Consider the following 72,089-nt stretch of genomic DNA (forward strand, 5'->3'; position numbering starts at 1 on the left):
ATGCCAGTGTGAAATTGAGAAGACGACATCCTCAGAACACTGAAAAAGAAAACAAAAACAATGACAAAAAGATAGCAAAGCTATGAGACCACACCTTCTTCCTCACTTTTTGTGTTTTCTAATATTTTGTTTGGGAATGAGGAAAAGTTTATTACCATGGGGCACAGAAAAATTTGCCTCGACAGTAAACATAGATATTGTGTTTCCTAATATTTTTTTCTTGATGAACTAGACAAATTAGTCATTCTGACAATGCCAGTCAATTTGTTTAGGAGGAAAAACAAATAGCTCAGGAGTAAACCTTCTGTCCACACTTCGCGTTATGAGGATCTCAATGATGTGTGAGGTATAAGCTTTGTTAAATCTAACCAGCCTCCACATTTTCTATGAGAACCCAGCCAGACTATCCCAAAGGAGAGCATCCCTGATGGTAGTTGTCTTCCTTATCCTTATTTTCATTCAGATTGCTTATATGAATCATAGATCTTCCTCTTACACTCCGCAAATGTGTACTCTACCCTCTGATCCTTCCTGATGTCAACTGCTTGGCTGCAAGCCATCTGTGCACTGCTGCCATGGTTTCCAGGTGTCAGGCTTAAATGTCCTTCCACTTTCTGTAACTGGGTCCCTTCCAGCTACATTCTAGTAGCACTGTTTAGTTTATGGGCCTCTGTAGTCTAATCACATGCCCTACCAAGCCTCAAACTTCTCGATCAGCAGGCTCTTCTGCCTGCTAAAAGGGTCATCCAATTTAAGGTTCCACGATGTTCTAGTGTGAATGAAAGTCAAAAGGTCTTGAAGATTTGTTACGGGCTTAAATATGTTCAATTTAATAACACAGTCACTGATTTATTGATGATCATGTAAATGCCATTATTTACTCATGTAATTCCTTAAACAATGAGACCGTACGTTCATTACAATGTGATTTTTCTCTCAATTGTATTAAGATTTGACAAACAAACAATCTTAATATAACACAATTCACCACTCACATATTTTTATCCTTCTTTGGGAATATTCTCTCTTTGAAAACCATAGATTTACTACAAGCAATATGATAGTAAATTTTTTATTAAATGTGATCCAGTGTCTTGAATAGCACTGAAATGGATGATAAATGGCTTGTGCTATCATAAATATGAAGGCAGTAATATTGGGAAAGTGACTGCTTTGGTTTTCTGTCATATCCTTTGACTGATGTTGGCACAAACTAGACCTTTTCCTAACTTTACTTTTTAAGGGCACGAAAAAAATCATTTGGTTTATTTCAGCAGCTGTCATATATGTACCTTTGCTTAACTTTTTTAAACTTCTATTTTAATCTCAAATGCTTATCTTTTCTGCTTTGGAGATTATATGATAGATATTCTTAATGTCTTGGTGAAACACTTGATCAATTTTATTGACTCTGAATTTACCTTCCATCTTCTGCCTGGAACCATGTTACTCTTACCTGGGTTTTACCACTTTCTACCCTAGATAGATTCTTTCTACCTGTCCCTTACAACTGACAGTTTGCCCAGATAATATGACGAAATTTTAGTTTCAGTGTCACTCACAGATGGTGCATCTTAAATAAATCTCTGGTCATAGTGTTATCACTTATCCCCTGGGAAAACACCCTGACTCACCTGCATAGACAGGTCTAAGTGCAGTTGTTACAACCCAGCTAAGGTAGAGTTCCCTGTATCCTCCCTATGTAAAGTAATTAATTCCAGAAGGACACAGAGTTAAAAGTGGCAAGGATCTGGAATATATTTCAGAAGAGATGCTCGAAGATAAGAAATCATATGGTGAATACAGGGCAGGATATTCAGGTTGATTATGGTCAAGTCTCATCTAATCAAGTTCAGCAATTAGCATGTAATTCAGTATAAGGTGATGAGTCAGAGCCTGGTTTCTGGAGCCAACTTGATTGGGATAAAATGTCAGCTGGAACTAAGCATGTAACTTCCTGATAAATTACTTAAATTCGTAATATTTAGTAGCCACTTTCTGTAATAAGAATAGTAATAATCACACTCACCCCATGATATTTTTGTGAGATTTAACATACAATGTTAACATAAAATTTAAAATACTATGTTAACAGACATGATTTAGCATACAATGCCCGTAGAACAAGGCTTAGAATATAATAAATCCTGGAGTTCCCATTGTGGCTCAGTGGAAACAAATTTGACTAGCATCCATGAGGGCACAGGTTCGATCCCTGGCCTTGCACAGCGGGTTAAGGATCTGGCGTTGCTGTGAGCTGTGTTGTAGGTCGCAGGCGTGGCTCAGATCTGACATTGCTATGGCTGTGGCATAGGCTGGGGGCTACAGCTCCTATTTGACTTCTAGCCTGGGAATCTCCATATGCCACAGGCGTGGCCCTAAAAAGACAAAAAAAAAAAAAAAAGAATATAATGAGTCCTATGTAAGTTTAGATATTATTATTTTTTCTTGTCTTTTCTTTTTTTGTTTTTATTTCTATTAGAGTATAGCTGATTTACAGTGTTGTGTCAATTTCTGCTGTATAGAATAGTTACCCAGTCATACACGCATATTCATTCTTTTTATTATACTTTCTTCCATCAAGTATTTTTTAAAAAATTTTTTACCAAAGTATTGTTGATTTACAATGTTCCTTTAATTTCTGTTCTACAGCAAAGTGATCCAGTCATACATATATGTATATATGTACATTATGTTTGTCACACTATCTTTCATCATGTCCTAACCCAAGAGATTAGACAGAGTTCCCTGTGCTATACAGTAGGACCTCACTGCTTATCCATTCTAAATGTAATAGTTTTTATCTACCAACCAAATCCCCATCTATCCCACTCCCTCTGCCCTCCCCCTTGTCAACTGAGTCTGTTCTCTATGTCCGTGAGTCAGTTTCTATCTTGTAGATAGGTTCATTGTGCCATATTTTATATTCCACATAAAAATGATAACATATGGTATTTGTCTTTCAGATTTATTTTGCTTAGTATGAGAATCTCTAGTTGCAGCCATGTTACTGCAAATGGCATGATTGTGTTTTTTTTACCCAAACTCACACGGGCCACTTTATAAATCAAATTTGACTTTGGAGTATCTTGTAGTCAGCCATTCTTGGAATGTTTATTTCTTAGAACCAAGACACCAGCAAGAGAACCTCTTATGGGCAGTGGTTAAAAATCCATATCTCTGCATTGTGTCTAAGTTTTTAACAAGCACTCGCGGAAAATTTTTTTAACGTATTTTTAAAAATTTTTTATTGTTATTTCTCCAATACAATTTTTTTCCTACTGTACAGCATGGTGACCCAGTATCATATACATATATACACTGATTTCTCTCCCATTATCATGCTCCTTCATAAGTGACTAGACATAGCTCTCAGTGCTACACAGCAGGATATCTTATATCTGGAATCTAATATACAGCACAAATGAAACTTTCCACAGAAAAGAAAATCATGGACTTGGAGAATAGACTTGTGGTTTCCAAGGTTGGGGGGAGGGAGTGGGATGGATTGGGAGCTTGGGGTTAATAGATGTGGACTATTGCTTTTGGAATGGATTAGCAATGAGATCCGGCTGTGCAGCACCTGCAAAATTTTGATGCACACTAGAGTTTGAGATCATGACCTAGAAGTTAGGCAGGATGAAGGTGGTCTTTAGTTGGACCATGTGTAACGCTTGTGGTATTTATTTGACTCTAATAGGAATTGAAGACAACGAGGCTTGTATCTGCATTGCTTTTGCACAAAGTTCTTTCTAACATTGATGTTTAATTACCTATAGCTTATACAAGTGCAAATATATGATTACGAGCATTTTCTCTGTCCCTTTTTTTATTACTCAATGAACTTATTACATTTATAGTTGTACAATGATCATCACAATCCAATTTTTATAGGATTTCCATCCCACAACCCCATCGCATTCCCCCACCCCCCAAACTGTCTCCTTTGGAAACCATAAGTTTTTCAAAGTCTGTGAGTCAGTATTTGTTCTGCAAAGAAATTCATTCTGTCCTTTTTTTCAGATTCCACATGTCAGTGAAAGCATTTGATGGTGGTTTCTCATTGTATGGCTGATTTCACTTGGCATGGTAATTTCTAGGTCCATCCATGTTGCTAAAAATGCCAGTATTTCGTTCCTTTAATGGCCAAGTAATATTCCATTGTATGTATGTATCTCTGTCCTTCTTGTTCATGTATTCAAGCTGAATATTTCCCAGCTTCTGAAAAGACTGCAAGAAACTAAGTTCCTAAACACATTGCTAATCTGAGTGAAAAGGGTTCAACTCATGAGTTGATTCAATTCTCTAGTTATGGTCCAAGGTCAACCCCACTCTCTCCAAATCTCTTGAAACTTCTATCACTCAGACGTTGAATGGTAAAATAGGAGATTAAAGAAAAAATAATACAAATGTTTATTAAAATATTTTCTCAATAGTCTGAGGAGATGAAGAGAAAATTTGGCACTTGGGAAAAAAACTGGTTTACTTTTTTATCACTTGATAGAAAGGAGTTAACAAAATGCAAATGCTTAAAATATTTTTGAAATATTATTTTTAAGCAACCAATCTCACAAGTCTGCCTAGATAAGACAACGGCTATTTCATTAAAAAAAAAAAAAAGGTTTCAGTAAAGATCAGTAAGGGATCACTGACAGCCTGAACTTTCAAAAGTTGTCTTAACATCATAGAATATATTTTCCCAACAACAAATATAAAGTTTCACATAAGGAATCAATATTGTTGGAAGGTATTATTTCCTCTAAACTATTGAAGTTTCCCTAGAATGTGAATTTAGTTATATTAAAACATCCTGAGGTGACTTCAGACCAGAATTCCAGATGAGCAATAGTTATGAGCAGCAAAGAGAAAGCCAGGGAAGGAGATGATGACTGTATTTTCTAGGGAGCCAAACCACTGCCTCTTAGAGAACAAGTTCTCTCTTACCTTTGTCAAATATTTACAATTTTACAAGTGATTTACAATGAATTTATTACATTTATAGTTGTACAATTGATGGGCCCGCAAGCTTAGCCCTCTTGATTTCTCATTGATAAGCTGCCAATCAAAGTTCAAAATCTAATTTAAGGAACACAAAACTTAAGAAAAATGTGAATTTATCTTCTTGAATATAAAGGAAAGGAGTTAAGACATGATGGGGGGGGAGAGATGCAATTCCCTTTGGAGAACAAAAGGAAAGAAATCAGCATTGACCACTATTATGAGGCAGGTAGCTGCATTATGGCTCTAATTGTAACAAATGAAAACAAAGGAAACTCTGTGACAGTTGGCAAACCATTTTTCTTTTCTTGCTTACAAACTTAGGAAGTTGCACTAAATGATCCCCATGAAGGACTAACAGGAAGAGATCTATTGGTTAGATGGATATTTTGTGGGAAAAAATAAGATACAGGTATTGACTCTTCTTATGGTTATAAAATACTTTTAATTGTGATATATTGTGATAGTAAGTACTGTTTGAGATTAATATCAACATCTTCAAATTTAATAATTTTACATGTGTGTAGATAAGGGATTTATTGGAAGAAAAGTTAGTACAACAAGGGCAAGATGGCAATTCTGTCTAATAATTTCCTTCTTTTTCCAAGACAATACATTTTATGCCTAAGGAACAGACTTAGGACAAAATATATGCTAAATCTTTTGGGATGGGAGGGTAGCCAGTGCAAAGAGAGGGGATCCCAAGAAGGGTGGGAGCTTGTATGACTTCAAGAGAAGAAAATGTACCTCAGTGTTTTGCATGCTGGTCTAAAGAAAGGAGGTAATATCAGTGTCAGTAGAGAGAGTGAATAGATTTTAAACACTGCCATCACTCACTGACATTCAAAATCAGTGCAGAATCTATATCTGTCAATCTGCATACATGTATAATTTTTAACTTCTTATTAATTATACTTACCTAAGATAATCAGAAATTGCTAGAAGTTTTGGCAGAACATAGTGTTTATGATCCTTTCAGTAGAGAGTTCTTTTAAAAATGCACTTATAAAATATGCATCATTAAATTGAACTGAATGAAAAATTTTCCTTTATGTGCAGGTTTTAAAATTTGAGCTTACTTTTTATCCAATCATGGTCACACCAAATAAAATAAAAGGTATTTATAAAAATTATCATGAACATTGCCCCATAAGATAAGTTACGATCCAGAAGATTGAATTTTCAAAAGATATCTGAGCTCCCTTGTTAACACCACAAATATAGCACAGAGGTATTCTAACATCTCACATAATAGTATGTGAGGATCTGAATTCTGGGAATCTATATGTATAAATACATCTCCCTGTGGTTCTAACATAGCTAGTACATAGATGTGTCTTTAGGAAACACTGGGCTGGAGAAGTGTACAAACATCATTCCCAAGAAAAAAGGTTTTAGGCTATTTCCAATATTTCTTTCCAACTTTCTCTATATTTCAATATTCTTTTGTTTATTTTATGTATTATAGGAAAAATACCATAATTGTATGCCAAGAAACCTTTTGCACTTGAGTCTAAGCAGCGGTAAGTTTTCTGAGTACATGTCTCACATTAAAACCATGAATCCTGACTCCATGGTATGTGTGGGGAGGGTAGCAGTGCAGGGAGCAAGCACAATTGTTGTGTGGATGAGTGTGGAAGATGAAACTAGTAATCATGTTTATAGTCCTCAGTAGTTTATACCTCTGAAATCAAGTCATATGTAGCATATGGAAAAAATTTAAAATACATTTTTCATCAAAGATCTCTACAGTATTTCTCTATGTGTTGGTTGTGTGTGTGTGTGTGTGTGTGTGTGTGTGTGTGTGTGTGTGTGTGTGTGTCTGAGGAAGTATAAGCCATTTGATTCAGTTAACTGTTATCTGAATAGGGTAGAATCTCTGAATTTTGGTCCCTATTTCAAAGTCAGTCATACCTTCAGTTTGTTGAGTATTGACGTACTTATGACTGATCTAAATGATAACTTAGGAAAATGAGTGTTACTGGGTATACATATAAGGGGAGAGTTGTGAAGGAGGAAGGAGGCTGACAAGCCAGGATGATCTGAAGAAGTCACTGGGAATGGGTAAGGGAACCCTGGAATCCTAGAAATTGCTCCCATCTAAGATCAAGAGGTTCAAAATTTAGCTACAAATTCAGTAGAATCAAGAATTTGATTGCTGGCATTTTATTTATTTTTTTATTTATTTCTGGCCACAGACAAGGCATATGGAAGTTCCTGGGCTAGGGACTGAATCCTAGCTGCATTTGTGACCTATGCCACAGTTGGATCCTTTAACCCACTGCACTGGGCCAGGGGTTGAACCATTGCAGTCAGTTCTTGACCCACTGCACCATGGTGGGAACTTCTGATTACTGGTGTTTTAAGTTTTCTTCTGCTGCTGTATCAAATTACCATGATATTTGCACCTAAAAACCATACCCATTTAACTAGACCTCCACGAGCAATTAAAAAATAATGGAAGGAATTCTTTTGTGGCTCAGCAGGTTAAGTATCCAACATTGTCACTGCTGTGGCTTGGGTCACTGCTGTGTGAGGATTCAATCCCTGTCCTGGGAACTTTTACATGCCATGGGAGTGGCCAAAAAATAATAAAAAGGATTGAAAACAAAAGAAAAGAAATAATGATCAATATGTGACATTTCACATTTGTCCAAACCCATGTAATGTGCAACACCAATAATGAAATTTAACATTAACTATGGACTTTGCATGATTATGAGCTGTCAATGTAAGTTTATTAATTATAAAAATGTACCACTCTGGTGTGGGATTGTTGAAAATGGGGGAGTTTTATGCATGTGTGTGATTAAGGAGTATATGGGAAATCCCTGTATTTTTCTTCAACTTTGACATGTACCTAAAACTACTGAAACTAATAAATTCTATTAAAAAGCACACCTATTTATTCTTTTACATTTCTAGAGATTGAAAGCCTGAAATGAGTTTCATGGGGCTAAAATCAAGATGTTTTCAAGCCTGGTTCAATTTAGATATTCCAGAAGAAAAGTGATTCTCAACTATTCCAGCTTCTAGAGGCTGCCCCATTCCTTGGACTGCCACTGAATCTCCCCAAATTCTGCTTTTATCATCACATTGACTTCTCTGAGGCTGACTCCTTCTGCATTCATTTTATACGGATGCCACTATTACAGAGGACCCAATGGGATAATATAGGATAATGTCCCCCATCTTAAGATCTTTAACTTAAACACATCTTCAAAGTCCCTTTTGCCATTCATAGGTTCCAGGAATTAAGATATGGGTATATTTGAAAACCCATAACTCCATGGGCCATAAAAAATTCTAAATAAACTTGAATGATTGGTTGAGCTCCAGCATCACGTTTTCCCAAACTGACACTCTTCTTGTTTCTGGGATAAACATCTTTTTTGTTATGGTCCTTGGAGTCCAAAATAAGTCAGAAAGCACGCAGTGGGAATTGGTGCAATGCAACAGTAGATGAAAAACAGAATGAAAATTTGTGTCACTTGTCATACCTTCAGATGAGGATGGATGACCATAGAAGGCTGTTTGGTTTTTAGGTTGCTCATTCACCAACCCTAGTTAAGGTAAATCATTCTGCTCTCAAATGTTATGTTAGGTTTTATTGGGAGCCACATACAAATAGAAATAAAATACAGGTGACATCGGACATACTTATGGAAAGCATGCATGAGGTGAAATGTAATAGGGAGTATAGACTAACATTTAGAATGAGAATAGATTAATCATCTAAAATGACTGTTGTGAGTCAATCATATGATATTTAATTTAGACCATCTGTTCCTAATAGTTATGGAATGTTGCATCTTCAAGTGTACTACTTCTGATTTTAAATTCTGAAATGGCTGCAGTAGTTTTCTAAGACTGGATGTTTATAACATTTTGTCAACATTTACTTTTTAACTTAGATTCATGTAAGTTAATTCCACCATTAATAATCATTATTCTCTTAGATTTGATTGCCATAGGGAAAATTTCAGGAGACTTGGATTGTGTCCTTTACAGTAATTTTTATGTGATATTAAAATTAAAATGTCAAAGTCATTAACAAATTGTAAATATATATACCAAAAATTAAATTCCCTAAGAACAAAATTTGAATTTAGAAAATTTATAAATGGTCTATCTCCTTAATAAGTTGAGATTCACACTGCATTTGTTTCCAGGTTTAAGTCACTAAAACCTATCTTACCTAGGGGTTCCCATTGTGGCTCAGTGGTTAATGACTAGTATCCATGAGGACGTGGGTTTGATCCCTGGCCTCACTCAGTGGGCTGAGGATCCAGCATTGCCCATGAGCTGTGGTGCAGGTTTCAGATTAGGCTCAGATCCCGCACTGCTCTGGCTGTGGCATAGGCCAGCAGCTACAGCTCCGATTTGACCCCTAGCCTGGGAACATCCAAATGCTTTGGATGCTGCTCCAAAAAAAAAAAAAAAAAAAAAAAAAAAAAATCTTACCCAGCACAAATATGTTTTTTTTTAAGACAAAAAGAAACAATTTAATGGGAGTACTCCTTCAATTATTGTTGTGCTTCCATTATTAAATTAGAGATAGGAGATAAAACAAAGATTTTTAAAATGCAGGATTTTTTTTCCTTTAAAACATTCTATCATCATTATAAAAGGTCTTTTTAATTATATATTCCCTTGTCAGCTCAGACTAATTACAGTAACATGCTGCACACTATTACATTAAACTATCATAAGCATCAGTACTTTAATCTTTTCAACAAATTTTTTTTTTTTTTTTTTTTTTTATCAAAGGAACTCCCAGGGTTAAGGACCTCTTGCAAAATGTTTAGATTTTGTGTGCATATATTCATGAATCAAACAAAGTAAAATATGAATGGAGAAAGTGTTTGATTTATAGGCAACTATTTTTAATACCAATGCCATTTGAATATGTTGATTTCTCAAACATAAAAAGTATAATGTAAAGAGGAAAGAGTACACAACAGATATAATCATTATTTGAATTTCCCATATCTATTAGCTATAGTTTTTTTGGTAAGTTCCACAGGGACAGTTGATTTGAAAAAATAAATCTTGGCTTAAAAATTTGTTTGACTGAGTGTTAACTCAAGTACTGCCTCTCATTATATGACTGTAAGTGAAACTTCAAACATTTTTGAGATGAAAGTCCTTTATATAAATGAATTGAGTTGGATTATGCTATCTCTGTGGGCTCTTGCCAATGTCTGATATGTTGTGCTTTGTTGTCTGTCATGACAAATTCCCACTCTCTTAATATGTACACCAAAGGAGACATGAGATTATGTAAGCCTTCAATGGAGAGTATTTTTGAGCTGAGAGATTCTGACAAAAACAAGTAATTAAATTTAAGGTAGTTTTTAAGCTCCTACTGATGTTTTAATTAGGACTCAATGAATAAAACTTTATTGATTGAAAGTAAAGAGCACATGATTTTATTACAATGTAGGTATACTTCAGGTAGGGACCATGGCTCCTATTTTTTCTCACTGTATAATTTCCTCACTTCTACATTTAGTGTTGATTCCTATGGTTTTTTCTACCAATCTCATCCATCTCTCCCCCCATTTGTTTCTTTTTTTTTTTTCTTTTTTTTTGGGGGGGGGGGTCTTTTTGCCTTTTCTAGGGCCGCTTCTGCGGCATATGGAGATTCCCAAGCTAGGGGTCTAATCAGAGCCGTAGCCACCGGCCTACACCAGAGCCACAGCAGCGCGGGATCCGAGCTGCGTCTGCGACCTACACCACAGCTCACGGCAATGCCGGATCCTTAACCCACTGAGCAAGTGCAGGGATCGAACCCGCAACCTCATGGTTCCTAGTCGGATTTGTTAACCACTGCGCCACGACGGGAACTCCCCATTTGTTTCTTAAAGCGGTACTCCCTGATGTAATTTTAAAAGCTTTTGCCCACTTTTTTAGTTCAAGTTCCTATTTGGCTTCCCCAGAAGAAGGAAGCAGCACAGCAGAGTTGACCATCTATAAAAGCAGGTGTTCTTGTCAACTAGATATTATATGGCACATTTTTGTGTGTGTGTGCATGTCCAGGCCTATCTATATCTATGAGCAACTATCTTTTCTCAATTGACTAGATAACACACACTGTATAAATTCCTGTCCTAAAGATAAATCTAAATCATCTTTAGTAGATACTATGAGATTTATATACGAGTACCCTATCATCAGAACTGAAGTCTACATCAACAAACCTTCATTTGTGTGGTTTGTAATATCCTACCCACAACTGCTTTTCCAACAGACTTAGCATGGTAACCAAATTTGATTTAGCCTCCAAGTCCAAACAACTAATTTCTTTATTGTAATTTCCTGCTATAGATTGTCAGTTGATGGATCAAGAATCAAAATGAAACTGGCATTCAATGAAAGATTAAAGAGGTAAAAATGCATCTGTTGATGTACTTATTTGTTTAATTAAAAAAACAGATCATTCTGAGTTCCCACTGTGGCAAAGCAATAACAAACCCAGCTAATACCCATGAGGATGCTGGCTTGATCTCTGGCCTCGCTCAGTGGGTTAAGGAACTGGTGTTGCTATGAGCTGTGGTGTAGGTTGCAAATGCGGCTCAGATCCACATTGCTGTGGCTTTGGTGTAGCCCAGCAGCTGTAGCGCCGATTCAACCCATAGCCTGGGAACGTCCATATGCCATGGGTGTGGCCTTAAAAAGACAAGAAAAAAAAAAAAAAAAAAAAAAAGAAGAAGAAGGATGACTCCAACAACATGTTTGAAAAGAATGAAAACAAATTATATATCTTTCAGTTTTATCCTTCTCTCCAATTAAATCCCCTAATGTTCAGTGAGTTCACCTTTAATTCTTTAAGATGTGGCACATTACCTACATGACTTGATTTGGTCCCTTAAGACTTTCCCAGATCCACCAGAACTCTTGGCTGAATGGTTCAGCTTTTAGGCCAAAATACATTTAAAGACCGCACACAATTTAGTCTCAGTCAAATTTCCCTTTGACCAACAACAAATCTCCCCTCGAATTGTATTTCTCAACTGTGCCCTTACCCATGACCAAGTTTTCTTAAATAAATAAAGTAGGAAAGAAATAAATTAATCAAAGAAGGCAAGAGTTTTATCTTTTTGTAAACTTGACTTTAGTGTGGCAGAATTAGCTATTAAGTTTCAGAATATGCAAGGAAAACACCCTGTAAGTCCTTATGACTGTGATACTTAAATAATAGCGTCTATATTATTGTTTTTGTGAGTACCTGAAGGGTTGACTGTTTTTTGTTTGTTTATAATTTTTATTATAGTTTATTTACAATGTTCTTTCAAATTCTGCTGTACAACAGTGACCCATTTATAGATATACATTCTTTTTCTCATATTGTCTTTTATTATGTTCTAACTGAAGAGCTGATTGTTACTTGAAAAAGAAAAAAAATCAGTTTGATTGACATCAGAGGAAAAGTGATACATCCTTCTTATTACTTTGGGATGATACCTTCTTATTCTGGGAACTTTGAGGCTGTTTGTCTGGTCTAGTGAATGGTGTCCTCATAGGCTGTACTCTCCAGCAAGTTGACTGAGTTGAGATTTGCATACCCAGGAGACATTAAGGAATAATTTTGAGATTAACATTGATGAGGGAAGGGAAGGGAAGGAAGAAGAAATGGACAAAGAAGTGCACCCTAATATGGTCTCTGAATGTCCTCTGGTGGTCTCTGAATTGGGAGGCCCTGCAGAGTTTACATGAGTTGGAGCCAAATGCCTGTACTTTACATCCCCATATCAACCAGGAATCTGATGCAGGCTGATCAGGGAGGCTGTATGACCCTGGAAGGGACAGCTCACTTTAGCTAAGGCCTAATAATAAGGGCTTATAATCACGGCCCGCCAGCAGCTGGAGGGACAAGACCTTTCACACTGAAGGAAGATATGATAAGTACATCACAGCATGGACTATAAGCATCCTGGCAAAATAACATGAGAAAAGCCTGGGGATCCAGTTCAGCTCCTCTACTCCATCCCTATATGAATTCCTCTAATAAATATTGTCCTCTCACTGTTTCTCTTTTGAAATATAGCTGTCCAAATAGCAACACATTAGGTCACTTATATTTGCAAACTATGCACCTGCTGTGTCACTCTGTAAAGAATGTGTTCTTAATGGCAATCTGTCTGAAAAGAATTATTAAAATGGGGGAAAGCTGGAAGGAGGGATTTCCAGTTGCTTTTGGTGGAAAAGAGTCCTTTCAAATAGCACTGTGCATAATTGTCTGCAACTAATTCAATGAGACAGTCTTGAGTCTGTTCCTTAGAATTAATCATAGAATATGAGAATTATAAGGGAATCTAAAAAATGGTCTTCATAAATATCACCATTTGATGCTTGTCTAAATAAAATTTGCATCTCTTTCATCTTGTCTATACTTTAAAATACCAATTAGCAGAGGAAGTACAATCCATATTTAGAGAACAGAATCATTCATCTAACCATCCACCTATCTATTAAACAAGTATTTGCTGAGTACCTATTTCACGCTTCTACCTGTGCTGGAAGCTCAGATGCAAACCTGTTCATCACTGGTACAAGAAGTTTACTGGCCAACAATGGAGAAAAACAAATAAAATATAACTAACCAGTACGGTAATTACAGTGGAGATGTGTACAAATTTTACCAGTGACCAGAAGAAAGCTATGTGGGAAAGAGAGAAGTGGTTGCTAGAAATAGATTTTAAAGAATACACAGTTATTTTTTTTTTCATAAAAAAACAGAAGTGTTTGAAGAAAAACATATGACTATAAACGAACACTTTCTCTTCCACCTAAGTTATAACTCTTATTTTAAAGCTTCTTTTTAACCATATTAAGGTAATACTTGTTTCTCTGTGTTTCTACAAGATCATTAATGCACTATTCTGGCTCAGAATTCACAACTTGAATCTGATCACTAGGAAACATCAAATAAAACCAAACTGAAGAACATTCTCATAGTAGTAAGAATAGAAACAATAATAATAATATTAATAATAATTATATCCTTTAAAAATGTCAATGTTATAAAAGACAAAAATGTCAATGTTATAAAAGACAAAAATATCCCACAATGAAAAAGGCTGAAGAGATATGACAATTAAATTCAACATTATACCTTTGAATAGATCCTGTACTGGAGAATAAACAGCATTATATAGGAAAATATAGGGATAATTTTTTTTTTTTTGCCTTTTCTAGGGCTGCTCCCTAGGCATATGGAGGTTCCCAGGCTAGGGGTCGAATCGGAGCTGTAGCCGCCAGCCTATGCCAGAGCCACAGCAACACGGGATCTGAGCCACATCTGCAACCTACACCACAGTTCACAGCAATGCCAGATCCTTAACCCACTGAGCGAGGCCAGGGATCGAAGCCGCAACCTCATGGTTCCTAGTCAGATTTGTTCACCACTGCGCCACTATGGGAACTCCAAAGAAAATATAGGGATAATTTTTAAAAATCAATAAGGATGATCACCTGGATAAAATACTGCATCAATTTTAAATTTACTAAGTGATAGCTGCACTATGATTCAGTAAGAGAATAATAACTGTATTTATAAGATATATGTATGAATGTGTTCATTGATCAGTGTGCATGATATATGCAGCTTGCTTTCAAATTGTTAAGAAGAAACAAACGCAAGCATACCCACACACACATACCAATGTAGGGAATGAGAGGGAGAAAGAGGAGGGAGATGAAGAAAGAGAGCAAATGGGGCAAAAGGTTAATAACAGGCTAAACTGGGTAAAAGATGATAGTGTTGTTTGTACTATTCTTCTTCTTGCATCTTTTCTGTAAGTTTAAAATAAGTTTAATAAAAATGTTTTATGTATTATTTAAAGAGTTGTTATTTAAGGTGGCCTAGTGGTTAAGCATCCTGTATTGTCACTGCTGTGGCTTGGATTGCTGCTATGTTATGTTTTTGATCTATGGCCCCAGAACTTCTGCATGCTGCAGGTGCAGCTGACAAAAACCAAAAAATGGAAAAAAAGCAAATCCTTGAAGCCTTTCAAAATCTTGAAAAATGCACATGTACTACTTTGCTGATTTTTTAAAACAATTAATTAAAAGAAAAAAAAAACCTGAGTTGTAGGAACAGAACTCGGAATGATGAAACAAAATGTCCTATATGCTGGAAGTTACTATTTAACAAGCATCGAACTTATGTCAAATGCAATGACTGCACTTTCCTCACCAATGCCCCCCAAAATAAAAATAAATATGTTCAACAATCATTACTAACCTCTTGCAGGAGTAGAAATTCAGACATGGGAAGTTTACCTAATTTTTACAGCCATGTAAAGAAGCAGACCAAGATTTAAAGGCAGACATAATGATTGTTTTAATTCTATTTGCATTATATCAAACTGCTGTTCATCTGGTCCACATTTTCATCACACGAACAAGAACTGTGGAGTCTGAAAGATATGAGATGACTTGACTCACAACACAGGACTCACTGTTGGGTTAGATTATTACTGTGACTCATCAATTAATTAACAGTTGACTAAGAGATTCAATTTCATTTGAATAGGCAAGGCAAACGGATGAAGTTACAACGGGAAACTCTTAAATATGTAAGATTGGATTATCATTAAATACCTTTATTCTTTTGAGCAGTTATTAATTCATGATGTTTACAATTTAGAGTCAATGTAGAGTGGACAAATAATAAGTTAAAATCCTAGGTACTTTTTAGGATTGAACAACACGTTTCTACCTCCTAGATAAAAGAACAAGTTAAAGAACAGAACGCTACCACCACCCCAGAAGACCCCAGTTTCTTCCTCTCACCAAAGGAAACTACTACTTGCACCTCAATTACTGAAATTATTTTGCCTCTCTTGGGACGTCATATAAATGCCATCCTGAAGCATAAACTCTTTTGTTTCTGTCTTCTTTCAACGTTTGTGAAATGTAATCATGTTGCTTATTGAAATAATCTATTAATTTTAATTATTGTGTAGTATTTCTTTGCAACTATACTCCCATTATTTATTTTACTCTTGATGAGTACTTGCAAAGTTATGATTAATACCCCTTTACACATTCTTGTACATATTTGTTGGTAACTATATCCACGCATTTCTGTAAGGATTAAGTCTAGGACTAGGATAGCTGGGATATTCAGCCTTAACAGAGACCACCCAACTACTTTGCAAAGTGCATGTACCAATTCATACTTCCTCATTAGGACAGGAGAGTTCTAGTTGTTCCAAATCCTTGTCCTTGTTGACACTTAGGATTATCTCTATCTTTTATGATATTTGAGTTATTTGGATGGATATATAGTAGACTTCTATTCAAAGTTCTCTAAGATTAAGTGCCTTTTCATGTACTAACTGGCCATTTAGATATTCTGCTTCATGGAGGGCCTGTTCATATTTTTAACCCATATTTTATTTAATCTTTGTCTTTAATTTTCTTTTGCTTTTGTGGCTGCACCTATAGCATAGGGAAATTCCCAGGCCAGGAATTCAATGCAAGCTGCAGCTGTAGCTTATGCTGCAGCTGCTACAATGCCAGGTCCTTAAATCACTGCACCACAGTGGGAACTCCAATTTAATCTTTTTTTTTTAATTGAGTAGTAAGAGTAGGATGCATATTATGTATATACATCTTTACTAGATATATGTATTACAAATATCTTTTGTTCTGTGGCTTTCCTTTTCTCCCTCTTAATGATGTAATTTGATGAATACAAGAATGAATTAATTCCAATTTATCTATCTTTCCCCTGCAACTACTGAATCTCCCATTATGTTCCAAATCCCTAGATTTTGAAATATCCTCCCTTTTATTCTTCTAGAGCTTTTACTCTTTTACCTTTAGGTCTCTAGGTCAAATGCTTTGGGGAAATGGAAAGAATAGCAGAATGATTTATCAGAAATTACCCCATTTCTACTGGATTTGCTATTACAAGCCTCCTCTGATTTTTTCCTCTAAGTCAATCTGCCCTGCTGACCTACTTCTCTCTGGCCTGGGTCAGAGCACAGCACAAATCAAACTTAATCAAAACCCTCTGCAATAGCAAGGGGTAGAAAATGTGAACCTTAGGAAAATGACACCTCCTTGCCTATGCCTGAGCATAGGAGGAAAATGTCCCAGAATCTGGGCTGGGCCATATTTTGTTGAGAAGAAATTTAAACTTTGGGCGTAAAGTTAGTTTGAGCCAAGCAATATAAATATGCACTGAATCAGACAGCAGGCCTGGAGCTAAATAATGAGGTCAGAAGGAACTGTGTAACAATGAGAATATAAATTCAAGAAAATGCAGACTACTTGAAGGAAGCACTTCAGGCCCTCTGTGATTTTTGTGTAGAGTTTAATTTGACATAGTATCTTTTACTCAGCATGGTTGCTTAGGCTTGTGATCAGACAAACTCACATACTAAAATGGACACTTATTCTTTCCCTTCTTTACTGAAAAATTTACAGTCTGTTCATTTAATTCCCACTTACACAGCATGCCTTCATCTAATAATTAATAGTTTCAGTTTCAAATGTTGATTTCTTAATATGATTAACATTACATTACTCCCTTCTTACTCAATAATCCAAGCTTTTTATGCATGGATGCAGCATCTATTTATCTCCTGGTTTAATGCACAGTCCCCATAGACTTCCTATTCATAACTGGTCTCGAGTTTTAAATGAAGGTAACAGCATGAGCATAGGTAAATTGAACCATCTTTACCACCTGCACTCCCCTAAGCTCAAAGCAAGATTTTTTTTTTTTCCCTGAGTTTTCAGCCACTTGAATTCTTCCTCTGGGAAGTCTTTTTATTAAACATTTTACATCCTTAGAGGCCATTTTCCTGCTTCCTGATAGCCAAGTGAAACTCCTAATCACATAATTCTTTTGGGGCTATCATTTATTGCAAATTGTTTAAACCAATGAACTTGCTCTGGGGATACTAAAATGCCACGTTATAATGTAAAGTTAAGCCCATGTCAAAGCTCATATTTAGAGTGCTTTGAACTTCAGATTGAAACCTAAGCTATGAAATAATTTCTGCCCTTGTCAGCATGATGGGGTAATTATTTGGAAATACTTATGCAGCACACATGGCCAGGTTCTTATCTAGAGATTGTACAAATTAACTAATTTCATCTCCCTAACACACCTATGATGTAGGTACTTTTACGATTTTATAAACCAGGAAATTGAAGTAATATTAGTTTAAATCATTAAATAACTTTCCCATGGTTAGAGTTGGAGAATTGTATTCCAACCCAGAGGGCCTGCCTCCATAGTTCATGCTCTTAATCCACTTTACTGAGGTCTATATTGAAGATTAAAGGGCTCACTCTTCCAACAGACTTGATTCTTTCCCATCTCTGACCTTTGGTGCCAGTTCTCATACTGCAGGGGCCATTTGTGTTTTAAAAGCTCTATCCTGGCCTTGTTCCTTATTTGAATCTTTTCAGCTGTTTTGCATGTCCTTCTAGAAATGGAGTCTTACTCTGCTCCCCAACCCTTTTCCTCCTTTCTATTGTGTTCGAGAGAGAATGACATCCTGTCCTTGAACCCCAGCTGTGTCTGAAACCCTGCTTCCTGGTGTCCAACCTCACTGATGGCATCTATACAGGGCCTAGGCATGCCCTTTTGTTCAGCTGCATTTTTAGGATGCCTAAATGTGTGATTATCTGTGCTATATTCACTCCAATTGTTTACCTGGGATGTTGTCAGCCATCTGCCACTGTGTTCTGCAGAGACTGTGTTCTACCTACCTAAGAGAACTTCCTCTTTGGGCATGCAAGAGGATCAGCTATATTGTTGAAAGATGGAGGGTGAATATGAGAATTTCTAATTTAAATGTTTAACTTACCATGTAATGAATGCCCTTAGCTAAGGTCTTTAATCTATATTCTTACAACTTAGGCTTGCCCATTTATGAAATACAGATAAAAGGCTAAGTGGATGAACTGAAATTCTCTTACAATGTTTGACACATGGTTTTATCATTTCTGGGTTTGTCAACTCCAGGTTTCTTCCTGCATCTGAAATAAAATTGACAATGGTGACCTTGTTAAGAATGATGACTGCATCTTGATTTTTGGCTTAATATTGAAGTAGAAGTGCATTATCTAAGGGGTAGCTTGTTTATGCATTTATATGGCTTTCTTAAGATTGAGAATTTAGGAGATTACTGTTACAGTAAAATAAAACAACTTTGTGGAACTGAAACAACAAAATGTGGTTTCTGATTCAGTTAGGAAGTTTAAAACTTCTATTGCTGTGGCAGAAACATGTAGTATGATTCAAAATAGAACACTTTGGAAAACCTGAAAAATCTATAACCAATATGATAGTCAATAATTCATTGCCTCAAAAATATTTGATTACCTTTTATGTATGATGGTAAACCATATGGGGGATACTGTTTTGAAGAAAACAGGGACATTTCTTTCCTTCTTGTAAATTATAGTCTAATGAGTAAGTCTGAACAAGTAAATCAATGAAGGAAAGAAAAATTTTCATTACTAATATGATAGAGAAAAGCAGGATACTAATAAGATCATTCCTATTTGGACAGGATGATTGGGAAAAATGTTTAAATATTATTTATTTATTTATTTATTTATATTTGGTTGTCCTCCTGACATATGGAAGTTCCTGGGCCAGGAATCAAATCCCAGCTAGAGCTATGACCTATACCATAGCTGCAGCAATGCCTCATACTTAACCCACTGTGGCTGGGGATTGAACCAGTGCCTCCACAAAGACAAGCCAGATCATTAATCCACTCTGCCACAGTAGAAACCCCAGGATACCATATTTAAACCCCAACCTTAGGAAGGAGAATGATCAAGTCATTCTAAGGCGTGAGATAAAGAACACTTTTGGTCTTCATCTTACTAAAGAATATTTGGATAACCTTTTACTCTGTACTTCATAAATAATTTTTAAATTGGCTTCTGGGACACCACACACTCCTGGGTTTTGGTTTTCTTCCTAACACACTGCCCATTGCTTTTTTTTTTTTTTTTTTCTTTTTAGTGCCCACCCACAGACTGTTGCTTACAGAAGTTCCTAGGCTAGGGGTTGAATCTGAGCTATAGCTGTTGGCCTACACCACAGCCACAGAAACTTGGGATCCAAGATGCATCTGCAACCTACACCACAGCTCATGGCAAAACCAGATCCCCGATCCTCTGAGCAAGGCCAGGGTTCGAACCTGCATCCTCATAGATACTAGGAGGATATATTTCCACTATGTTATAACATAAACTCCCAACCACTGCTTATTAATTTGTTTTACTGGTTTCTCCTCTTCTCAACTTCTATACTTTGGAGTGTCTAGAAATAGGTCCTTCGTAGTCTCCTCTATCCACACTCATTTCCTAAATGATGTCATCTGTTAAAATGTTATTAACTGCCACCTATTGGCTTATGACTCTCAAATTTGTAGTTTTACCTGAAGCTTTCCATCTGACCTCTAAACTCTTTATAGTACTTGCCTACTCAATATCTCCACTTGGAAGGTATCTGAAAATTTGCAGGTCCTGAGATGACTAATAAACAGGAATCAATAGTTAACCTCACAACCATAATATGTATTAAAACCATGGGATATAATTCTCACCTATAATAATGGGAAAATTTTTTAAAAATGTGTGATGGAAATCTTTAAAAATATGATGCTGGGGAGCTTTATAGACTTGTGCACACACTTTAAAGAACATTCTGGCAATACTAGACCACCAGTATTTACTCAGTGCTCTTCTTGGAATATTAAGGAAAATTATTTTTTATGTATTAAGAACATATCAGTGGGTTTATTCTTTGAAGTGTTGGTAATGACAGAAATGGAGTTGGAAATATAGGCGGAATAATAAGAAAACAATGGTATATTATAAAATAGAATAATACGTAGCAGTCGAAATGAATGAATGAACTAGAGCCGTTAAGTCTCAAAATGTAAACATCTTGGACCCTAACATTAAAGCAGAAAAAAAATTATAACAATAAACATCATAGGAACCATATATAAAATTTTAACATGCCAGACTACATCATCTTTGTTCATACATAAATAATTGACAAATATATTAAAATCTGTATAGAAATGATAATCACCAAATTCAGTAAAACAGGTGTGTCTAAGAAAGGGAGGAAATGGGATCATGTACTTGGTAAACAGTGGACTTTAACCTTATCTGCAAAATTTTATTATGAGAAACAAATCTGAAGGAAATATGGAAGAAATGTGATTTGATGAAGCTCACAGGTGAATAAAATGACATTCACGGTAGTTTTTCCTATGAATTTCCACATATTGGTAATATGTCTTTTAAAAACAGTATATTCAGATAAGACACTTTATTACCTCTCTGCCTAAATCTTGCACTAGTTACTGACACTACATTCACTCTTTTTTTGTGTGTTTTTGTTTTTTTAGGGCCACATCCGTGGCATATGGAGGTTCCCAGGCTGAGGGTGTAATTGGAGCTGTAGCCGCCAGCCTACACCCACAGCAACTCTAGATCTGAACCACTTCTGCAACCTACACCACAGCTCACAGCAATGCCATATCCTTAACCCACTGAGTGAGGCCAGGGATTGAACCCTCAACCTCATGGTTCCTAGTCGGATTCGTTTCTGCTGCACCACGACGGGAACTCCTCACTCTCTTCTTTAGGTCAAGACATAACTGTCATCAACTATATGTATATAGTCTGTTAATAAATCCTGTCATCTCTACATTCCACAACCTTAGTTTAAGTCTCCTTCCTCTCTTATCTAAATTTCTCCAGTACAAAACAGTTTCTCTGGTTCTACCATTTCCCCTACAGTTAGATCTTCCTATAGTCTCACAGTAAGATTTTTTAAATATAAATTAGATCACATCTCTTCCTTGTTGCCAAGCTTCCACCACCTTTTGATCACATTCCAAATATGAATAATGTCCTTACATGACTTGATAGCCTGCACATTCCCCTCAGCTTGAGTAAACTTTACTTATTTTTTAAATGATTTTTATTTTTTTCCATTATTTTTTCCATTATAGCTGTTTACTGTGTTCTGTCAATTTTCTACTGTACAGCAAAGTGATCCAGCCACACATATAAATATACATTCTTTTTCTCACATCATTGTTCATCATGGTCCATCACAAGTGATGGAATACATAGTTCCCAGGGCTATACGGCAGGATCTCATTGCTCATCCATTCAGGAGGCAATAGTTTGCATCTATTAACCCCAGATTCCCAGTCCACCCCACTCCCTCCCCTACTTATATTTTTAAGATTTTTCTTTATCATAGTTGATTTACAATGCTCTGTCAAATTTCTGCTGTATAGCAAAGTGATGTGTATATATATGACTTTTTCCCTTGGCAACCACAAGTCTGTTCTCCATACCCCAGAGTTTGTTTCTTTTCGGTAGATAGGTTCATTTGTGCCCTCTCCCTGACTATAGGCTGCTAACTTCCTTTTTCTTAGAGCATTTACCAAAAAATAAAAAATGCTACTGTACATTATTTCTCTGCCCTTTTGATATGCAAATCTTCTCCCAGCTGCCTGTCAATCTGACCACCTAGAAATGTCCCTTCCAAGGAACTGGAACCATTCATTTAAAATTTAACGTTTGAGGAAGATCCTGTCTCTGTCTCTGTCTGAAGGTAGGAGTCATACTTCCATAAGTGCCAATTAGCGAACAAACATTTTAATAAGATTGACCAACACTCCCTCTCCCCTCAACTCCCCTCAACACATCCTCCAGGACTTTGCTGCTAGTTCACCCTTGCACTAAAAACTATCCCATTTTTTTGTTTCAGAGTTGAGTTTGATGTCTATTGAAATAGTTTTGAATAAAGTCTTCTTTGCTGTTTTGAGCAACTGTCTGGTGCAATTTCTCTTGGACAAGACTACATGATCTGGACCTTACTACCATTTGACTTAAACTTCTACCATCACCCATTAGCCATCTTTTCTCTAACACTCTGGTTAATTTCCACCTCAGGGTCATTTCAAACTTGCTCCCTGTGTTGGATTTATATTACCACAAATGCAAGGAGGTTTGCTCTCTTACTTCATTTTGATTTCTCTCCAATGCCAGACTTTCAAAGGCTTCCTGTGGCTACATTGTATAATAGCTGTTTCCTTCTTACTATTTTTTCCTATGCTTTGCTCTATCAATTCTTATAGCTTTTGCTACTCATTGGAGTGATATTCAGTTATTAATTTCTTTATTATCTGTCTCCAATACTGGTGTTCTACTCCACATGGGTCAATACCTTTTTATTTGTTCAATGCTGCACATCCAGATTCTATTATTTACTAGATATTCAATTTTTTATATAAATAAATGGATCAACTTAATTCGTTGATTCCAGAAGGTAGGAAAGATGCAAGGTCATCAGTATTTGAGAGAGAGAACAGATCTTGTCATGTTTTAAGAAAAGATGACACTTTGCCTTCAGCCACCTCAAAGGGAGATTATTTTGATTTTTTGTTTATTTTATTTTGTTTTCTGTTCCTACACCCTTAATACCATTGAGCCTGGAGGTAGGTAGGTAGGTAAATTTTGTTTTTGTTTACAGATAATTCTTATTTCCTCTTTCCTCCACCTTATGAAAATATATTACCCACTACCCCTGAATGATATTATCAGATAATAACCAGGTAATTTCCCTTAATTTATTAAAAGTTATATACATTGGTTCACCAAGACTAGCAAAGTAGTTAGTTATTGGAAGTTTCAAATCACACATAGATGATCCTTTCTATACTTATGCTTCTCAGATACTTGAGCTTATCTCTTCCATATTCACAGCCTCCACACCCCTTCAGGCATAGCTCACACATGTTAGTATCAATGCTAACAATGGATGCATCAACTTAATGTTATGCATTCTATTCTATGAATAGTATCTCTGTTTTATCCACCCCACCTCTGAGGATCTGGATAACAACAATCCATGAAAACATATGAATGGTTTTCATAGTTCTTCGCATCTTTGATGTCCTCTATTTCTTTCTTTTTTATCACTAATTCCATGCTAAATCCTATTAACCACTTCATTACCTACATCTTGCACATTTTTTCCTTCTCAATTAAACCAATTTTCTTGCCAAAACCATATTCCTGATTAAACCCATGAGGTTATACACTCTACTCTTATACTCAGAAAGGTTCCTATGCATGGGAAAAAAACACAACCACATTGATTGGTCTCACTTTAAATACAAGACCACAAGTCATAGGTGATGCTTTAATGCTACTGGGAATTCATACTATCTGTACCCAATCCATTCACTCTCCCATATATATATGTGTGTGTACATATGTATCGCTGGCTTGACAAAAAGTTCATGATACACTATTAAATGAAGAAAGCATACTACAAAACCCAATCATATTTGATGAGGTGCCATTTTTTACTTATAATAAATAAAATTATTTTGCTATTTGTTTTTGAGTTCCATTTCGTTTCAAAATGTGTACAATAAGAGTTCCCATTGTGGCTCAGCAGGTTATGAACTGGACTAGTATTCATGAGGAAGCAAGTTTGACCCCTCACTTCCTCAGTGGGTTAAGGATTGGATGTTGCTGCAGGCTGCAGTGTAGGTTGCAGATGTGGCCCGGATCTGGCATTTCTGTGGTTATGGCGTAGGCCAGCAGCTGCAGCTCTGATTCAACCCCTGGCCCAGGAACTTCCATATGCTGCCTGAATGGCCCCAAAAACCAAAAACCAAAAAAAGAAAAAAAAGAAAAAAAGAAAAGAAAAAGAAAGTAATTAAATTAAATTAGAAAAAATAATTACAATAAAATGTGTAAAATGGAGTTCCTGCCATGGTGCAGGGACTTAAAAATCTGACTGCAGTGGCCTCAGTTGCTGCAGAGGTGCAGGTTCGACCCCCAGCCTGGTGCAGTACATTAAAGGACCCTGCGTTGCCGTAGCTGCAGGGGAGTTCACAGCTGTGGCTTGGATTCAATGCCTGGCTCAGGGACTTCCATATGGCATGGGTACAGCCATTAAAAAAAGAAAAGAAAGGGAAAGAAAGAGAAGTAAAATGTGCACAACTGGTTAATAATATGCTCATGAAAATATACGTATTTAAAAATAAGTAACTGGAGTTCCCGTCGTGGCGCAGTGGTTGACGAATCCGACTAGGAACCATGAGGTGGCGGGTTCGGTCCCTGCCCTTGCTCAGTGGGTTAACGATCCGGCGTTGCCATGAGCTGTGGTGTAGGTTGCAGACGCGGCTCGGATCCCGCGTTGCTGTGGCTCTGGCGTAGGCCGGTGGCTACAGCTCTGATTCAACCCCTAGCCTGGGAGCCTCCATATGCCGAGGGAGCGGCCCAAGAAATAGCAACAACAACAACAACAACAACAACAACAACAACAACAACAACAACAAAAAATAAGTAACTATCTCAAACTGCTGATAATAAAATAGAGAGCTAAAGAAAATTGCATGATGATTATTGCTTTCAGAAATTGAATGGCTTGAGAGAAATATGAAATTCAGTAGAATACTACCAATTCTTTATTTTCTAGAAAGATACACAAACTCTACATGGGTGTTTACTAAGTGTCAACTGGGGGTCTCCGAGGTACGATAAAGACACTGCAGTTAATCACAGCATGTATCTCTGCTTTACCTTCTACAATGAAATGTTTCCTTCTTATTCTGATGCACAAAATGCAAAGGGAACATGTAAAAGCAGCATAGAAGACACACCGTCAGACAATGGACTCATCCTCTCTTTATGATTTTAAATTAGGTCCCTCCTATTTCTTTGGTCATCTATAGATCTTTAAATCATGGATAAGCATGGAAATTTATATATATGTTCATGTCTAATAAGGAGGAATCATTTTCTTCTAAAATATTCCATCAAATTTTATCAGAGATTTATACTGCCTGTTTTGATCGTTTGCTTCTCCACTATAGACACCCAGCATTCTAAAACACTGTGGTTTTATTTTGTTTTCTTGCCATAGAAAAGGCAATCCTTAAAACATTGTCATCATGATATTATGTTACAGAAATATTCAGGTTTTTTTAAAAGTTATGGATGATAAATTCTCAAGTGGGGAGAGTTTTTTTGAAATTTCAGTTACTTAGGGGCAATACATTATCTTTCAAACATAAGTGTATGGTCTGAGCAGTTTGCTTCCTAATATAAACAAAAGGGTGAAAAACATAGATTTTTGATAATCCAGAGATGAAATACTCTTTATTCAATGCTTCCATTTGTTGACTTCATTGTAGAATAAGCTGATACCATAAATAATGGTATTCTACCTTATCCTCTCTAGGGTCTGTTCCATTTGAAAGTTGATCCTTGCTCACCTCTCTTTAAATTGTATCAAGTGAGTAATAATCATTCTGGTTTCTGCGGGTGCTCTGGGAATGTGGAAATTTCTGTGCTAAGAACAGAAAAAAATCTCAAGCAAACAGCTACTGTCCCAGCTAAACTAGGACAAATTGGTCACCCTAATTAGAGTTTATAGATTTATACACCTGAAGATAGGGTTAGACTATCAGCTCTGAAGGCCACACAAAGACAGAATGAAAGAAATAGAACAATAATGCAGGCAATTCTATCCTGAGCTGGTTTCTGATGACACAGAGCCCAGCTTAGGGCATTCTTTTTGTTGTTGTTGTTACATTTGTGGCATGTGGAAGCTCTGTGGTCAGACACTGAATCCACACCACAGCACTACAGCTGTAACCAGCCATAGCAGCGACAGTGCTGGATCCTTAACCCACTGAGCCACCAGGGAACTCAAAGTACATTCTTTGGTGGTCTTGTTATTGAGTAACTTTGTTCCCCACAAAGCCTGTCTCAGAAGTTTGGAAATCATTTCTCATATCCCTAATTTCTTACTCTGCATTTTTCTCTGATGATTTAAAACCAAACCTTTCTGAATCTCCTTGTCCTTTTAATCTATATGTCTGTCAATAATGACAATGATGCCAATAACACCAATAATGGTAGAAGAAAATAAACAGTCAAGAGCCTGAGATTTGGAGACACACAGACCTGGGGCAGCCCTTTTTAAGTCTGAAGTTCTAGATAAGGGATTCCATCTTCCTGAACTTAAGTTCTCTTACCTCATAATGTGTTTTTCTGTGAGAAAGCAGACAAGCACATAAAGTTCCTAAAACATAAAGGGTTCTTGGTAAATGTCAAATTTTATTACAGAGTTAGTTTCTATTGTAAAAATTAAGAGTTTTGTGTGTGTGTGTATATATATATATATATCCCATAAATACTAATTTATAGCTTCAAGATGTGCACAGGACAATTCATCATATCAAACTTAATGAGGAAATGAGGATTGCCATTTTTTTTTTTCTTTTTACAGCCACACCTGTGGCATATGTAAGTTCCCAGGCTAGAGACTAAATTAGAGATGCAGGTGCAGGCCTACACCACTGCCATGGCAACACTAGCTCTGAGCTGCATCTACACTGTAGCTTGTGGCAACAGGATCCCTAACCCCCTGAGCCACAATGGGAACACCCAGGGTTTGCTATTTGAATATAAGAATTTACTAATGGATATTTAGGCCTCAAAGGTGTACAACTGTAGCAGTGCGGCAGACTGTCCTTCCACAAGCTGTATGGAATATCCATCCTTGGAAAGGTTTATATAACTACATGGGTCAAACATTCCCAGAGTTGGAAGTCACTTTAAGAAATAATAACTCACCTGTCCAAAGTGATTCCAGAGAAGATGACATTGGAAGAATTATTTCCCCAACTTTAATGTGTATCAGTTGTACCATCTTTTGCTTCTTTTATAAATCTTCTCTATAATTACTCTAATTTAACCTGCTGATCTGCTTTCCTGACTCTCTACTTTTCTACCTCAATTAATTCATTTTCCCTCCTGGCCGAGTGTCTCTTTGACAATATGAAAATGGATTGAGAGTGACAATTAATGCCCCCATTTTATCCTCATCTCTCTCTCACACACACACAGAATTTCTCTCTCCCTCTCTCTCTCACACACACACATACACACACACACACCCCTTTTAGTGCCTTCACTGATAATACTGACAAAACTTGGCCTGGTCCCAAAGCTTTTCAGGGACAAAGTTGTATTAATGATGTCTTCATTTCAGTTTTCTTTAGGCTTTTCTAAATATATCTTATTGTTATTTTCCCACCTCACTATGAAATGGCAATCTAATCCAGAAAGAATGTATATCACATTTAAACTGCTATTAAAGAGAGTATTTAAAATATTAAATCCCTGCATTCTTAATTACTTCTTTTACCTCAAAAGTATTATTAGTGCTGAAGATTCTAAACTGTATAGGCCATTGTTAATTTGAAAGCCAACTCACAGTCATGAGCTCTCATGATCAAAAGTACTAAAACTTCGTGTCATACCTTTATACCTTGTAAGGTGAATTATTTTATGATCAATTTTAATCACAGAAAAGAAACCCATCGTGGTCACTTTGTGACCTACAAGTGCAAAGTTGGAGCAGTGTCTAAGATTGCCCTGAAGCAACTCATTCATTTCCCAACATGATGTTCTTAGTCTTTGAAAAGACTGTTTTGGCAGAAGATGTGCAGTGGTCTGCAGGACAAGTGACTCTTCAATTTCACTTTTGAAAATAATTCACTTTTGGCTGTGAGCTATTTTGTGTGACAGAGTCCCTGATTGCTCACTTAACAGGCACTCTTAGCCAATTTATCCCTGAGCACGTTTCAATAATTCATAATTCCTTAAATGTGCAAATCCCTTGCCTATGTTTAGAAGGGTAATTTGTGACTGTGACTACATTAAAATCACATGTTTCTTTATGCCAGAACAACAACTCTCAAACCACCAACTTTCCTTGCCTCTCATTATTATCTATTAAAAATTAGATTTTTTTTAACAATTTGGAATAATCATTCCACAAACAATATTTGCTTATTTCAACCTACTGTTATGATATTTATTAAAGTATCTTTCTTTTCTTAAGAAATATAGCCAATATATAATAATTACCATTACTTAAATAGAGTCATGTCAATACAGGTAACAGTTTAGGAATGAAAGAATGAAAAAGGAGAAAGAATAATTTACTGTATCAAAAAGCAGGTTATTGAAAAAACATCTTCAAAGTTCTAGGGGCAAGTGACAAACAGTAAAGCTGCCCATCCCCACCTATTTAGTGTCTCCCTAAGAGCATAACAGAACCAAGTAAAAAAAATTGGACTTTTTGATTTTACAGTGCAAGCCCATGGACCTTCTGATTCTGGGAATCCTTCAGATTAACTCATAGTTCTCTCACAAGCTTAACATAAAAATTCTCAAAGTATATTAGAGAAATTTTCATTCTTCACTCTTCTACTTTTCTGTGTAAATTTTTGCGAAATTCTGTCCAAGCTTTGTAGTTGCTTTAGGGCCACCTTATATGCATGTTAACTCTGATAATGCTCTTTCAATATTAGGATTATGTTCTCCCTACCTTGTCTATTAGATTGGAAGCATCTTTGTTGCCAGGATTCTTACTTCCCTAAGAGAACAACATTGCTTCAAGGAGCTAAAAATACGTAACTACAAACATTTAAATTTTGCGGTAACATAATCTACCATTCTTGAAAATTAAAAAAATTGCAAATAATATATTGCATTACAATACTGACAGTGCATATGATAAATAATAAGTGAATAGCTTAAAGTTTAATAAAACATTCAGGAAATTAATTAGAAAAAAAGAAGCACAATAGAACAAGAGGGGAAAGGCATGTATGTAAGGCAGTCACCAAAGTGGAGGGGGAAATGGTCACTAAAAGCAGTTCCACTTCTCTAGAATCTGAGAGGAGTTTGGAACTGCAAACTGAATTGAAAGTAAGATATTCCTTCCCAACTTCTGATTCACACACACACAAAACAATAACAAAAGGAGTGGTAATCCATTGCTTCCAAAGAGTCCAGGGAAAAAGCATGACATTTTCCTTCCTTGCTAATAAAATGAGCATTATATATATATTTTAAAAATTCTTTGAATTGCCTAATGACCATAACTATTAGTTTCCACTTTTGCAAATTTATTGCATAGACATAGAAGTAAGAATGTAGACTACAGCATTGTCTGGGAGGAGGAATAAACCGTGTAAGGAATCAAGGTTAATCATCAAAAGAGAAAATGCTCAATAAATTCTGCTATAGCCCACCATGGATTATTATGTAATTATTAAAAATAAGGAATTAGAGCTTCATGAGTTAAATTGAAGAGATTTCTAGAATCACATTTGAGCCCCAAAACTTCGTATTATGAAAATTATGAAAATAAATAATAACAAAACTGTCATGGAGAATGATGATCTACATCTGATCATGTGGAATGTGGGGGATGGAGGAGGTCAAGTGACAGCAGAGATGGAAGAAGGATGAGACCATTAATAAATAAAAATTAATAAAGTGGCACTTGAAATAAAAACTTTATACATATTACAATTTTTTCATCTAAAGTTATCCATTTGGCTATGCTCTTGTGAGTATATATAGGCATTAAAGAAACATTACCCAAAAAGATGACATCCATACTTATCAATGAGTGCCAGAATTTCCATTGGATTTTTACTTTCTTCCTTAATTTTCTACATTGCCTTGAACTTTTACAATGATTAAGTTCATATCATTCACATAATCAGGAAAAAATTCATTCTATTACTTTTATAAAAAATATTATTTCGAGGGCAAAAACTTAAAAAAGTAATTTTCTGGAGTTTCTGTTGTGACGCAGCAGAAACAAATCCAACTAGTATCCATCAGGACGTGGGTTCGATCCCTGGCCTCTTTCAGTGGGTGAGGGATCCGGCGTTGCAGTGAGCTGTGCTGTAGCTCGCAGACTCAGCTCAGATCCCATGTTGCTGTGGCTGTGGCATAGGCCGGTGGCTATAGCTCCGATTCAACCCCAGCCTGGGAACTTCCATATGCCACAGGTGCAGCCCTAGAAAGCAATAAATATAATAATAATAACAATGATAATTTTCTTATGTCTCCTGCATTCAGCAATTGGATGTGGAAACATAATTATATATAATTTGAAACTCTCTTCCAAAATCTGAGGGTCACACTTATGATTTTCTTTATTTTTGTTGTTGTTGTTTATGAAGAAGAAAAGGTAGGTGTCCTCCAGAATAAAGAACAAACCATTTCCATTTAACCACTCTTCCCTTAACTCCTTAAATTGATGATTGATGTCTGAGCAATATGCATACTCGTGTAGCTCCTTGTAACTGTTGTAAGTTTACGTTCATTTTTTCTTTGTGCATTAATTAAGATTAAAAACATGAAGAATTTGGTCAAATTCCAAGGAGATGATTTAGTTCATTCACATTTGAAAGTTAGCCCCGTCCAGGGCTAAAGTGTAAATTCCTGAGACTAGTAAGCAGGTCTTATGAAGCATCTCAGGAAAATGTCTTTTTAAAATAAGACAGCAAAGAGCTATCTGAAGTGTCAGTCCATCTTTCCAGAAGGATCATAAGGGACCAAAGAAGTGATTACTGTGGAAATTTGAGTAAGCAAAAATGTCTCGGCAGCAATTGCAACAGCTCTAATCAAGCCTTTCATCATTTTTCTTTTCTTACTTGTCAGTTGTTTTTTCAGTTAGGGAAAAATTGTCATAGATTTTTCTGTTCTTGGTGTTCTTGGTGCCTCATACTGGGCAAGGTATTGGATAGACATTAAATGCACATATATTGCATGGAAGTATTTAGCTAAATCAATCCTTTGTTTCTGTGAGCTCTGTTGATTTAAAGTACATATGGGTGTGTGTTTGCAATGATTTTATAAAATTTCACCATTTTGCCATCACTAGATTTGGATGCAATCCCAGATGGGTGTAATATACAGCAAACTTGTGTAAAGAGAAATGTATATTAAAATATGAATAAAACATACAGGCATGACATTGTCCTCTTTTCCATCATTAAATAAGATACTGTTAGCATATTAGTAACACAGAATTACTTTTAATACCTTTGAGGTTTTTTTTTTTTTGGCTTTTAAGACCATACCCACAGCATATGGAAATTCCCAAGTGAGGGGTCAAATCTGAACTGTAGCTGTTGGCCTACACCACAGCCACAGCAACTCAGAATTCAAGCTGCATCTGTGACCTACACCACAGCTCAGGGCAATGCCAGATCCTCAACCCACTGAGTGAGGCCAGGGATGGAACCTGTGTCCTCATGGATACTAATCAGTTTTGTTACCACTGAGCCATGAAGGGAACTCCAATACCTTTGAGAAATTTAAACAAATGAAACTTTTGATATTAAAAGGTATCACCCTTTATACTACCCCAATATACTACTACAAAATACTTCACTCTGGCATATTGACTATTTTGAGTTGGAGTTACTTAAAAAAAAAAAAAAAAAAAAAAAAAAAAAAAAACAGCACAAAGAAGAAAAACACCCTGAACTTCCTTCTTTTCCTTAAAAGCAGGGGATGTAATTTCCATGTAAAAGATGCCCTTCCTGTAACAGAAAGAAACACTCCTATCACCAAGCTTGAAAACTGAGACAAAGAGAATTCTGTACAAACAGATCTTGGTAAAATAATTTGCTTCTTCCTTTATTTGCTCCTGATAATTTAGTCACTTTTCCACAACTGCCAATCTTTGCAGTTTTCACCATTTCTTGGAGTCTTCATGTCCTTATGAGTATTCTTGCGTCCTGAAAAAATAACATAAGGGTGTGTGCTTTCTCCCTGTTAATCTGTTCTACGTCAGTTTAATTCTCAGACCCAGTGGAAAAACCCAAAGAGGGTAGAGATAAGTTTTGCCTCCTCTATAATATCATATAGAAAATTTGATAAACTGCCTTTAAATTCAGCTACTTAATTCTATAAAACGTCTTATGAAATAGGGGTGCCAATCTTCTACTTTTGAAAATAAATGGGTGCATTATAATTCAACACTAGCATTTGTGTTATCTAAATAGTTTTGTGCAGAAGGACCAACTTCACTTCCCAATGTCAATCAATTCTCTTTTCTAAGGATTTAATGAAGATGTTAAATAACACCTGACTTCATAACAACCCTGGCAGCATTGATTCTGTCTCATATTCTTTGACATTTTATCATGGTGATTGATTTATTCATTGCCCTCTAGTCTTTTTCAATAGCGTGGTAATTCTTTTTCTCTCTTCAACAACATATTCCAAACTAAGCCCTTTCAAATTAATTTGTGGAAATCAAATTTCATGGAACATATTTACTAAAGGTCATATATATGAAATGTTCTAGAATTTCTTCTACTAATTTGTATTTCTATTGGCAAAACTGAGTTAGGATGCTTTCTGCATAAGACAGGCATGTGGCTCACCTCTCTCAGTTATACATTTAACGAGGCTCTATTTTTTTACACTTCAGATATATCAAAAGTTAAATTCTAAAGGTCACATCCTCAGAATTTTGTGAAAATTGACCTTAATATGCTTCATCACCTAAAATGTCCATAGTATGTGTACTTTTAAAAAATATATTTGGAAATTTGCCTAATAATTTTTTTTTTCATTTAAAATGGAAAAGAGTATGGGAGCTCCTGTTGTGGTATAGTGGGTTAGGAATCAGACTAGCATCCATGAGGATGTGGGTTCAATTCTTGGTCTCACTCAGTGGGTTAAGGATTCAGCACAGCCAAAGCTGTGGTGTAGGTGGCAGACATAGCTCGGATCCGGCATTGTGCTGTGGTATAGGTTGACGGCTGCAACTCAGATTCAACCCCTAGCCTGGGAAGGTCCATATGCTACAGGTGTGTCCCTAAAATAAAAAAGGTAATAAATAAATAAATAAATAAAATGGAAAAGAGTGGATCATCCAGAAAGTGGGTCATACAGTTTGAGTGCAGTGTTTGTTTTGGATTCACTTGCCTTAATAACTCCAGAAAGATGTACGTACCCCTTAGCTACCCAGAAGTACCCAAGATTAAAAGTGACTGTCATTTTTTGGATACCTCTATCTGTATCATTTCTAGGACCTGCAGGAAGACTCAGACCTGCCTCATAAAACATGTCAACATCTTAGGTTAAAGAAAAAAAAAAAAGGCTTCTGGAGTTCCTGCCAAGGCCCAGTGGGTTAAGAATCTGACTGCAGCAGCTCACATGGTTGTAGAGGTGCAGGTTCCATCCCAGGCCCAGCACGGCGAGGTTAAAGGATCCTATTAGTCTACCATTTTCCCTCGGCATTTTGTGGTTGATCAGATCTTGTTTTATAAAGAATAAAGGAAAGCAAGGCCAAATAGAACATAAGGAGAGGCAGTGATATGACTGTTAAATTTTAGATTTTAATAGCAGACAACCTGAGTTTGATCCACAAATTTACTATTAATATGAGGCATGGAACTTAGCCATTATGAGCTACACTTCCTCAAAAGACAAGTAGAGATAGTCATGAAGTTGAACAGTGCATATGTAATAAATGCTAGTTCCTTATAACAAATGAGAATATTAATTATAATTGTGGTTTCATGAATAAGTTAAGGAAAGAAGACATAATTATATTTTTAATATTTGGAATTAGCTTCCTCTTCAAAAACCATAGACAGCTACATGGATAAATAGATAAATATGTGTATTCATTTTTTTCTTTATTCAAATATAAGCTATATGACATCTTAAAGACTAACTTTGGGATTTACATGCAATTTTCTTTAACGTCCTTTTTATATCTTGTGAGAAGTTTAAATCCTTTCCTTAAATTTCTGCAAGTTTGCAGAGGCTTACATTCTCCAGTTTTCACTTACTTCTTTCTGACCTCATCTTCTCACTTGAGTTTTGCTTCTAAAGCCTGGGTGGAGATTTGAATTGTAGTCTTATCAAAAATGTCAACTCAACAATGTATGAACACGTGGTGTTTAGTTCATTGATATTAGGCTATATTTTAAAATGGGTTTTAAAGTTTAATATTAGATATACATGTTCTTAAAATCTTTTTATTTTATTTTATTGGAGTGTAGTTTACTTACAATGTTATATTAGTTCCAGTTATACAGCAAAGTGAATCATTTATTCATATACATATATCCATACTTTTATCTTATAACCATAAGTTTGATTTTCAAATCTGTGAGATTGTTTCTGTTTTATAAATATTATTTTTAGAGGGCCTTATTTTTTAGACTATAGTTGATTTACAGTGTTGTGTCAGTTTCTGCTGTACAAGATAGTGACCCAGTCTCTCTCACACACACACACATGCATTATTTTCTCATACCATGTTCCATAATGTTCTACCCCAAGAGACTGGGCATAGTTCTCTGTACTGTACAGGAGGACCCTACTACTTAACCACTCCAAATGTACTACTTTGCATCTATGAACCCAAACTCGCCATGCATCCAACCAATAAAATTTATAAAGAAAAACTTTAGAAGTTAAGTTTTTTGATCACTTTCTGGAAGTTCATTTCTCTTTGACACAATTTTTTTCCAGCAACGTTCAACCCGTCATTGCTTAAACATGTTGCTTGATTCCCTTCTCTTTCCCTTTAAGCTCTCTCTAACTCAATATTCATGTTAATTTATTAGTTGTTTCTATGTTTTACTGCTTCATTCCAAATCATGCCTTAGGATCTCATGCTTTCTTTTTTTTTTTTTTTTTGGTCTTTTTTTTTGTTGTTGTTATTTCTTTGGGCCGCTCCCGCAGCATATGGAGGTTCCCAGGCTAGGGGTCGAATCGGAGCTGTAGTCACTGGCCTATGCCAGAGCCACAGCAACGCGGGATCCGAGCCGCGTCTGCAACCTACATCACAGCTCACGGCAACGCCGGATCGTTAACCCACTGAGCAAGGGCAGGGACCGAACCTGCCACCTCATGGTTCCTAGTCGGATTCGTTAACCACTGCGCCAAGACGGGAACTCCAGGATCTCATGCTTTCTAATGAAAATGACCTGTCAGCATTTTTTGGAAAAAAAAAAATGCATCAGGAAATATGCTATATGAGTCCCTTGAGGATGATGGTACCTTAGCTATGAATATAAATAGCCTTTATTTAACTTTGTTACACCCCAATTTTTTTTTTTTTGTCTTTTTGCTATTTCTTGGGCCGCTCCCGCGGCATATGGAGGTTCCCAGGCTAGGGGTCTAATCGGAGCTGCAGCCACCAGCCTACGCCAGAGCCACAGCAACGTGGGATCCGAGCCGCGTCTTCAACCTACACCACAGCTCACCGCAATGTGGGATTGTTAACCCACTGAGCAAGGCCAGGGACCGAACCCGCAACCTCATGGTTCCTAGTCGGATTCATTAACCACTGCGCCATGACGGGAACCCAAAAATTTATGAAGCATGTAGTCTATCTGCAAGACTGATAATACTAGTTTTACTCCTTGTTATTTACCCTTCACAGGTTTGTTAATTTTTGAAAGGAAAAATGTTAGTCATGTTATTTTTTTCTACATCCTGTTTACTTGATTTGAACATTCTCACTATTCGGCCACCTCCAAGAATAATATGTGTCCTTTCTATTGTTAGTCAAGAGAATGATCCTTATTCAATGTATAAGAATCACCCTGCCTGTATATCCTCCAGGGTTGATAAAAACAAGTTAAGTATTTTCATGTAAGGGTAGATTAGAATCATCTCCTACAAACAGGCATTTGTTTTCTTTTTGTTTGTTAGTGGCTCTAAGGTAGTTTTATAATCTTATGATCATAAGATCATCATCTAATCATAGATAACTTTTCTTCTTCATGAAATTCTTTCACCAGTATATATGTACTGTCTTGCAGCTTGCTTGTCTTATGCTGAAAAATGTGTCACAATTGTTTTTATGTTCTTCAATGATTTCTTTTTCTATTTATAAGATTGATATATGCAATGATTTTGTTTTTCAGAATAATAATTTCATCTCTTGATCTGTTATCTCTCTCTCTCTATATATATATATATTTGTTATAAAGTAGCACTAACATTAAATCTTTTGCAATCCTTAATAATATGTTGGTATATTTATATAATCTTGATAGTAATGCTATGTGAGCTTGAACATAATACTTCATGTATATTCACTTGAATTCATTCTCTTTGCAGCTTAGAGTAATTAGTCAAAGAGCTTGGTAGACCTACCTCAAACCCTGCCTCAATCATTCACTAGCAGTACAATTTTGACAATCTGCATAATCAGCCCAAGGACAAAAATCATAAAATCTACATTGAGGATTTGAGGTTATGGTGCTGCTTGTACTTATGATATGATAAATTAGTTCCCTTTGTATGCTCTGGTATCCATCTTTTTGTCTTTCCTTTCTTACTTAGATCTTCCTTTATCAATTCTTTAAATTTTGAGAATTTTCTAAAGTTCCATTCTCTCTATGAAGTCTACATGGATCACTCAAAATATTTACCTTCTGAAAAGTGCTTGCTGGAACTTGTTTTCTGCACAATTCTTGTTCTAAATTGGATCCAGTTTCTTCATTCCTCTATATGTGTGAATTCCTTCCTCACATTAAAATTACATGCTCACTAAAGTTAGAAAAATGTTTGAGATGGGCTTATCATAGATGTCTTTATATAACCCCCCATGCCAAAGGCAATATGTTGCATATTAAAATTATTCAGTATTTTTTATTGTTTTTATTTACTTTGAAAATGTGCCATAATGGCATCAGCCAATGCTGCACATGAATCTCATTAATAGTGTTCTGCTCTTGCATCAGTTTCATTTTCAAATAACTTTTCCTATACATTATATAGCTTTACAAACACATATCATTTTGTTCATCAGACTGACTTAGGAAAATTAAACTGTGCCATAGGGAATATATTCTCCTAAATTAAAACATCAGCTTAATGTACTGATTAAATAATAACCATAGGTTTTCATGAATATTAGAATATTATATAATCCCTTGATATTATGAGAGTCTGGCCCACAATTTAACAAGCAAAAACCCTAATAAACCTTTCTTGGGCTATGTGTTTAGAGTCAAAATAAAGATGAGCATTAGGATAATTAACTCACAAGTTCTTTTACACAAAGGTAGGATGAAATTACTATTTCTAAAAATGAACTTGTCAAACCTGAATTGTTAACTTTAACATTCTTTCTGTGCAAATAATAAAAAGGTAAATTCTGGTATAAGTTATCTTAATTGCCTAATGTTTCTTTCTCACCCACTTAGTAACAATATCATTATTATCATCATTATTGTTTTAAACTGACACCAAATGAAACATGCTAAAGAACAACTTGAATCATGTTCAATATTTCTGGGGAGCGACTTGCTATTTAAATAAATAATTACCAACTAACTCTTGGAGCTAGTTATTTCAAAATGTATTTGCAACTCAACTTTATAAACCTAATTCTTTATCTTATTTCAAGCCAAACAGTCTAGCCTGCCTTTGACTACTCATGACATTCTATGGCCTTTTTTATTTTATTTTATTTTTTTTTTCATATTTTAAAAACCACACAGTGCTCTGAATCTGTTAGGTCTGAATGAGTGATCCTCACTGAAAAGCAAGTTCCTCTGAGCTTATAATATTCAAGGCAATGGGCAAGCCAGTTGCGGTTCAGGCTTTAGCCTAAATAGTGTCCCATTCACAGATATCAGGTGTTTCTAGCCCCACCAGGGGCTATTTGCTTTTAATGATCTGTAGCAGAATTTGCTGTTGCTGTTTTGTGCTTGAGAGGTGGAGTTCTATAATGAAGTATATTTTTTACTGACGGAAAGAGTAGAATTGTCTTGAGAAAGTAAGAAGACTTAAAACATCTTATAGGATTACAGGAGTCAGTCAGGAGCACAAGAACTGTACAGATAGATCCTCAGAAGCAATTGCTGACTATTTGCTGCAAGTTGACATCAGTATTATTAGATAGAGACAAAATCTAGGGATACCACTACGGATGCTACCTCTGTACCCCAAGAAGTGTTCAGTCAGAACCAGATTTTAATTATTTTAAAAATGACTATCTTCCCAAGTAGTAGCTCTGGTATAATCAAATGTTCTCACCTACTGTCTTACAAAAGGCATATGTTTCTATAGTTTTATAGTCTTTTTATCTTTCTTTCAAATCTCAAATTTGCACGTTCCAACAATCAAATCTCACTTATCCTGCAAGGTTCAACTCTAGTATGAACTTTACAAAAAGCTTTCCCTTACATTCTTTCTCTGCTTATGATCATCAAATTTATTCATTATTATATAACAATATTCAATTTAATTGCACTGATCTTTGAAGTGTTCATTTTGAGTAGGTTGCAGATTTTTCTCTAGTTAGAGTGCCAGCTAATTTGGAGAATGGCTTTGTCTGTTACAGGGCTCATATGGAACATCAAGACTGCATAATGCTCTAAAGAGAGTGCAAGCCCTACGATTAGGCTATCCTAGTTTTACCCTGGATCCATCAATTGTTAGTTGGCTACATTAGGCTATACAAGGAGTTCATCTCTTTGTACCTCACCTGCACAGTGAAGATAATATTACATCCTTCATATATATTGGTAAATATTGCATATGTTATTCTAGAAATTATTTAAATGGTGCTTGGCATATAGCAGGAGAGGTCTAAATGTTACTATTCTTATTACTTATCTTGCCTATATTGTTTACCTATAAATAAGATAATCATTGCCGTTGCACACAGAGGGAAAATATATGTTCCTACATAACTGAAGGAACAACCTCAAAAATAAAGAATCTGGGAAGGAGTTTATAATCCAGGAATGTGTGCCTTAATTTTTGTAGTACTTAGCAGTACAAGGATGTTTACAGTGTCAAAGCAGAGATCAAAGATAATGCATTGAGATATCAGCTCTGCTAATTATTTTTATCCAGAGGAGTTACCTGTGGTCAATTTCAAATATATATGGAAGTAAATGGAATATTATAATAGCTCCTATCTATCAAATTAAACTTCATATTTAGTTTTGCAAAGATAGTCTATCCAATAACACCCAGCACCATGGATAAAGAAAGAAAGTGCTGCCTAGCAATGCATTAAAAATGGTAGGGATCAACTATAAACAAATAGACAAACAAACAACTTGGGTAAAAATTTGACAAAAGACCTTCCAGACATGTCTCCAAAGCAGATAAGCAGATGGAACCTAAGCATACAAAAATGTTTTCAACTTTCAGGAAATGAAACTAACCACTATACCATCAGGGGAATGAAAATGAAAAGAACAATGAGATGCCCCTACTTACCTCTTAGAATAGCTAAGATTCAAAACACTGGCAACAGCAAATGCTGGTGAGGACATGAAGCAACAGGAAATTTTATTCACTAGTGATGGGAATACAAAATGGGCTAACCACTTTGGAAGAAATTTTGATAAGGTCTCACAAAAATAAACATACTCTTACTATATAATACAGCAAGTGTGTTCTTTGGAGCTAAAAAATGATGTCCACACAAAAACCTTTATATGTATTTTCATAGAAGCTTTATTCATAACTGCCAAAACTTGGATGAAACTAAAATGCCTTTTAGTAGGTGAAAGACTAAACAAAAATGTGATATATCCAGATAAAAGAATATTATTCATGGGTAAAAAGAAATGGTCTAACAGGTCATGAAAAGACATGGAGAAAACTTAAATACTTATTAATAAGTGAAAAAAGCCAATCTTAAAAGGCTATATGCTGTGATTCCAACTATATGACATTATGAAAAAGGCAAAAATATGGAGAATTAAAAAAGATCAGTGATTGTCAGGGTTTTGTAGCAATCAATGATGACTAGACAGAGCATAGAGGAGTTTTACGGCAGTGAAAATACAATGTCTGATACTATCATGATGGTTACATGACATTAAGCATTTGTCCAAACCTAGTGAATATACACCAAGAGTAAACTGCACTGTAAACTATGAATTTTGGGTGATTACGGAGTATCAGTGTAAGTTCATTAATTGTAACAAATGTACCATTCTGGTGGAGGGTATTGATAATGGGGGAGGTTATACAACTGTGGTGGCAGGGGATACAGAGAAATTTTCTGTATCTTCTTCTAATTTTTTCTAAGAGACTAAAACTGCTCTAAAAACGAAGTTTTAATTTAAAAAGCAAGAGGGCTATATGAAATCAGAGTAAAGTATTATTTTATTTAAGGATAGGATCCTCAAAATACATATACCTCCATCGGTCAGAGTAATTTAGATAGCATTTATTTCTGGGAGAAAGGAGGAAAAGATAAATAAATCAGTTTAGTTCCAAGGTTTATCGAAGCACACATAAGTAATTAAGCAGAAAAATATCTATAAGTTTCTGGTTTCAAATTTCATTCTTTCCAATCTTTTATACCTTTTACATCTTCAGCTAATACTTTAACTAATGAGAATATTTGAATAAAGTTGTAGTTTTGAAACTCCCGATAACTTGGCTGGATCAAGGCAGAAAAATGAGCTCAGAAAATGTAAAATAGTATTTTTAATAGCAAGCATGAAAACAACAAGAGATCCTATGGTATCAAAATTATTTAATTTCTTAAAATTCCCACTTCCTTGATCATTTTCACTCAAAAAATATCTATCTTTATTTATTTATTTATTTATTTATTTGTCTTTTTGCCTTTTCTAGGGCCACTCCTGCAGCATATGGAGGTTTCCAGGCTAGGGGTCGAATTGGAGCTGTAGCCGCCGGCCTACACCACAGCCACAGCAACTCAGGATCCAAGCCGTGGCTACGACCTACACCACAGCTCACATCAACGCCGGGTCCTTAAACCACTGAGCAAGGGCAGGGATCGAACCCGCAACCTTATGGTTCCTAGTTGGATCCGTTAACCACTGCGCCACGACGGGAACTCCAGAATCTGAATATTTTAAGGATAGACTTTAATTATTGTTTAGATTCCATCTGTGGGAAAATGGTGAAGCTAACGACTGGGTCCTAGTCTCTTCTTTCTATATTAGTTTCCTCCCTCATGGGAGCCCACCTACCTCCCTATTGAGGTATCTAACATCTTAAGGATCATTTCTCAGCATCCTTTAAATCATAGTTTTATGATTTAAAGCAACAGCTAAGGCATTCCTTTTAAGCAACAGCTTAAATAAAGATCATAGCATTTTGTGAGTAAAGATCAAAAGTGTTTTTTTTTTTTTTTTTTTTTTTTTTGTCTTTTTGTCTTTTGTTGTTGTTGTTGTTGCTATTTCTTGGGCCGCTCCCGGGGCATATGGAGGTTCCCAGGCTAGGGGTTGAATCGGAGCTGTAGCCACCGGCCTACGCCAGAGCCACAGCAACGCAGGATCCGAGCCATGTCTGCAACCTACACCACAGCTCATGGCAACGCCGGATCGTTAACCCACTGAGCAAGGGCAGGGACCGAACCCGCCACCTCATGGTTCCTAGTCGGATTCGTTAACCACTGCGCCATGACGGGAACTCCCAAAAGTGTTTTTAACCCCATTTATTTTAGGCATATTCATATATTTGTTTCTTTAACAGAAGTAGAACTTAATTATTTTCTTCTCCAGTAAAATTCAAAGTAGAAACCCAATATGCAAAACATCAGATAGAAGTGGAACTCTGAAGAGGCTCTACAGAAGTACTGAAAAATTAAACAGTTCTCACTCACTCAGCATGCTTTTCAGTTGCTGTGAAGACCTCTGGAACACCTCCTTGGAAATGAGAAAACATATTGTTAAAAACTTCTGTAGCTCTACATTGAGGGTTTGGAGAGTGAGAACTTTGGATTAAAAACAAGTTCTGGTCACAGAGCAGCTATGCAAATTTAGGCTTAAACTCTCAGAGGCTTTTGCTATGTATGAAACTAAAGTGGCTCATAATTACTTCACAAGGTTTTTGTGAGAAGTAAATACAATAATATTCATTATTTTCTGGCATATATAAACAATTGTTCTTACTTTAGATTATATACCTTGAACAAATTTGACCTCCTTATGTATATTTGCCAGTCCTACTGGAGTAATTTATCTAAAATGCATATTAATCCAGACATTTGCCTGACTGTAATGTAAAGAGGAAAAAAGAATCAAACGGAGCATAGCAAGTAAGACAGTTCCTGAGTTGTGCTCTACCTTACTTGAGGTCCATGGTTTCCTACTTTGCCCTGTAAGCCCCAATAAAACTGACCAGAGTAAGCATTTCATGACTTAGTGCTTTATCCCAAGCCATTTCCTTTGCATACAACACCCTTGACTTTCCAAGTATGTGCTAACATTGAAACCTGATGATGTTAGTATAAACTCTTGGAAATAATTACGTGGAAAACAAACAAACAAACAAGCAAAAATCTCACTCAAAGTAATGTCAGATAAAGGTAATTTATTTCCAGAATAGGATAGTATTTTGCAAACCTTAGGGAAAACAGCCTCAGATTCATTAAAGCTTATTCTAAGATCAGATCAACATGGCAGGGTAGGAGGATGCAGAACTCACCAAGAATACATCAAGAAAATAGAAATATCTAAATGTGGAACAATTCGCACTGAAAACTGACAGAAGACTGGCAGAAAGACTTCTGTACAACCAATGCTATAAGAAAGGTCCACATGGAACTGAGTACAAAGAGAATCGGGTCAGGGTCTTTGCCCCTGGGAACCGACACAGAGAAGATGGGAGATTACACAGAGTTCCTCCCTGGGAAGTGAGCTGTTTGAGCCACATATTGCATGCCCACATATTTGGAGTCCAGCACAGGGAGAATGAGTCTCCTGGTCTGGGGAGAGGGTCTGGAGGACAAAAAAAGAGGGCTGGGAAGCATGGACTCAGCTCATGAGAAGAGCACAAATGTTTGTATCAGAAGCAAGGTGGAGAGGATGCAGTTTCCCATGACCTTCCTGACTCATGCCACAGCCTGAGCTAAGCAAATATTCCAGTCCTGTTACTTCACAACTCAACTCCAGACTAAAGTAAGGGCTAGCAAGGAGTTCCCATTGTGGCTCTGCAGTAATGAACTCAACTAGTATCCATGAGGACATGGGTTCGATTCTGGCCTTGCTCAGTGGGCTAAAGGATCTGGTGTTGCCAGGTTGCAGATGTGGCTCAGAACTGGTGTTGCTGTGACTGTGGTGTAGGCCAGCAGGTGTAACTCATATTCGAACCCTAGCCTGGGAACTTCCATGTGCCCTGGGTGCAATCCTAAAAAGACATAAATAAATAAAAAATAAATAATAAATAAATAAATAAATAAATAAATAAAAGTGAGGGCTGCGATGACTGAGGAAAGAGCTTGGCTGTGAGACACAGAGATGAGCTAGACCCAAAAAAGCATCTGAGAAGTATTGGGGCAGCGATTCCTGTTGCTTACACAGGCAGCACATCAGAAGTAGTCCCAGTCGCTGTCAATGCCCATACCACCACGGAACACACTCCTACACACTCTGAGAGCCACCCCAGATTCCACCTGCCCTGCAATGCAGCTCTGCAAGGTGGGGATGGCAAAGTCCAAGAGGAGAGCTCAGATGTGAGAAATAAAGTGTATTCAGACATGAAGTAACATCTGAATGGGGTAAGGACAGCTATTACTGGCACGTACACAGGCTTTGCATCAGAAGACATTCATATCTCTGATCCAACTGGACCACCACAGCAAAAAGAAAAGCAAAGTAAAAATTTTTCAAAAAGAATATAAGGAATTTCTGGGCTAACACCAAGCATACCAACATTCATATTACTGGGTCCAAAAAAAGGAAGAAAAGTTTCTGTAAAAACTTTGCAGATCAGAAGGCAGTGGCATGATATATTCAAAGTGCTGAAATGGAAAAACCTGAAATTTAGCATATTCTATCCAGCAAGGTTACTATTTATAATTGATGGAGTGGTAAAGAACTTCTCAGATAAGCAAAAACCTAAGAAGTTCATCAATACTAAAACTACCTTAAAGGAAATAGTAAAGGATCATCTCTAAATGGAAAAGAAAAGCCTATAACAAGAAGTAAGAATCTATAGGAAAGAAAAAATTCCAATGGTCAAGGCAAATGAATAGGAAAGGCTGAGGATCAACCACTTAAATATACTAGTACAAATATTAAAAGATAAAAACATTCGTAAAATTAGGTATAACTACAATAATCAATAAATAAATGAAGATGTAAAATGTGTAAGAGGAGGGTAAAAAGAAGTAGATATTTTAGATACTGTTTTTAAAAAGTAGATAGAGATCAACATATATGAACTGCATAGTGACCACAAATTAAAAACCTACAAAAGATACACAAAAACTAGATGGAAAGGAACACAAACATGCCACTAAAGAAAATCATAACAACAAGGATGTAAACCAAAACAGAGAAGAATCACAAAACCCAGAAAAGAAGCAATAAAATGGCCATAGGCCTATCAATAATTACTTTAAAAGTTAATGGACTGAATGTTCCAATTAAAAGTATGTATCAAAAACAATTTTCATCTTTATGTTGCTCACAAGAGACTCACTTCAGAGCTAAAGACACAGACTGAAAGTGAAGGGGTGGAAAATGTATGTCTATGCAAATAGAAACAAGAAAGCTGGGATAGCAATACTCATATAAAGCAAATATACTTTATACCAAGAGTCAGTAAAAAAAACAAAACAAAACAAAAAACCAAAAAACAAAGAAGGACATTACATAATGATAAAGGGATGAATATACAAGAATAGAATATTATACTCATTACCATCTATGCATCCAATACAGGAGCACCTAAATACATAAACCAAATATTAATAGAGATAAAGGGAGAATTTGACAATAAAAGAATAATAGGGGACTTTAACATCCCACTTATATCAATAGACAGGTCATCCAGACAGAAAATCAATAAGGCAATAGTGGTTTTATATGACACAATAGACCAGTTTGACCTAATAGGTATCTATAGGACAGTCTCTCCCCAAACAGCTGAATACAGATTCTTTTCAATTGCACATGGAACATTCTACAGGATAGATCACACGCTAGCTCATAAAACAAATCTCAACTAATTTAAGAGGATAGAAAATATTAAGTATTTTTTCTGACCATAAGCATATGAAACTAGAAATCAATTACAGGAAGAAAAATAGGAAAAGCGCAAGTACATGGATACTAAACAATATGCTAATAAAAAGCCAATGTGTCAATGATGAAATCAAAGAGGAAATTAGCCTCAAGACAAATGAAAACAAAAACACGACCTTTCAAAATCTCCTGGAAGCAACAAAAGTAGTTCTATGAGGGAAGTTTATAGTGATACATGCATGCTTCATGAAAAAAGAAAAATCTAATAAACAAAATAACTTACCACTTAAAAGAAAAGAAACAAACTAAGCTTGAAGTCAGCAGAAGGAAGGAAATGATAAAGATCAGAGAGGAAATCAATGAAATAGAGATCACAAAAGCAATAGAAAAGATCAACAAAACACTCAGAGAACTAACAATTTGTTACAGATGGGGAGAGAACAGGAGCAATACAGCAGTAAAGTATTAAGAGATAAAACTACTCTGTAAGAGATAAATCATCAACAAAGATATATTGCACTGAACTGGGAAAGATAGTCATTATCTTGTAATGACTTTAAATGGAGTATAATGTATAAAAACTGAATCACTATATTCTACACCTGAAATTAATATGTTTTAAATCACCTGTAAGTCAATTTTAAAAATAAAAAAAATCACAAAAAGCTTATTTACCACTCTTTTTCCCCTTCCTGTAGATTAACTGTATTTTCTGCTTCGTTTTTCTGATTTCAAAAGGCCCATGATGATGTCAACAGCTCCTGAGCCTATGATTACATAGATCCCCAACCAAGACCTACTCGTAACTTTCTAGATCACTCTGGGCCTTAATTCAAAGAATCCAAAAGGGATATTCTGTTTGGACTGGCTGGGCTAAATTCATGCATGGTTTTTGCTGAAACCAGGAAAATTCTTTACATATGGAACTTTGACTAAGGTAAAATTACTATCATGTCCACTATATTATTCCTTCCTTGCAGAAGACAGAAGTTGCTTAAAGTATTTCTCATGGGTACCATTCACAACTTATCCTGAATTTGCTAATCAGAATCATGGAAATCCACACAACTTCATAATCAGTGGTTCAGGCTATATGCACTGTTTATTATTTTGAAAGCCTCACATCTAATAAATAATATCAAAGTAAAAAATTATAAGTAACTACTTATAATAAAAAATTACTTAGAAATTATACTTAAAATTTACACTTAAAACTACTTAAAAATTATAAGTAATTACTATGTCTGGAAATGATCAGTTAGCTAGTATATAAGTATGTAATCCTCAAACAACATGGAAAGATAGTCATACCACATTTTCAGGTACCCACAATGAAATTGAGACAGATTAAATACTTTGTTCAGGTATTCACATTTAGTAATAAGCACAGCTGGAAGTCACACATTAATCTGACAATAATCTCTGTGCTTTCATTGAGTGATGGAATTACTCTCTTTGTCAACAAGGATTGCAGCCTTGGATCTGTTAGTACTACTGTTCCATAATGACATGTTTCTGAGGATTTAAGAAAAATAGAATAAAAGAATAAAACAATAGTAATAACAGCAGAATAGCAAGTACTTTTATAGTGCTTACCATCTTATTTTAAGCATTTTCCATCTATTAACCCATTTAATCCTCACAATAATTCAATATGGCTGCTTACACTAATGTCTCTTGAGAGAGAAACAAAGTCAGTTCAAAGTGGATCACAGCCAAGAAATAAAATATCACATTTATTTTATCACATCTGTGTATTAAATTATCTTATTTATTTATTTATTTATTTATTTGCCTTTTCTAGGGCCGCACCCGCAGCATATGGAGGTTCCCAGGCTATGGGTCTAATCAGAACTGTAACCGCCGGCCTATGCCACAGCCACAGCAACGCGGGATCCGAGCAGCAGTGTCTGCAACCTACAGCACAACTCACGGCAACACCAGATTCTTAACCCACTGAGCAAGGCCAGGGATCGAACCCGCAACCCCGTTGTTCCTAGTCGGATTCGTTAACCCCTGAGCCACGACGGGAGCTCCAAATTATCACATTTATATCCAAGTAACCCAGAGACCAGATGGTTTTATCTGCAAAATGTTTTCATGTACTAGGAAATATAAAGTCGTGTCAATCACTATAAGTGGTGTGGGTGCTCTCCACAAAGGTGGAATAATAAGTATTTACAGAGATCTATTGGCATTGCCTCTTCTTAAAGTATTTTTCCCCCAAAGGAGGATTCTCTTGGCACAAGGAGCTGCTGGTCTGAGTGTAAGGATGCCTTTGAAGTATCTGTTACTCTATCTTGTCTTCATGTCAGTGAATATTCAAATCATATAAACTTCCTTGCTTAGATTCTGTGCTTACCTGGGAAGTTTTAATTACACTGTATATTCCCACTCAGATTTCTCATCAGTGAAAACCTGTGAAGTGAAGAGAGATTAAATGTTTCCTCTCATAAAGTCTATTTATAGCTTGAGGGTTAATAAACTGTCACGAGTGTTGTAAAAGGTTGAAGTCAAATGGTTAATAAAATTCTCACTCTTCAGGTCCTCAAATTGGACTCTGATATTCCAATGATAGAGGGTGACCATGGATTTACAAGAGGTACTTCACCAAGAGTCCTGTTTAACAGTGTGAGAAACTTCACTGGATGCCACATACTACCATATTTATTTTCCTCACTTAACCGCTAGAACTTAGCTTTGTTCATGCTTCTTTAGAAATCTCCTCTGGGAGTTCCCGTCGTGGCGCAGTGGTTAATGACCCGACTAGGAACCATGAGGTTGCGGGTTCGATCCCTGCCCTTGCTCACTGGGTTAAGGATCCGGCATTGCCCTGAGCTGTGGTGTAGGTTGCAGACATGGCTCGGATCCTATGTTGCTGTGGCTCTGGCGTAGGTCAGCAGCTACAGCTCCGATTAGACCCCTAACCTGGGAACCTCTATATGCCGAGGAAGCGGCCCAAGAAATGGCAAAAAGACAAAAAAAAAAAAAAAAAAAAAAAAGAAAGAAATCTCTGCTTCTGATTTTCCGTGGCCATTTTAGTAGCTCAGCCCCTCAACTGTTAATATCATAATAAGATCTCTTTTTCCCCTGAAATCCTTTATTTCTTTAAGCGCACCTCTCTGAAATAAGACTTTTTAAAATACGGATTGTCCCCTTATCCTTTAACAAATCCCCATTTTCATTATTACAAATGAAAAGTTTTACACAATCAGTATCCAATCACTGCTCTTAACAAAAGTTGTAGCGCCCAGATAAATACTTGTATTTCAAAGTGTATATAAATTTTTAGTAAACTGGAATATTTTGATTATTTTCTCAGTTAAGTCAAAAAATGCCAGAAACTCTATACAAAGTAAACACCTTCTGTATTCCTACCACTCAGGCAAAAGACTTCTGTTTTTTGAATGATATGGAACTTTTTATCTTATTAACAATTGTATATCCCTCTTGCCAATTCTATCTTCAGGCCAATTACTCATTTTATCTTAGGCTGTGAATTTTTATAGATTTATAAAATGACCTTATAAATTAAATAAATTACAATTTTCCCATATATGTGTCAATATTTTGCCAGAATGGAATTCCCCTTTTTAAGATGTAAAATATATATATATATATTTTAAGAGCATGAGATCTGGAGACAAAAATCTCAAAATCTCTTGAGTCTGAATTGTAATTTCTACATTTATTAACTGATTGTCCTTAACCACTGGTACTGATTGTGGAAAAATTAAATAAGCTCATATATATTAAACCTGGTAAAATATATGTTAAACTGAGTAACCTGAAAGATTCAGTTAATACTGTTTCCATGATAATAATGATTATAATAATGACAATTAATGATAATCACAGTTACAGTGGTAGTGATGAGCATGATGATGAGAACGATGGCGATAATAATAACCCTTGATATCATTTTATTATTATAATTTAGCTTTTAAAATATTTCTCAAGTCAATAGGTATTTTATTCAATTAGTTGGGAGTAGGTCTTTATGTCACTGAAAATGCCTAAAGCAGTTTCTTCCACATAGTAGATAATTGTAACATTAGTAAAAATATTTTGTAATAATCAATAATAAAAGGGAATCTGAAAAATATGTGTATATATGTGTGTGTGTGTATATATATATATATATATATATGAGTCACTTTGCTGTATATCTGAAACTAACGAAACACTGTAAATCAACTACACTTCAACTTAAACAAAAAGCCAATCACATGCCTAGTGTGTCCAAATCTCTGAATAAATGATACAAAGGGACAAAAATAATAATAGAAAGTAAACATTTATTGAAATATTATGTACTGATGATTATTCTAAATGTTTTGTACATCATGGGTTATTTAGTTCTCAAAATAACCCAATGAAGTAAGTACAATCATTTTTCCAGTTTTAGATATCAAGAAATTAAAACCCCAGATCTTAAAATCTTGACTATTTTCATGACTAGTTAGTGGCAAAACCCTATTGTCTAAGCCATTAACCAAAATGATCCTATCTCTTGGTAATGAATGCTAGAGAAACTTTAAGTGTTATTTAGCTATCTTGTACACTCTATTCTATTGACATGGATGACTATTAATACAGAGAGAAATACAGACACATGCATACATATTGTTTATTATTTTAACATTTGCAACATGTTGAAGAAATTTTCTTATTGTTCTTCAAGCCATAGCTTTGAAGAAAAATAAATCCATGTTCAGTACTACAGAATGTTTTCTGCTTCTGTCAAATGGATATAATTCTAAAACTTTAAAAGAGAAATTAGCAAAGATCATGGCTAGTTGAGTGATTTGCTCATTACTTAAAGACATGAGTGAGCCAAATACAGAGAACTCAACCCAGTTTTTGGTTTTGTTTTGTTTTTCCCTTCGAACTACAGAAGTATAACTCACCCTGTCCATGAGGTAGCTTGCCTGCAATCTTAAGAAAAGTTAAGGTTTCACTTGACAGATAGTGGAGAGATAAGTGCCATTAATGTTTCGGTGAGAAGAAAGAGTACATAATTTTTCCATCAATTTACACAACAACACATTTTAACAACAAATACTATTTTGAGGATTTTGCTGCCTAAATTGTCCTAAAAGCTCTGCTTCTATACGCAGGGTATATAAATCCCACTTATCCTGTCGTAGTTTCTTCATTCTTCTTTGATGCCTTTTGTAACTACTGCTAACCACATATCACTATTTCTCTTTGCAAATCCCTGATATCTTTGTACTGCCCTATTTCTTGTTTGTAGAGGATTCGGAAAACGTTTTCTAGTTCATGATTAAGATGGGTTTTAATCATTTATGCAAACAATTAATGTATCAATATGGGGCACTTACTCCAGATTTGAATTATTTATCTTCTCAACTAGGTTGCCAATTTCCTCAAAGGAAAAAAAAATTAATTCAAATATTGTTGACTTACAAGATTTTTCCTCATATTTCCAAGCTAGAAAGTGTAGTAAAAATCTCCTTGCCAACGCTGGATTCACTGATATCGCACAGAGTTCCCATCTCAAGTGTACTAAGCTATCCATTATCTACAGTCAAAGCCACAGAGCCCATTCCTGTTAATACATCTTGGACCGCCTTGCTTTTCACTGTCTGTGTGGTCAGTATTTATCCCTGTTCTGGGAGATGTTATACTGAGGAAGGTCCCCACACCTATTAATGTGGTGTGATGACCCACATATAGATATTTTCAGAGTGGGACCTCTGCCTTGAGAAAGTGGGATAAACAGCCAGGGTAAAGGACTCAAGTTCGAATAGTATTCTTTCTCTTTCCACGCCCTAGTTTAGCATTGTTTCTTCTTCCTAGTGACAGGAAAATGTGAACACATTATTCTTGTGCCTCAGCAATGGGCAACACTATTGGCCCCACCTAGACTTTGTGGACTTTACCTAAAGGCATTAGCACCTCCCTCTGGTTGGATCCGTATCTCTCATTCTTTATTTTCATTAGTTTTTCTTCTAATTCTCAGCTTTGTTGGTTGGTGCTCAATTAACATGGCACCAGGTCATTAGTTGTAAAATTCAAAACAACAGACAAAATATGAGTAAAATTGGATGAGTGACAGGTTCCTTAAATAAACAGCAGATAGACTGTTATTTCTTTATGGCCACATCTGTGGCACATGGATGTTCCTGGCCCAGGGGTCGAAGCCCAGTCCCAGCTGCAGTTGCTGCAATGCTGGTTCCTTTAACACACTGTGCCAGGTCAGGGATGAACCTGAGCCTCCATGGTGACAAGAGCTGCTGAAGTCAGATTCTTCACCGGCTGCACCACAGCTGGAACTCCTAAAGATTCACTTTTTATCAGCAGTGTTCACATAGCTGTTTCTTTTTTTTTTTTTTTTTTTTTTTGTCTTTTTTAGGGTCACACCTGTGGCATGTGGAGGTTCCCAGGCTAGGGGTCTAATCGGACCTGTAGCAATGCTGGATCTGAGCCACATCTGCAACCTATACCACAGCTCACGGCAACGCCAGATCCTTAACCCACTGAGTGACGCCAGGGATTGAACCCAAAACCTCATGGTTCCTAGTCGGATTCGTTAACTACTAAGCCATGATGGGAACTCCTCACATAGCTTCTAATGCAAAGGAAGCAGATGACATTATGCCTGTCCTGTCTTAAAATTTCTCCACCGATTTCTAACATATTTACCTTGGGCAAAAATGGAGTAAACCTGTCTGTGGTTTATTTGGATCAAATCAAATATTTACATAGACATTCTTGAAAAATCAATTTCTGCATTTATTTGAGGTGAATGGGAAGAAAATTATCAGATTTCTTTAAAATACCTTCCTTTCTCTTAGATATGTACATTTGGAGTTCAAGTCATGGCTCAGCGGTAACGAACCCGACTTGCATCCATGAGGATGCAGGTTTGATCCCTGGTCTTGCTCAGTGGGTTAAGGATCTGGTGTTGCCATGAGCTGTGGCTGTGGTATAGGCTGGCAGCTGCAGCTCTGATTCAACCTCTAGCCTGGGAACTTCCATATGCTGCGGGTGCAGCCCTAAAAAATAAATAAATAACACTTAAGTTGCTGACTGTTAACAGCACAAGCTTCCCGTACAGCCCAAGCTAACCTTAGTCAATTCGGAACAATCCTTCCCCTCAGATTCCTTCAGAATATTACCAGACAGAGGAGTTAGTTGTGCATTACCTAACTGCTTACTAGACAGCTGAGTATGTACAAATAAAGGCTCTACTGCATAACACTGAGAAATCAGTGAGACATGAGAAAGTATAGATAATACCCATAGGATGTAATTGTAGTTACTCTGATCATGAGAAACGGAAAAAAGGGTAGGACAGTAACACGTGCGTTATTTAGGACTGAGAGGTGTTATTCATGTGTGGGTTTGTCTGGCAAGAGGAAGGTGACATGAGCATGTCTGGCATGCCCAAGAAGGGATGGTGACAACAAATAACCGTCCAGAGTGCAGCAACCCTCAGCTTCTTTTCTGCTTAACACCTGAGTTAGCCTGGGGAATAAAGTCATGGAAAACCAGATGTTCCCAATTCTCTCCAACACATACCAACCAGATGCTTTATTTAAAACACTCATAACCAGGAGTTCCTGTTGTGGCTTAACAGCTTAGGAATCAAACTAGTATCCATGAGGATGTGGGTTCAATCCCTGGCCTCGCTCAGTGCGTTGAGGACCTGGCATTGCTCCAAGCTGTGGTGCAGGTTGGAGATGTGGCTCAGGATATGGTGTTGTGGTGGCTCTTGTGTAGACTGGCAAGTGTAGCTCCAATTTGACCCCTAGCCTGGGAACTTCCATATGCTACTGGTGCAGCCCCAAAAGGACAAAACAAAACAAACAACAAACAACAACAACAACAACAACACTTATAACTAGATCTTTATTATTATTAGGCATACAGGAGAAAATGGGATGTACCTATCATTCCTCATCTCATACCTTTGGTCCTTAAAATAGATATTCTTACTATTTGGACATCTACTTCTGGGAGCAATGACATTGCTGTGCTCTGAAATGCCCCTGTATAATTAAATTAGGACAGGTGTGCTTCACTTCTACGGGAGATGCAGCTCCACCCAGGGCAGATGGGTTGATTAGCAGACCATGTACCAGCTTTCAGCCCTTACTAAATCCTTCAGATATATAACCGTCTTCAGAACACAGATTGTACAATTCTTATGGGTAACTGGCTAGAAAGTATGACAGTTTCAATAACTCCTGCAAGGGGAAAATAAAGAAAGAAGTGAGGTGGGTTTCCCAATGACATCTGAGAAAATAGAATTTGCATTCATATCACCAAATCTGAGATCAGAACTTGAGCCCCCCCCCCCTTTTTTTTTTTTTTTTTTTTTTTTTTTTTTTTTTTTTAAGGACTACACCATTTTTATGTGCAAAACTAGGATTCTCCTTTTCACCTAGTTAAATTCTAACCTTCAGCCCCATTGGCTTTTCAATTCCTAAGACTCACATAATAACTGTGAACATGAATATTTCATTATTGGAAAAACTTAACTCTTTCACCTTGTTAATTGAAATAAAGTTTAGTGAGAGGAAAAAAAATAAGTCAGTATATGCTAACATATAGAAAGACCATAAACTTCCCAAAAGAGCACCAGATAAGACCTATTAATCAAGTACAGCTAAGTGTCTTAGCCATTCTGTGGAAAGAGAGAATTCCATCACAACAGTCTTAGTTATTTCCACAAAATAGTAAAATTAGAGTGAAATGGAGTGGTGCAGTGGGTTAGGAATCTGACTGCAGCAGCTCGAATAACTTTAGAGCTGTTGGTTTGATTCCCAGCCCAGCTCAGTGCGTTAAAAGATCCATCCATGGAATGTGACCATAAAAAAAATATGGTAAAATATTAACATGTTGAACTGAAAATATAGTTTACAGAGCCTGCTATGAAAATTTTTTTTCAGTTCAAAATGAGTTTATATATATATATATAAAATTTATTTTTTTCCCACTGTACAGCAAGGGGATCAAGTTATCCTTACATGTATACATATTTTCCCCCATCCTTTGTTCTGCTGCAATATGAGTATCTAGACATAGTTCTCAATGCTACTCAGCAGGATATCCTTGTAAATCTATTCCAAGTTGTGTCTGATAAGCCCAAACTCCTGATCCCTCCCACTCCCTCCCTCTCCCATCAGGCAGCCACAAGTCTATTTTTTAATGAATTTTAAACAATTAGTAGAAAATGTAAATGGTGGCAGCTGAGTGTTAAACCATGATGAGGTCCTACTAAGTGTAGGGCCCTGAGTGACCATATAGGTTGAATTCATCATGAAGTCAGCTGTTAATAGGGACTTAGGGCCTGGGCTTTGGGATATTAAGGTCGTTTGTGAAAGTGGGGAACTGGTTAAGATTAAGAACAGTTTATACCTGATAATTTTGGATTGGTGAACCCAGTAAATCAAAAGTTTTAAAATGAGCCTTGATGAGGAATTACTTTGTGTCAAAAAGTAAATTGTTTTAGTTTGTTTGCAGTCTTATTGTCCTGGATCACATTTGCGGAGGTAAGTGCCCAATTCACTTTCACTTATTCTCAGTTTTAATTAGTTAGGAGCTGGAAAGTATGCCTGGTCACTGAATCACTTAACAAGGATCCATGTATATTGGCTTTAGTTCATAGGGGTGTCAGTCTCTTCTTCCTTCACGCAAAACTATTCACTTTTAACCAGGTCCCAGAACTGTTTGGCCCCAGTATTGCTTACATCAGGAAGAGGAAATCATGTTTTAGTTCCCAAGCCTCCTCTTCTTGTATTGGTCTAGCCTAAATGGATAGATCATTAGTGGAAAGATCATATTCAATTTTCACCACCCTTAATATGTCATGACTGTAAGCAGGGTTTCTAGTGGTAAGTTGTTCCAATGTCTGGAAATATGATTTTTTTGTTTGGTTGATTATTTGTTAGAAAATCAGCTGTGCTGCTTAAATTAAGACACTGGATGGATGGAGATCACATATTAGAGGACTTCAATACAGTCAAATACAAAAAATATATATTGATAAATATGTAAGGATTACTGTTAAGCCAATAAACAAACAACAAAAAATAAATGAAATAAAATAAAAACACACGATGCCAATATCTTGGAAATAGGCACCCCCTAAACCTATCTACTGTTAGTCACATCTTTGATTTATTTGTTTCTACTCAATAGAATACATCAACACTGAGGGGCCATAATAATTTCATTACGAAAAATTCCTCTTGCCAGCCTACTCTCTCCAATGTTAACTTTGATGAAATAAGCTGTCAGGTTTTACGCTAATAAATGTGTATTACTAAGTCATTAAGTTTGTGGTAATTTGCAAAACAACAAAGATAACAGAATAAATGATCCCCAATATGAGGAGCTCAAAGAATGAGATATGATAGTATTAGCCAAATTATAGAAAAAATTAAAGACTATTTTTTGAGCAGTTTTAGGTTCACAGAAGAATTGAGAGGAAGTCAGAGATGTTTCAAATACTCCCTGCCCCACACATGCATAACTTCCCTCATTATATTGGTTACATTGGTTTTCTCCCATGTTATCTTCTAGGAGCTTATAGTTTTGCATTTTATATTTAGGGCTCTGATCTATTTTAAGTTATTTTTTTCTGATGGAAGTAAGTATGCATCTAGATTTTTTTTCCCTATAGTTTTCAAGTTTTCCGGCTCCATTTATTGGAAAGTCTGTCTTTGCTCCATTGTTTTGAATTTGCTCCTTTATCAAGAAGCAGTTGACTTTACTTATTAGGGTTTTTTCCCGTTTTTTTTTTTCCCCCCTAATTTTTAGGGCTGCAGGTGTGGCACATGGAAGTTCCTAGGCTAGGCATCAAGTCAAGGCTATAGCTGCCAGTCTATACCACAGCCAGAGCAATGTGAGATCCAAGCTGTGTCTGCAATCTACACCACAGCTAATGGCAATGCCAGATCCTTAACCCACTGAGTGAGGCCAGGGATCAAACCCACATCCACATCCTAGTCAGGTTTGTTACCACTGAGCCTTGATGGGTACTCCTGGGCTTTCTATTTGATCTTTTTGTCTTATCATTTCACCAATACCACATTGTCTTGATTACTATGATCTTATAGTAAATATGACCAGGTAGAATCAGTCCTCCAGCTTTGTTATTTTCCTTCAATAATGTTGTGGCTATTCTGGGTATTTTGTGTCTCCACATAAACTCTGGTATCAGTTTATCAATATCCACAAAGTTACTTACTGAGATTTTGACTGAAATTGCATTGAGTCTACAGATCAAGTTAGAAGAAAGAGAAACCTTGACAATATTGAGTCTTTCTGTTCATGAAATAGAACATTTCTCCACTTACTTAGCTCATCTTTGGTTTTGTTCATCAGGCTTTCGTGGTTTTAATAATAGAGATCTTGTATATAATCAGTTATATTTACACTTTTATATTTCATTTTTCAGGTTGCAAATATAAATGGTGTAGTTCTAATTTGAAATTCTACTTATTTATTGTTGCTACATAGAAAAGTGGTAGACTTTTACAAGTTATTATCCTTGAATCCTATAATAATAATAGTCCTTGCTCTAATCAATTATTAGTTCAAAGAGTTTTTTGTTGATTGCTTGAGATTTTCTACATAGATATTCATGTCATCTGCACATGAAGAGAGTTTTATCTCTTCCTTCCCAATGTGCATTCTCTAAATTTCTTTTCTTGCCTAATTGCATTAACAAGGACTCCCATTATGATGATGAAAAGGAGTGGTGAGAGAGGCTATCCTGTCTTCTTCCTAGTCTTAGCGGGAGGTGTTCGAGTTTCTTAAGAATAATCTTAAGAATCATGATGCAAGCTAAAGGATTTTGTAGATATTCTTTAATCTAGTTGAAGATCTTCTCTATCCTGTTACTGAGAATTTTTATCATGAACTGGCATTGGATTTCATCAAATAGTATTCTGCATCTATTGATATGATCATGTGATCTTTCTTTTTCAGCTTGTTGATTTGATTAATCACGTTAATTGATTTTCAAATGTTGAAATATCCCTGAAGGCCTGGGCTAGATATTACCTGGCCATGGTATGTAATTCTTTTAATACATTGTTGTCAATTTGCTAATATTTTGTTGAGAATTTTTGTATCTCTGTTCATGCAAGATGTTGGTTTGTAGTTTTCTTTTCTGATACTGTCCTTATCTAGTTTTGTTATTTGGGTAATGCTGGCATCAAAGAATGAGTTAAAAAGTATCCCCCCCACCTCCACTTCTATTCTCTGAAGGAGACTGTAGATAACTGGTACAATTTCTTCCTTAAATATTACTTAGAATTCATCTGGGCCTGGTGCCTCCTGTTTTGGAAGTTTATTAATTATTGGTTCAATTTAGTTAATAAATATAGGCCTATTCAGATTATCCATTTCTTCTTTTGTGAGTTTTGGTATACTGAATCTCTCAATGAACTGGCTGAATCTATTTTGTAAAATATTTTCCATAATGGAGACGATTCAGAAGAGTTCTTCTGAGACATAAATATGACATTTTTGCTCTGACACAGTACATGTTTCACATTAAAAAAAATTACATCTAAATTGGATCTATTTTGAGCCACAATCTGCACCATTTCTTAAACTTTTATAAGGCATTCTATAACTTTAAATACACTTTCTAAGTTTCACTGTATCCTCTGTACTATAGCATGGGAGAATACCATTTTTCAGGTAATTACAAAACATGAAAGAGACTCAAGGACAGATAAAAAGCAGTTCAAAATTTTGATGTGGGGTTTAAGGGATTTTTTTGTTTGTTTTTGTTTTCTACTCAAACTGAGACTTAATTTTTCTCCTTTTAAATTAAATTACTTTTTTTTTGAGACAAAAAAAATGATGACAGAAATTGGCCCTTTGAATAATATTAGAGACTCTTTGAATGCATCTTAGATCCATCTAAATGTATGTTTTTTACCAAACTATCCATAGAGGACTGTTGAATATTATGGAACTATTTGAGGATTCCTTCAAAGATTAGTCTGGCAGAAGAAGATAATATTTGTCTACAACGATTCTCAGATAAACTTAAGTAAAATAGCTTCTTGATTCCTAACTACTGTATCTTTCCTGTGAGGTCTGAAAATTTTGATGACATATTAATATATATCATTTGTAATGGAACTTTTACAATTTTATTTATTTATTTATTTATTTATTTATTTTGTCTTTTTTGCTATTTCTTGGGCCGCTCCCACGGCATATGGAGGTTCCCAGGCTAGGGGTCTAATCGGAGCCACAGCCGCCCTGTGGCAGAGCCACAGCAACGCGGGATCCGAGCCGCGTCTGCAACCTACACCACAGCTCACAGCAACACTGGATCGTTAACTCACTGAGCAAGTGCAGGGACCGAACCTGCAACCTCACGGTTCCTAGTCGGATTCGTTAACCACTGCGCCACGACGGGAACTCCTACAATTTTATTTTTTAATTGTTCAGGTATAAAAGCTGACTTTCATTACAGTTTCTCAAATGTTACTTCTGTGTTGTCAGAACATAGTCTTTTTAGGTAGATTGTGATAGAGTTTTTGATAGATATCTGGATGCCTGGCCTGTTGTGTTGATTTCTCTATCTAAAGCATCACCTGGTAAATGAATCAATTTAGCTCAAAATCAACTGTCTTAACAGAGAAATTACTGTTAATGGAAACTGAGTGGAACAGAATAGAAAGTGTATACAAACTTAGAAGTTTGTGTTTCAGCAAAATAACAATCAAATTGTATCTACGTATTGGAAACATAATAAAAAGCAAGTAAAAACTACTCCAAAGAGAAATACTAAGGACCAGCACTTTATTGGTAGCATTGTTAAGAATAAATGTGTCTGGTAGTAATCCAGAATCTTAAAATCACCAAAGAGGAAAGAAAATAACTACTAAGGCACAGAACAAAAGCATGTAGAATAAAGCGTGCATTGTGGAGCCTTGGAATAAGATTCAGATCTTATTCCAGGGATATTTTTAGAAAGCTGTCTATTGCATGCTTTCATCTCCCTGATCTAGAGCTCTTGGGTAAAAGCTACTTTTTCATTCTAAAAACATTCAAGAATTCTCAGCTCCTAATCTCAAATTTCCACGATAGTTGTTATTAATGCCTTATTATATACCTCTTCCTCATGTTTCATAGCTATCAGCAAAATTTGGTGTGTTGAGAGATTTTAATATATTAAAAATACCCTGTATGATACTATAATGATGTATGCATGTCATTACACCTTTGTCCAAACCCACAGAATATACAATTCCATGAGTGAATCTTATTGTAAACTATGGACTTTGGGTTATTATGCTATATCAGTGTAAGTTCATTAGTTATAAACAATATACCACTCTAGCGAGGAATACTGATGTTTGGGAAGCATGCAGGGAGTAGCAGGTATATGTGAAATCTTTGAACCTTCCTCTCAATTTTTCTGTGAACAAAAACTGTACTTTAAAAAAGTCCTAAACAAATCTGGTTGTGTTTTGTAAACCTTTAGGTCTCCAGGTATTAGGTGATGCACATATGAGTCATTTAGAAGGATGCCGAGTTCAAGCTGTTGTTAATGATAAGACTGCATGTAGTATATCAGTCCTTTGCAGCATTTGGCTATGTCTAATTGCAATAAAGCAGAGATTAAAATCAGAGATGAAATCCCTATAGGTAGGTATTGGTCAGTATGTTACTAAATCATAAAGCTAAAGATGGTGAATTTCAGGAGAAATCATATTTTGTCACTATAGTGAATAGCAAAATCATAAAAGTTTGAGGGTCTCTGAGAGCTTTGATAAATTCAGTTTTAGAATTCCATTTTTTTTTTCTTTCCTGGGTATTTGTTACAGTATGTGAAATAAAGTTTTTAAGTAAATGAGATTTTGCAAGGCTCCTTAGTGCACCTTCAGTAAAATGCCTGCTTCTATCGAAGAGATAGGTTGGCAATTCCCTAGTTGAGAATGAAAACTAAAGGTAACTTTTGCTACTGTTGGAGCCATAGCTCTCTGTAAAAGAAATGCTGCAAGTTATCTTGAGAAAAAGCAAACAATGATAAGACCATATACAGAACTCACCATGGGGGTGGGGGGTAAATGTGTGAAATCTATTTATCTCTAAATGAACTCTTAAGGTGTGGACTATTGTCCATGTCTCACCCTTAGAGTTCCCAGGATGAAACTGGTTATAGATTAAACAACCACCACAGAACTCTCAAAAATTGCAGTAAAATTTTCCACTATAAATTTTGATTCAGCACAGTGGCAACATTTTTCTTGTCATGGTGGGTGATTTAATGTAATGTCTTTAAAAGGTTCCCTTTGAGATCCCTTGGAACTAAAATGCAGCCAACATAAAAATGCCAAAGATTATCCTCTTTTAATTTTGAGACCAATTTTATCACTTTTCTGATGATGAAGTCAACTGCTGGCATTCTATAACAATGTCTTTTAAACTCACTCTGGATTTGTACTTTTGAGTTGTCATCATAAGACTAGTATCTTAATGGTTGTCTATGTGGCATATAATCAAACAGAGCATGTTCTTAAGTTTCCATGTTACTTTGTATGGGCCTTGGTATTTATAATAATCACCTCTTCAGGAAACAGTTCAACACTTAAAAGTTCTTTAATCTGTTAATCATTCTTAATTGTATGTTTTGTTGTGGTCAAAAAAAATTATTTCCAAAAAAGTAAAAATCCATGGACTACCTCCAAAGCATATTGGCAAACATTACATACATTAACCCATGAGTTAATCACAAATTCAGCCAAGTACAAAGATTTCTTCCACCTAGACTAAATTTGCCTCTGGGAAGTGTTCATATACTAGGGATAGCTTATATCTATGATGTAATTTTTTATAATTTCTTGTTTCATAAACATCAACAAATGAATTTGAATAGAATTTTTCCTATGGGGTTCTATAAAAATGTGTTCAGTGTGTAAATCATTCTTGGGTAGAGACTAGGCAACTGAGTTGTCCCTTCTGTTAACAAAAGAGTACCAGATTTAAAATAATACATCTATAAATCTAAGTTTGAGCGGTAACAGAATTTCATAGGATGAAAGCTTATGTGCTAAGGTAGTTGTATATTTTCAGTCAGAGACAGGTTTGAATAACATAAAGGACAATTAAGTCCCTAAACCAAGTTGGCAAAGATTTCTATGGTGTGATGGTGTAATAGCTCAGTTGCTATTGCCCTGAGAAAGGGTGGGTTTTGAAATTGGATCAAGAGAACATGGTGATAAACTACTAGTCTCTAAAGATTTCTATGTTCTGAGTGGGAGTACCAAAGACTTGCTCATAATTTCTTGAATATGAATAAGTGGAAGGATTTTGGATTACTTGGAATATTTAAGACATGAAGAATTTGCTGCTTGGAATAAATCATGGCTTATCTCATAAAATTAGTCTTAACAAAATTAATACATTTCTTCAAAGACTTTGTTTTTTCTGAGTTGGAACGATGAGTGAATAGTTAAATTTAGTCAATAGTTTCAGAGCTCATCTTAATTTTAGAACATAGCTGTAATTCACCCACATATTGGATATGAGTAGAATCACAGGAAAATTTAGGTCTTCAAGGTCCTGGTTAAAGGCTCATAAAAATAGGTGCCTGTCTTCATAAATCCCAGAGGAATAACTGTCTACATCTGTGGTTGTAATTTGAAGGGAAAGGTAGAATTAACTCTCATTATCTAAAATGACCCAAATAAGGTAAAACACAGAATTCTACTGTAAACTATACAACTTCAGGTTATACTGAGCATAAATATTCTTCAGGTTTTGTTTCCCAGGAAAGAAGGGTATAATTACTTGATTTACAGCCTTGAAATCATAAAATATTTACATCCCCTCTCATGGGATTTCTTGTGAGAGTATGAGTATTACAATGTACAGCACAAGATAATAAGATGAGTCCTATCTTCATCCCAGTTTTAGAGGTCATTGTATAAACTTGGCTAAATATTTCATTTGATCAATTTGATTCTTGAGAAGTTCTGGTACACTAATTACACATAGCAATAGAATTTTTTCCTATTATGAAGCAATCCCATCATACTGAATTTTTGTGATCTTAGTTTAAAAGCAAATAATATGTGTAAATAACTATCAAAATTAGATATGACTTGATTGTAAATGGTGGAGATTTTTGGAATTTTCAGGAAAAGGACATTAGGAAAGCATTTAATTAGGCAATTCTGTTAACACTGTAAATCCTCTATGAAGTTACTGAGCAGATATTGTATAGCAGGGAAGAATGCTCATTAAAGATTTGAGAGGGACAGGAGTTCTCTTGTGTGTACAGTGGGTTAAGACCTGGTGTTGCCTCTGCAGTGGCTTGGGTCACAGCTGCGGTATGAGTTCTATTCCTGGCCCAGGGACTTCCATGTGCTGCAGACGTGGACAAATTAAAAAAAATTTTGAGGAGAGTTATGTACTAAGACCTGGAGAATGTCAATATTATTAGAAATGACCATCACGGAGTTCTTTTGTTGATTCTCTGGCAGAGATTTTTCAATAATGGAGAGGCTTTATAACACCTTATAGATGGGTATTATAGAGCATGTATCAAAGATTGGAAAGGTTGTTTTTTTTAATATTTAGAGACATTTTTGTCTTGTGAGTTAAAGGTTAAAATGAAAATAAGGTATGATTTATACTGCCCCTGAGAAATCTTAAATGAAAAACCTGTCCCTTTCCCCCTCTTCAGTTCTTTATCCAGGGCTGGGCAATTGTGTTTATACTGCTCTTTCAGGTTGTAGTGGGTTGGATAATATCTCCTTGAAGTTCATGTCTCTCCATAATGTGACTAATATCTCCTACAAGTTAATGTCTCTCCAGAAATAGGAACTTGTAGACATAAGAAAAGAGGAGAGGGAGACTTGGACACAAAAGTACACAAAAGGAAAGGTCATCTGAAGACAGAGAGAGGGATGGGACTTACTCTTGCCACAAGGAGCTCCAGAGATTGTCAGAAAAAAAAAAAGAAAGAAAAATACAACCTAAGAAAGAGGCACAGAACACATTCTCCCTCATAGTCTTCAGAAGGATCCAACCTTGCTGACATCTTGCTTTGGAATTCTTATTTCCAGAAATATGAGAAAATAAATTTGTGTCATTTTAAGCCACCCCATTTGTGGAAATCTGTGATGGAAGTATTAGGAAATTGATACACTGCATAAAATTTTACATACCCTTTATGAAAAGGTTCCCTTCTTGGATTTAATAATTGGGGAGAGAGTATCTAGTTGTTTTGGCTTAAAGGTCATAAGTTTATTCTACACCTTAGTTGGTTTCTATTTTGATGCTTTCCTGAAATGTTCAAACAAATGATCTGACAAAAGACATACTTCTCATCTTTCTGATGCTTTTGCTTGCATATTAATTCACTCATTCACTTATATCTAGCTTGAAGCTTTTCACAAACTGTGAGGAAGAGAACTGTTGTCATTAACTACTACATCTGAATATTCAGTTAAAGTGTTAAGAATCCTATCCATGAATTTTTAAACCAATCATTTTTGGATTTTATAATTGTATTATAGTCAAATCAATTTTCACAGGAAATATCTTGGAAATAAGCTACAAAACTCCTTGTCAAGTTCTTCAACTTTTTGAAACCTCTTTGTTTTCTAAAAAGTTATGGGTTCTTAAGTCTCTCAGATCTGCTTTTTTTCCATCAAATTTTTTCCATTGATGGTTTTTCTAACATACAAAACAGGTAGCATTGATTAGGATCCTTAGATTTTGTGCTGATAAACATATTCTAAACTCCTCTGCTTCTGTGAACTGCATAGCCACTAAAACTTGGTTTGGGCCACACCTGTAAGAATTTCCTGGTCCAAGGATTTTAACCTGCACCATATCAGTGATCTGAGCCACTGCAGTGACAATGCCAGATTCTTAACACACTAGACCATGAGGGAACTCCTAGAACATTTTTTTTAAATGGCTCTCAGTTCACACAAAAACTATGGGAAAAAAACAACTACAATAATGTTTCTCTTCTAATCAGGGTTTATCACTAAGAGGCAGTGAAGGGCTGGGGTTTCTTATTAGTCATAAGGGAAGAGAAGAGGGATTAAAATAGATGGTAATGGAGGACATGGTACAGGAGGAGAGGAACCATGAAACAAAGAAAATGAAACTCACATTGTGATTTGGGACAATCTGAAAAAGAAATAGTTTTAGTTACTCAAATTATTCTCAAATTATTTATTTTCCTTGGTTAAGGAATTTATTAAAAAATACATTGTGGGAGTTCCCTCTGATTATAGAGGCTCAGGTCACTGTGGAGGTATGGGTTTGATCCCCAGCCCAGCACAGTGAGCTAAAGAACCTGGCATTGCTGAAGCTGTAGCATAGTTCACAGCCATGGCTCAGATTCAGTCCCTGGCCAGGAAAATTTTGAATTTATTTTGGAAGCATCCTTATTCTAATCAAAATGTAGACTACTGAAGATTTGGAATTTTTGAAATGTTACTATTTTCACTATAATGAGCTTCATAAATGAGTAATTCTGTGCATATCATAAATTTCCCAAAATAACTACTCTAGGTCTAAGTTACTATATTATAATAGAATAAAGCATATGAACTATAATTTTTATCACTGAAGTATTTACATCACAGGAGTCTGGTCTAATTGGAGCAGAGACCTAGACCAAGATGACTCTAAGAGCAATACATAGTCTTAAATAAATTGCTTGTGTTGCTTAGATGCTTAAACTAGCTTTTATCCATCTCCCTTTCCAGACTCTTAAAATCGGCAATTCTTATTGAAAGGAGAGTCTGGAGAGACCTCTATATAAATAAGACTCATGTAAAAAATGAGATAACAGAGAAATTCATAATTCTCATAAAGTTTTGATAGAGATCCCAGGCAAATTTTTCCTACAAAGATGCTGGTTTGATGAGGACTTCTAACTTTATCTTTGTCAACACTCAGTGTCAACTTTCATAGACACCTCAGACTTAGGTTCGCTTTCTTTGATTTGAAATTTCCTTTTTATATTTACAACAAAAGTAACAAAGGTCCACAGAGAGATACACAGTAGTGCTGTTAGCAACATGGGAATTTTTCGTAACAGTTTTCAAATCTGCTAAAATATTCCAAAGATTACTAAAATTGTTCCTTATTCCTAGAAGACAAAATAAAATTATCATTTGTGAGTTTGATGAAAAGAAATTGGATCTCAGATCTAACAGAGTCTCTACCTTATTCTTATGTTTGAACAGACCTCCCAGAGCAGCAGGCCAAAGAACACATATAAGCTCTTCTAAATCAAGGGTATTTAGCTACAGCAGCAAGATTGTCTTAGCAGGATGTTGGTAGAACCTTGAGGATCAGGACTGTCAAGCATCAACCACTGAGAGATTATTAGAAAATCCCATGTCGTCAGGCAAAATAACCTTATTAGCCCTTTACAGAATTTTAACAGATCTCAGAAGGAGAAAATTAGGGACGTTATAGTATTTTTAGACCCTAGTCTAGACGCACTTAAGGCAAGTTTTGCATAGTGATGAACTGGTAGGGACAGGGCAAATTTTATGATATAATAACTGAATTGGTGAGCATAGCGGGGTAAGGGACTTAAGAAAAGCCTTGATCGCAATAACGGTTAATCGCAATAATCAATTTAATTTTTTGGTCCATAATCTTATCTCCAATTAGCAAGCATTTCCTTGAGCAAATGTCTTATTTTTTTCTATGTATTATTTAACAGAGAAACAGAAAAATATGCAGCTCCTAGAATTGTTAAATTTAGCGATAGGAAAAAATGTTGCTTTCAGTTCTCACACATGTAGATCTCTTCTTCCTTTACTCAATAGTTTATATTCTAAAATTAAATATGTTCAACTTCCTCATAAGTACTATTTATTTTCCCTAAGTTTAAAATCATCATAATCCTATATATTAAAAAAAAATAAATTCCCTATCTAGTTCTGTTGTAGAATAGTATACTCTATGAGTGGGAAATCTTAGCACAGTATTTGGAGATGGAGAGAAACTTCCTATATGTTACATATCCTGAATGAATTTAGTGCATACTTTTTAAAATAAATGCCATTTGCAGCAACATGGATGGAACTAGAGACTGTCATACTGAGTGAAGTAAGTCAGAAAGAGAAAGACAAATACCATGTGATATCACATATCTGGAATCTAATATATGGCACAAATGAACCTTTCCACAGAAAAGAAAGTCATGGACTTGGAGAATAGACTTGTGGTTGCCTAGGGGGAGGGGGAGGGAGTGGGAAGGATGGGGAGCTTGGGGTTAATAGATGCAGACTGTTGCCTTTGGAATGCATTAGCAATGAGATCCTACTGTATAGCACTGGGAACTATGTCTAGTCACTTATGATGGAGCATGATAATGTGAGAAAATAGAATGTGTACATGTATGTGTAACTGGGTCACCATGCGGTACAGCAGAAAAAAATGTATTGGGGAAATAACAATTAAAAAATTAAAAAATAAATAAAATAAATCAGTCACTATTATATTCAAAGTCACTCCCTGAGATATAATCTGAGAATTACCTACTGGTATGGTTGTGATTTTTGTTGTTATTATTATTGCAGCAGTGGGGTTTTGGGGTTTGGGTTTTTTGTTAAGAGTGCATAGAGGGTGATTTTTAGAATACTACAAATTAGAATGTCACATAGCCAAAGTAATACATTTCTCCAGCTCTCAATAGATGGTATCTAAATTGCCAGAGATCAGTGAGTCAATCAGCTTTGTGTTAGTGCACAGCAAGAGAACTTCTGTTCAGGGGACAAGAGTGCATCATCTACACTCAAAGACATCAAGTTCAGAAACTAACCCATTCTAATAAATACCTTCAGAGTGTACTTTTGCATTTTCATCATCTTCTGTCTAAACATATAATTTTCTTTCTGAAAAGCCAGCATTCGCATTTTAGAATCTAGATTGTTTTGCCTTCTTGAAAGAATTTGATTCATATATACATTTTGAAAATACTTTTTGGGTCCATACTTCAACAGAGAACAAACCATTTGTTTATACTGAGATTCATAAATTCTTCTTAACCCTTCATCAAATAGAGTAAAGATAAGAGTAGAGTTCTGGAATTGAGCTAGGATTATTCTTCATTTTCTCAGCTACCTGACTACTTTAACTGTTTTGCATAAGTGATAAATGGTTTATAAAGGAGAAGTAGACTAATGGTGAAAATGCCTAGCCCTGAAATTGATCATTGGAATGCACCAGGAGATGTGGGTAGGTGGCAAAATTACTTTTGAAATATCTTATTCTTTGTGAAACAAATCATATAGAATATTTATGCTTTCTTATGCATATCATTATTAAAATAGTATAATTTCAAACATCTCTACATACTTCTGTACACATATAAAGGCGTAACTATTTCAGTTTTTCTTCAAATTTAGGTTGAAGTATTAGAAATATTGTGGGTTAGGATATAGATCATCTAGTTTCATGGAATTGTATGCAAGATCAAAAGAAATAAGTATTTCTTTTCAGGCATTTTCTTCTTTTGAACATTGAACTCCTGAATATTGAGTGGGAAATTTGCTTTCTCACTTCATGATTCATTTACACATAAACTTTCGTGAGTGGTTTCATCTGAAAGATAGCAGAATGCTTGAAATGAGAAAAAATAGCACCTCCAAAATGAGCTATATTCAACAACAAAGTCATCAATCACAGCATGGTTTTGAAAAATAGTTTCACAATATTATTGAAAAAGGCATACAAAAACAACTAGTAAAATCTTGAAACTTTACAAACATGATTTTTTGGCCATGCTTATATATCTTTAGTCAAAATGAGGTGCTGCTTTTTTTCTGTCATTTTAGTTGTATCCTCTTTTGTGAGCATAACATCCACATTGTAGCTTTGCCAATACAGCTATTTACATGCTGAAGTAGTATTTTATCTTTGGGAAAAACATGGAATACCTTTTGTATCTCTGATTTCTAAACCATCAGAATGACCTATTAGAATGAGAGACAGGATATATATTAGAATTAGAGGTAGGATAGATAAAATTATCAAGGAATTAAGTTGCTATAAAATTACTTTCTAATATTTTCCATTATGGAAGAGCTAAGGCTTAAATTGAAATGGTTAATTACTAGGCAACAGTAAATTCATTCTCTAAATTTAATACTGGGGGACTACAAGCTCAGGGGAATATTTTGATTTTTGGAGCAAAGATATTGAAGGAATGAATTTAGATAAGCAAGATGTAGAAATAATTCAATCCAGTTTTGTATCTTCCACTAATAACTCTGAGAGATTTTTGATAAAACACATGACATTAATATAATTTCAATTACTAGTGGAACCTTTAAGTCAAATCCTAAACCATGTGGTGCTTTTGAACTCTAGACCAAGTTAAGTTTTGCAAAAATGTGTGGATATGGAAGATAAGGAGTACCTTTGGCAGACTTTCTCCATGTCTCACTTTTGCTAATATATTTTCAAGAAGGGTGACACACAGGAGGAACAACATTTTTTTTTCCTAAGTGAGAAGAGGCTTCTCCCAGATATGTTTATTAAAGATATGAAGAGGCAAAACCAAACCAATCTTAGACAACAAATAATGAGATCAAGAACAAAAGAAAGAATGGAAAGTAGCCCTTCCCCTAAGATGAAGCAGAAGCTCAGTCTCACTAGCTGCATGGTCCACAAGGATGGAAGCAGGTCTTCTTTTGGCTCCAAAGCCTAATCCTTTTGCTGTACATGGAAGAAGATCCAGCTTCTGTGACAAGAGCCTATTAAAAATATCTTTAATTAAACTGATTAATTTGCTAAAAGGAACAACTGGTGAACTCTCTCCTAGCCAATGGAGATTGATAGAATTATGATCATGATCTAAGAAGGAATTTCTTTTACTGATTTTTGTTTTGTTTTGTTTTGTTTTCTCCTTCCTGCTGGATATTTATCCAGCCCTTTTGAATCATCAAATATAGACTTGGTAATTTATTCTATTTGTTATATAATAGTTATAGAAAAATAAATTTCTTTGTATACAAGATTATCAAACTTTCTTAGCACAGCAGCACTAACAAATAAAAATATATCTTATATATTTTTTAAAATTTGAAATGAAATATCTTGTGAACTCCTGTCCTGACCTCCCTGACTCTGCTTAGGCTCATACAAAAGAAATATTAGTGTAGGAGAAATATTAAAGATGGCAGAGTAGGAAGACCTTGAGTTCACCTTCTCCCATGGGCACACAAAAATCATGATTTACAGAGCAGCTGAAAATGAGAACAACCTAAAGACTAGCAGAAATTAATCTGCACAATTAAATATATAAAGAAGGAAGAACAACAAAATGGGTAGGAGGGCTAGAGACACAGTATAATCAAATCCCATACTCCTAGGTAGGTGACCAAAAAATGAGAGGATAATCACAATTTCATAGGTTCTCCTCACGAAGTGAGGGATCTGAGCAACACATTGAGCTCCTCAACACAAATGTCCTGTACAAAAAAGAAGAGCCCTGAGATCATCTTACTTTGAAAGCCAGTAGGGTTTGTATTCAACAGAGCCAGCGGGTAGCAGGAAGCAGAAACACCACACTTAAAATCTCACATGCTCAGACACACAGGAGAGAGTCAGTAATTTAAAAGGAACCTTGGTAAGACGAACTTGATAATCTTGGATGGCCTACATAGTGGAAGGAGGCAACTTCCATTGGAGACCTAGACATTGGTGGCAGCCATTTTGGGGAGCTCATTCTACCATGAAGACTCTGGTGTTGACAAGAACCATTTTGTAGTCCTTCTTATAGCCTGTTAGTGCTAGGGGCTTGCTCATCCACCAGCTGGTTGCTGCCAGTCCTAGGACCCAGTATCTTAAAGCTTGAATGGGTACAAGCTTTAAGCCCTCCTGCTCCCTTAAGACATCCACCAGCAGCTTCCACTCAAGGCAGCATCTGATAGCCAACAAGGCCAGGGTTAGCACTGACTATCAGTGCACCAAAAGTAGTCACCCCAAGTATATCACAAGGCCATATGGAACCCATAGATAGTGTACCCCTAAAGCAAATACCTTTGATGATCAGAGGAAAGTTTGCTGCTAAGCCCCATATAAACACTCTTATATTAGCCAAATTCTCAAAAATCAAGGTACCTACCTATACATAGAAATAAAGACATGGGAAAAGGCAAAATCAGGCAATACAGAAATATGTTCCAAGCGAAGGAACAAGATATAACTCCGGAAGATGAACTAATTGAACTGGAGGTAAGCAATCAGCCTGATAAAGAGTTCAAAATAACAATCATTAAGATGCTCAAGGAACTTGGGGGAAGAGTGGAACAACAATGAGAGGCTCAGCAGAGAGTTACAAAAATATAAAGAAGAAACACAGTTCTGAAAAATAAAACTATTAAAATAAAAATATACTATAAGTGTATTTTTACAAGGAATCAACAGTAGATTAAATGATATAAAGAAATAGATCAGTGAACTGTAAGAGTAGTGGGAATCTCTTCAAGAAAAAGTTAAAAACAACTTTAAAAACATGAGGCTTTTGGGACAACATCAAACATAGTAACATTTTCATTATAGGGGTCTTAGAAGGAGAAGAGAGAATTTAGTTGAAGACATGGTAGCTGAAAACTTCCCTAACCTGAGAAAAGAAACAGACATGCAGTCCAGGAATCACACAGTCCCAAACAAAATCAACCCAAAGAGGTCCAAATGTAGGTATAATGGGAAAAGAAATTAAAGATAAAGAGAAAATCTTAAAAGCAGCATTGGAATATTTACTAGTTATAAACAGGAGATTTTTCCACTAAGACTACAAACTGAATTTTCAACAGAAGCATCATAGGCAAGAAGGAAGGGGCACAACAAATTTAGTGATGAAAAGGAAGTCTACAACCAAGATAACTCTACCTAGCTAGGCTATCCTTTATATTTATAGGGAATATAAAGAATTTTACATAAAACTCTACAGCATTACTAAAAAAACTTTTATGAGAAATATTAAAGGGATGTATTTAACCACAAAAGACAAGACTACAATTAAAATATAAAAATTACAAAAGGGGAGTTCCTGTCATGACGCAGTGGTTAACGAATCTGACTAGGAACCATAAGGTTGCTGGTTCAGTCCCTGCGCTTGCTCAGTGGGTTAACGATCCGGTGTTGCCATGAGCTGTGGTGTAGGTTGCAGGCGCGGCTTGGATCCCGTGTTGCTGTGGCTCTGGT

The sequence above is a fragment of the Sus scrofa genome, chromosome 3 (genome assembly GCF_054392235.1).
Source record: "Sus scrofa isolate SSC_HxYL_T2T_F1_AM1 chromosome 3, Sscrofa_HxYL_maternal_Yorkshire_Landrace_v2.0, whole genome shotgun sequence".
Lineage (NCBI taxonomy): Eukaryota > Metazoa > Chordata > Mammalia > Artiodactyla > Suidae > Sus > Sus scrofa.